Below are 57,195 nucleotides of genomic sequence, written 5' to 3'. Positions count from 1 at the left end.
TTTCCTTTTGATTGGGTTGGTGTGGGGCAGTGGTTCTCAACCTAGGGGTCGGGACCCCTTTGGGGGTCGAACGACCATTTCACAGGGGTCGCCTAAGACTATGGAAAAAGACAAATTTCCCCTGGTGTTAGGAACTAAAGCTTCTTTGGGGTCTTCGGAGAGGGGCGGCATACAAAACTATTTATTATTATTATTATTATTATTATTATTATTATTATTATTATTATTATTATTATTATTATTATAATATTCTGGTGCCTTGGAACATACAATCCAACCAATCAGGCATTTACAGTAGGGGTGTCCCTCTGACCTTCCTGCCAATCAGCTTCAAGCTCTTGGGAGAATTGGCACTGGACTTATGGTTGGGGGTCTCCACCACATGAGGAACTGTATTAAGGAGTCGCGGCATTAGAAAGGTTAAGAACCACTGGTGGGGGGGGTCTTTTTCTTTGTTGCGGTAGCATCTGGTGGCGCTGTTTTATTGTGCTTTCTTTCTGGTGACTCTTTGTCAATTATCTGTGGGTTCTCTTGTGTGAGGAGTCCCAGGTATTTGTTGCCTGTAGGCAGTGGGTTTGGGAGGGGGTGGGTTGGAATTGGTGGTGGTTTTGTATTTGGTTTGTTTTTCCTTCTTGGTGTGACATGTGTCCATTCGTTTTCATCCTCTGGGGCAGAGATGGCGAACCTATGGCACAGGGACCACAGGTGGCACGAGGAGCCATATATACTGGCACATGAGCTGTTGCCCTCACTCAGCTCCAACATGCATGTGTGTGCCAGCCAGCTGATTTTTGGCTCACATAGAAGATCTGGGAGGGGAGTTTTTACTTCCAGAAGTTGGGAAACAGGCTGTTTCCAGCCTCCAGAGGGTCTCCGGAGGGGCAGGGAAGTTGTTTTTGCCCTCCCCAGGCATTGAATTATGGGTGTGGGCACTCGCGCAAGCAAGCAATGCTTTTTTGGTACCCAAGGAAAAAAAGTTTCGCCATCACTGCTCTGGGGGGTTGATTCTGTTTTGCTCCTCTGAGGTGTTGGCTCTACTAGGAGTTTGTTGGACTTTCTCATTTTGATGTTTGTGTTTCAGACTTTTTAGGTTTTTCTCTAGGTTTTCTATTTTTTCCTCAATTAGTTGGATTAATTTACACTTGTTGCATGTAAAGTTTAGGAGGTTTGAGGGCAGAAGTGTGTACACACAGCACAATCTGCAAATCACCATGGAGTCAGTTTGTTCCTCATCGTGTGTGGTTGGTTGTAAGGTGGATGTGGGAAAGTAGAATGTCTTCCAGAAAGCCGTTAAATCCTGGCTTTTACGGCAGGCCTGGAATTAGGATTGACTGCAAGTAGGAATGGTTTTGTGGGATATTATTGTTTTTATTGCATCGCTGATTTTATTGCTCTATTTTTATCGTTGTTGTATTTATGATTATTGTTAGCCGCTCTGAGTACTATTTGGAATGAGCAGCATATAAAAAGAAAGAAAGAAAGAAAGAAAGAAAGAAAGAAAGAAAGAAAGAAGGAAGGAAGGAAGGAAAGAAAGAAAGCCAGCTTCTGATTGTCATAGCAGAAATAGCAAAATTGGATTTTTATATGCACAACTACACACAAATACATGAAATTCCATGTAATATTATTTAAGAGTTTCAAGTAAAAAAGCCCAATGAGTCTAATTTCTCTCTGTTCTTCGTAATTGAAAGGGACACAACAGAAAAATCTCCAACTAATTGCACAAAAGGAAGAGCTGTGCAAAAATTTAGAACAAAGACTGAGAACTTTTATATAGCAACCCCACCTTTTCTTCCAGAATTTGATATTAAATTCTCGACAGTTTCCCACCCACCCCCGAACAAATATTCTATACTGTCATAGTTTGACATAATATGAGTTTTTTATTGATTAGCTCTTGAGCCATATCAAAGTGCAAAGTTCCAGAAACCAATAATTATTAAAATTTGATAAAACAATTTAAAATTGAATTTAATATAATATAATTTAAAATGAAATTGGAATACAATACAATTTAAAATGAAGTTGGAATAAAATACAATTCTAAAATTAAATTGAACAGAATACAATAATTTAAGATATAGATAAGATATGATAAAATTATACTTTGATGTTTACATAAATAAATAGAGAACTGGTGCGGCCATCCACTGAGAGCCCACCAAAGTTCCTTGGAGACCCTAGAAAGTGACCTTGTTCATCTTTGGGGTCTGTGTATGGTTTTCACCTCTGCGTTCAGGATGTTGCATCACCAGAACCACCATCTGAAGATGAAGAGGCAGCCTCCATCACTCCGAAACCCCCATACAGCAATCCATCAATTCCCACATCACCATAATTGATGAATGATGTCAGACATTCAGATATTAGAATATAACAAATGCTTGGAAATCTGCAAATTAGCCATAGAAATTCATGATAAAGAGGAAACATAATTTTATACAATGTGGAATAATTGGTATAATTGGTTGGAACAAAGACACAAAGTTAAATAGTTAGTAACAATAAAGGAAATAAGGTGGAAGATGAATAGATGTAGACAAGACGTTATGAGATAGAGATAATAGTAATGGGTTGGATTTTAATGAATTATGTGAATATAGATAAGTTAATGAACAAGTGTTATAGATACACAGAAGATATACTGATATGCAACATTGCTAAATGAATATTAATTTTTACTGTTTAGGTCTTGTTGTGTTATGTAATGTTATGTGGTGTCTTTTGAAAGTTGGTTTTATCCATAGCTATTTATATGTTTTTAAAACTGTTCAATTAAAATTAGTTTTTATTTTTTAAAAAGTCTGTGGAATGAAAAGAAAAAGCAAAGAGTGAAAGACATTGGAAAGATCTGGGGCTAAATGACTTGGGGAGGGAGAGAGAAGGAGAGAGAGAGGAGGAGGAGGAGGAAGGAGGAAAGGAGGGAGGGAAGAGAAAGTACAGGGAAGGGAGGAGTGGTGGGATTTAGATGGTCCTCCCTGGTTCAGGAGGTTGGGAGTTCGATCCTAGATAAAGGCAGATGTAGGGTCTCCTGCTTGGACAGAGGTTTGGACTAGATGACCTGCAAGGTCCCTTCAAACTTAGTTGTTGTGTTCATCTGAACCGGCTGAATTGCCTGGCCCTGGCCCCTCCTCCTGGCCCCGCTCTGCCTCACCCCTCCCCTCCTGAGGGTCCCCCCCCCCATCAGAAAACGACCTATCTCAAGATCCTGTAGATCCCTTTGGCTGAGGCAGTGGGATTCCCCGCCGATTTCCTGTCTGCGCCAAGGAATCGTGGAAACGCTGCTGTGTCCAGAATGGGGCTTCCTCAAAATTAGGAATTGGGAGCAGCCAGAAAGGACCAATGAGAATTCTCCCTTCTGCCGCGTCATCGGTCTCCGGGCAGACTCTCCCTTGACCCCCTAGAGAAGAGAGTTCCGCCCAGAGAAGAAGCCCCAGTTGGTTCTTCAGGCCAAGATCCCCCTCCCTCCCCCCTCCCACTTTCCCCGTTTCTTTCTCGCCTCCTTCAGGTGAAGCCACAGAGGACTCTGCCCAGAAACCAATGACGCTCGAGCAGGCAGAATTCCCATTGGTGCTGTGCCTCGTGCTGGCCCCTCCCACCTCCAACGGCCGAGATAAACGCTTCTCCGTGACACCCACCCCACACAACGCAGAACCGCGGATTCTTCTTCAGGGGCTGGAAGCATCTGGGTGGACGAACAGTCCCGCGCGCAAACACACACACACAAAGAGAGAGAGAGGTTTCATTTCACAGATGTTCTCCCCCCTGAGTTAATTTGCATATTCCAACCGTGGAACAAAAATCGCTCCTAAAACAAAAGTCTTGAGGGGCTTCAGCTCAAGGGGGGTTCATGGCAACCTTGGAGGGGAAGGTGGACTTCCTCCTGCCCTCCCCCCATCCATCCATCATGCGGGGGGGCTGCAGTGGTGACTGAAGGGGAGACTCAGCCCCACGGCCAGTGGGGAGTTGGGGGTCTCAGAGGGCTGGCTGAGGAGTCCCCAGCAGTGGTGGGATTCAAAGAATTGAAGAGACGGTTCTGTGCCCTAATGAGGATTTTAACTATAAAAAACACACCCTCCCTCCCTCCCACGGCTGCCTGCCATATGGTGGGACCCCCTTCCTGGGGATGCTCCTCCAGGCCCTTCCCTCCCTATTTTTAAACAGACAAATAAATAAATAACAATCAAAAATGATAAAAAAAAACAATCAATCAAACAAACAACAACAAAAGAAATTATAATATCAGCAAACATTCAGTATTTCTGCATTGCTACATCAGATATTTCATTAAATCCTATAATAATATACATAGTAATTAATTACGGTAATATTCATATGATTTCATACAATCACAAAATCCCTATTCAAATGATTCATCAATCACAGGTGATTTAATGCTTCAGATGATGAGTCTCTTATTGGCTTTACTACTTTTATTCATTTTTCAACACTACATAGTTGCCCTGCCTGGTTGATGCTCTCGGGACCAACTATATAAAATAAACACCATCCTCATTCGGATACTCTTAAATCTGCTCTTCTCTGTAATCCACTTTTCTCTCTGTCCCTGAACTCCACTCCCTCGGAAGAAGACCAGGGAGACTGTGACCGGAGACCGTTGATAATGAAGGAAAAAGGATTCTCATTGGTCCTTCTGATTTTCCGACCCCTCCCTATTCCGAACTTCCAGGCAAATGCTCCCCCCCCAATGCAGCCCCTCGGTCTCTGGGGCTGAGCGGCCTCCTCCTCTCCATCCCTTCTGAAAGAGCCGCTGGGGCTTCGGGGGTTCCTCGCACAACGGGCCTGGCTGCTTGTAGGCGGCCTTTCTCGGCCCCTTCGGTGTTTCTCTGGCCGGGCGTCGCTTGAAGCCCCATTCTAGGTTGGGCAGCCTTTCTGCCATCCCGTCGCTTTGCGCAGAGGGGGAACCGGCCGGGAATCCCACTGCCTGAGCCAAAGGGATCCCGGAGATCCTGATACTTGGCTTTTCAGTCCTTCCCTTCCTCTCCCTTTCTGTCCTTCCTCTATCTATCTTCCTTTCCCTTTCCCTCCCCTTCCTTTCTCTTTCCCTTTATTTTCCCTTTCGTTTCGTTTCCTTTTCTTTCTTTTTCTGTCCTATCTTCCTTTCATTTCAATTTCTTTTTCCTTTCCTATTAATTAATTAATTAATTAATTAATTGTGTTTACAGTATACTGTATGCTGCTCACTCCAAAAGGGACTCTGAGCGGCTAACAATGGTTATTAACACAAGTAAAAACAGTAAAAATATCACTAAAATCACATATATAATTTTTAAAAAAACATAAATACTAACAATCGGTCTTAATTCCAGGCCTTCTTCTATCTTCTTTCCTTTCCTTTCCTTTCCCTTTCCAGCCCCAGAGGAAGAATCCGCAGTTCTGCAAGGGTTGTCGCGAAGACGCATTTATCTCTGCCGTTGGTGGTGGGAGTGGCCAGAACGAGGGACAGCACGAATGGGAATTCTCCCTGCTTGAGCGTCATCGGTTTCTGGGCAGTGTCCTTTGTTGGCTTCGCCTGAAGGAGGAGAGAGAGAAGGGGAGGGAATGGGAAGGGGAGGGAGGGGGATCTTGGCCTGAAGAACCAACTGGGGCTTCTTCTCTGCGTGGAACTCTCTCCTCCAGTGGGTGAAGTCAAGGGAGAGTCTACATAGGATGGAACTCCTAACCTCCTGAACCAGGAAGAGCCAGCTAAATCCCACCACTTCTCCCTTCCCTGTATTTTCTCTTTCCTCCTCCCTCCTCCTATCTCTCTCTCCTTCTCTCGCCCTCCCCAAGTCATTTAGCCCAAGATCTTTCCAAGGCCTTTCACTCCCCGTTTTTTCTATTCATTCCACAGATTTTTTAAAAATCTAAAGTAAAGTTTTAACCTATGAAGATCTATTAGATAGAAAAGGATACCTCAAGATCAAAGAAAAACTTAAAAATAAAGGGAATGAAATTAATTGGTTAGTATACTATCAAATACAGAGTAGACATAAAAAAACTTGGTAGAATTTGGAATTAATTAAAAAAACCAATATAATAGACAAATTTTTATTAGGTTCAGAAAGGATATTTATTACCATGATGTATAATCTTTTTGTTACATTATGAAAACTTAGAAGAAATGGTAAAGGAAAACATGATTGCCTGGATGACCAACTTTGGCTACACTATTCAATTAGAAGATTGGGAAAAGATCTGGAAAGTTAATTTCAAATTAACAATCTCAGTTCCATACAGAGAGATTCAATATAAGATGTTTTACCGGTTGTACTATGCCCTGGCAAAGTTAGCAAAAATTTATCCAAACCTAAAAAGCGATTGCTGGAAATGTAAGTCAATGCAATGTACTTACTACCACGTGGCGGTTATGCCCAGAAACAAGGAAATTCTGGATTATGGTTCAAAATATGGTAAAAGAGATATTAAGCTTTGAATTAGAATTTAAACCCGAGATATTTTTACTGAATAATCAGGGGACAACATGAAAAAGCTAACTATTATTTGATAGTACAGGTATTAACGGCAGCCTGACTGATCTTTGCACAGAGCTGGAAAAAATAAAACGTACCAACCAACGCTATGAATTTTTTTTAAAAAACTAGAATATGCAAAATAGAGTAAACTTACTCTACTGTTACAGAACAAACAGTAAAAAGAACATTACACTGTGTGGGATAAATTTTATAATTGGATTGAGGGAAAGTGAGAAATAAGTTAAATATAAATTGATCCCAAAAATGGGGAAACCGAAGAAACAAAAATGTAATTGTAAATATATTCTCAAACTTAATGTTCTTCCTGCATATTCTTTTTTGTTTTTTGTTGTCATTGTGGTTTGTTTTTGTCTTTAAAAAGCCAATAACTTTTTTTTAAAGAACTGAAGAAGCTTCTGGCATGGGAAGCGAAATGTTTTCAAGGGAGAAAACCCAAGAAATCCCAGCTGTCTTTTGAAAATCCCATTTGGGATCTGCAGTGAAGATGACCCAAAGAGGGATGGGGCTTTTGGAGTCTCTTCCGTCCCTGAACAAGGAAAAGGGATGAAGAGCAAGAGCCTTTCTTTTAGGCTGCACCTTGGGTCTTGTGCCTGAGGTTCCCTTGGCAAATAGGAGGTGAACCTGCCAGGCCTGTTTTGGAGGAATTGGGTTTCTGCCATGGGTGATGGATATTATTTGATGGCCGAGTCCATGGACACATGTGGGGTTGAACCAAGGTTTGGATGCTCCCTTCTGGGAAAGCCACACACAACCTGGGCATCCTAGGGTCCACATTCGGGGCTCTGCTTTGTGACCCAGGCAAGAACACCAAAGGTGGCTTATTCTTAGCCTTCCATCCCTGAGCAGGGGTGGGATCTGTGCTTTGCCTACAATGACTGGTTGCTGGTGGTTTCAGGTAGGCAGAATTTAACAGGATATAACAGAGTTATATCTTCTAGGTCTTCTAGCCCAACCCCCAATCTTTTCTTTAAAAGCTCCAGCAATGGAGCCCCTATTAAGAATAAGCTTTATTAGTATTGTTAAGAAAACAATGGGCCAGTCAGTTTTAGTTTATTCTTTTTTTCTTCTTCAATCCACAGTAATTGGTGTCTGCAAATGTCACCAGAGCCATGAAGTGAAGATGTGGAGGCTGCCATAACCACTGTAGAACCCTACATCCCCGAATCCATCAACCCCAACATAACTGATGAACGAAGGATGTCAGACCTTATACCTTGCACGACAATGTGATGGTTGGTAAGGGTTTGAACAAATTTGGTTGTGAGTTTTTCTATATTTTTCTTTAAAAAATATATTATGTTATTGATTTTGTTGTTATTTAATTGTTAATGGGTTTTGTGGTTTTGCATTTCTTGCTTTGGGGTTTGGGATAGGGGTGCTTGGACTATGGAAGCTAACAGGAAAGAAAACTAGGAGCCTTTAATCTTAATTTGGTTTCTCGGTTTTATTCATTGTTTTGTTTCGTGCTTGCTATTTCATTATTATTAAAATATTGAATCTCTGCTTCTTTTGCCCAAGGACAAATTGCGGCAACCATCACATTGTAAAGCGGGGCCAAAGGTCTGACATCATCTTTCATCAATTATGGTTATGTGGGAATTGATGGATTGCTGTATGGGGAGTCCACAGTGATGGAGGGCGCCTCCTCATCTTCAGCTATTGGTTCTGGTGATGCAACACCCTGAACACAGAGGCCAAACCATACACAGACCCCAAAGATGAACAGTGTCACTTTCCAGGGTCTATAAGGAACTTTGGTGGGCTCTCACTGGATGGCTATACCAGTTCTCTATTTATTTATGTAAACTTCAAAGTATAATTTAATCATATCTTATCTATATCTTAAATGATTGTATTGTAGTCTACGGAGAGGGGCGGCATACAAATCTAATAAATAAATAAATCTAATAAATAAATTTTGTTCAATTTAATTTTGGAATGTATTTTATTCCAACTTCATTTTAAATCATATTGTATTCCCATTTCATTTTAAATTGTATTGTATTCCCATTTCATTTTAAATTGTATTATATTAAATTCAATTTTAAATTATTTTATCAACTTTTAATAATAATTTGTTTCTGGAATTTTGCACTTTGATATGGCCCAAGAGCTAATCAATAAAAACACATGTGACCATTATTGAATATTTGTTGAGCGGGGCTGGGGGGGAAACTGTCAAGAATTTAATATGAAATTCTGGAAGAAAAGGCAGGGTTTCTATCTAAAAGTCTTTGTTCCAAATTTTTGCAGAGCTCTTGCTTTTGTACAATTAGTTGGAGATACTTCTGTTGTGTTCCTGTCAATTATGAAGAACAGAGAGAAATTAGACTCACTGAGCTTTTTTACTTGAAACTCTTAGATTTAATAATATTAAATATAATTTCATGTCTTTGTGCGTAGTTGTGCATATAAAAATCCAATTTTGCTATTTCTGCTTGGACGATCAGAAGCTTCTACTTACAGGAAAAAAGGTGCAACCATTGATCAGGTATATTAGAAATGCTCAGGGAAACCTACAGATCAGGAAATGTTTGCACGGCCACATTCGTCTACTTTCTGATTGGTATTTTTCCACCTAAATATTTCAAATAGATTTTCAGTTGAATTGAATAGCTTACTTGTGGTATTAAAGGTTGGGGGGAAAGTGGTTTATTTTGGTTTGATTTTTTTAATCTGCATCTCAGAAACATCTCTGCAGACTTTCTATGTCCACCATGAAGGTGGTCCTTGACTTGCAACCACAGTGGAGCCCAAATTATCTGTTGCTAAACGAGACCATTGTTAGGCAAATTTTGCCCCATTGTACGACCAATCCTGCCACTGTTGTTGAGTGAATCACTGCGGTTGTTGAGTGACTCACACGGGATTTGAAGTGAACCTGGCTTCCCCATTGACTTTGCTTGTCAGGAGGTCCCAAAAGGGGATCACGTGACTCCCAGACACTGTGACTGTCACAAATGTGAGTCAGCCACAAAACATCGGAATGTCAATCATGTGACCCTAGGGATGCTGCAAGGGTCATAAGGGTGGAAAATGGTCCTGAGTCCCTTCTTTCTACAAACCGTCTCTGAGGGAACCGTCGTCAGTTGAGGGCCGCCTGCATTGATGCCCCCAAGGCTCCTCTAGATGGAAAGGCCTTTTCCTCACTAGGGCCACAAAAGGCCCAAAGCCCTTCAAGATGCTTCCCAGAGGGAGGGGGAGGGAAGGCGCAGGAGGGGGGAAAGGCCTCCCTTCTCCCCAATCTGGGGCCATCCTCAGACCCCAAAACATCACCACAGGCAGAAACAGTGAGATTGTATTGAGACATGTTTCTTTAAGACATTTTCATTAGGGGAAATGTAGTGAAATTGCACTCCCAGTAATGTAGTTCTTCATGTGACCACATCTGCAAATTCCTATATCTATTTATTTATCTTCAAACAAACATGTTCAAAAGGCCTGGTGAGAATGGGCCTTAAAAAAACACTAGATGGGTCTTTGCCAGCTTTAGTTGTCCAATTCACTGTCTGAGGAGGCCAGTTATGATTTAAAAGCCAGAGCACAGACTGCCCCCTACAGGCAGCAAGAGGGACAGCTAAAGCATGGAAAAGCCCAAGAGAGGAAGGTACCTGGGTGCTTACTGTGGAATTTTTTTAACCAGTTTTTTTTAACCAGTTTTTTTCTAACTTCCCTCTGCTTTGTGTGTTTGTGTGTGTGTATGTCTGTTTGTTTGTGTGTTTGTCTCTCTGTGTGTGTATGTGAGAGAGCGAAATTTGTTTTTAACTCTGCAAAGTTCTGGCAACTAGTTTTTCACTAAAATTGCATCAACCCTTTTGTGTGGAACCTTTGAGCTTTAGCTTTCAAAATAAAATTAAATACATGGTGGTTTTAACTCAGCAGGCAGCTATTTCAGATCTGTGAGATGCTCTGGCATTAATTGGCCCCTGGGAATTTGTCCTTATGCCAACAAATCTCAGATTTATTTGTTTCTTCGGCCACAGTTGCCGTGTATTCCCTCCAGGGTCAGTTTCAAGCATGGAGCTCCTAAACCTCTCACTTCTAGATAACCAATTTAATTCCAACTCTGCCCCTGCCATTTCATTTCTCTCCAGAAAATCCCCCAAAGTTGAATTATCCTAGGATCTCTCCTGAGAGGGAGAATTATGATCAATGTTTCAGCTCTGCTCTTTGGCTGAATCCTCCAGGCGAGACTTTGGCCAGAGAAATATGGAGTTTGGGAAGAGGCAGAGTATGTGCTCTTGCATGTACATCTCTCTCCTTTCCGGGTAAAACTGTGTTTCAATCAGGAAAGCAACTGTATCATATTCCACCTTCTGAGAATCCTCTGAATTTTTCTAATTCTTTAGGAACAGGAAGGAGATTGATTGAGTCACCCCATGAATTATGGACCTCCTGCTTCTGCTTCTGATGCTGCTTTTGTCCCATCCAGTCTCTGGGAAGCTGAGAAGGAAATGCCCGCTGAATTTGGAGCACCAGGATGGAAAACAACCACGTAGTTTGTACAGCTCAGGAGACCATCTCATTGGTATAGTCACCAGTGAAAAGGAAACATTGCATATGAGGTTGCTTTTCAATGTGGCTCCTTCTCTTCAGTTTGATTTCCCTGATCTGTAAGTCATTCAGGGTGATGGAGTTGCACTTCCTGCATTCTAACACTCTCCTTTTCTGTTTCCCCCCCATTTATTTCTATATTGGGGAATATGTCTATTTTCCCGAATGATTTTGATTTCCACAGTTTCTCTCTTTTGTCTGATGTTGTGAAAGAGATCCCAATCCAAAAAGGCTGAAAAGACTCAAATACGAAAAGCTGAAAGGGCTGCAGATTGTTTTCTTCACTCTTTAATTTATTACTTGAATAATGAATTTTATTTAAAGAAGTGGTGGAATCCGTTACCAATTTTATATTTGTGTAACCGATCATTGCTTTTGGTAAAATGCTCAGTTAAGGCTCAGTAGGTTTATGGAGGATTATTTATTTGTTTGTTTTGTCAAGTATATATTGTTGGTACACAAAGATATAATATTTATATACATGATATTAGTAGAAGAGAAACATTAGGACAGGGGAAGGAAGGTTATAATAAAAAACATTTTTATTATAAAAATGTTATAATAATTTTTTTTACAATAGGGATGTTCATGTCTTTTTGTATGGCTTACTATTAATTTTTAACATTCAATTGATCAACAAGAATTCCCAGCTCCTGCACAACCTCACACTTGGCTACAATATCCAGGACAACTACTTTAGCACTTTCCGCACTTCAGATGCCTTGCTGGACATTCTCTCCACTGGAGAAGCCAATGTCCTCAACTACGGCTGTGGAAGGAAGGACAACCTTCTGGCTCTTCTTGATGCAGCTAGAAAGGAAATCTCCATCCAGATGTCAACATTAGGAGGCACCTACAAAGTCCCACAGGTTTGTGTGTCTTTTTCTCCATCTGGTAAAAGTAAGTGGTGGGTGAGCAATAGATGCAATCATGTCTTCCCCATGGAATTCAAGAACTGCTTTTCTCCATATTAGCAAAAATCGAAATACTTTATCCCATTATTTTCATGTTGAGATTAATCATAAAAGGCCTGAAATGCAAGCAATATATTCAATGGAGAAGACATTCTACCATCTATTTAATGCATCAAAAAATATCCGTGGTTGTTGGGGCCTCTACTGACATCTTCATTTTCAAATATAAATAAGACCTGCCCAATCCACTTGGATTGAAGTTGACAATGGTAGCATTATATGTATCAAAAATATGGAATAAACTCTAGTAATTATGGACCAAAAGGACTAGCAGATATTGTAATTTATTAAATTTCTATGCTGCCCTTCTCCTTGGACTCAGGGCAGCTTTACCAAATTGTGGCTAAAATTTATGCCATGATCCTCTTAGTTAATGTTGAGAAAAATGCATTCCTTGCAGAAGAACCAGAACATTTTAGGTAGAGTTAAAAGCTATATAGATTTGATAAGAAATAATGAATAAGTTATTAATCATACGTTGGCTCAAATTGGTCTTGAACTATCTAATCTATATCAATGTGGTAAAACAAGGTTTGCTGGCTTTCTAGATGCTACTGCAGCATTTGATTCAATAAACAGAGAAATATGATGGAGAAAATGGGTTGCCCTCAAACTGGAGCTCAGCCTGTTGGCCCTGATTGAAGCTCTTGTTTGAGAGGGAGGTTTGGGTTCAATGGACAAGCTATGCTTACCAAGTAGGGAAAGGAAAGATGCATATTTGAACCCTTGTTATTAACTATAGATACAAATGACTTACTGGACCTAATTCAGGATAAAAAACAGGTCATAAATAAATGATATTTCATTTTTTGTCAAAAATTATTAAATTAGTGGACCAGTGAAATGCAGTGCATGTAGTATACAGCACTTAGATTTCAGAAAAGCTTTGACAAAGTAAGCCACAACCTATTTGTTGGTAAATTAAAAGTATGTCAGATAGACATGCCCAGATGGAGTCAGTCTGTGGTCCTCAATGGAACTACTTCTCCATGGATGGAAACCAGCAGTGGGGACCCCAAGGTTCCATTTTATTTATTCAACCTCTTCATTTGGATGAGGGGAGAAATGGGGAAATCATCAGATTTGAAGACAACACTAAAGTGGCAGGAATAGTCAATACCCCAGAAGATAGGCTGAAGATCCAGATGGATCTAGATAAATTTGAACTCTGGGCCTATCTAACAAGATGAAATTCAATGTAGAGAAATGTACACAGGCTAGAAAACCCAAATGTACACTTAGAGATTAGGTGAAATCTGCCTCAGTAGCAGTAATTGTGAGAGGCATCTTGGAGTCTTAGTGGACAATCTCTTAAAAATGGACCAGCAATGTGTGGCACCAGCCAAAAAAGCCAAAAACATTTGCCTTGACAGATGGACAAAATCAATATCATGTGAAGTATTAGTACCATTTTATCATGCCTTGGGAAGACCACTCTTGGAATACTGCATCCAATTTTGATCACCATATTATTAAAAAATGTAGAAACTAAGACGATTAAAGGTTTGAGACTAGAACAGTTGCAGGAATTGGATATGTCTATTCTAGTTAAAAGGACTGGGGGTGACTGAGCGTAAAGAAGGGAACCAAAGGGAAGCTATATTGTGATATCAAGTTGTCTTTTATATTCAAAAGACCTTTACTCTGTACCATTAGATAACTGTGCATACGAAGCAGTATTATGAACAAATATTGTATTTTTAGCTCATTGTGTGAAAAACAGGATATAAAATCAGGGATAGTCCTAAGTAAGAGGAAAAACCACGTTAGGAACACATGTCATTGCTCATGTCATAATTTATGGGAATGTTCAGTATACTGGGAGTCACGTATGTATCGTTGATTCAGTATAAAAATGGAGGTGTGAAGATGTCAAATGCCTTCTTCAGGTGTGATTCTCTATCTGAGTTGGCCTTGATTAATGAGATAGTAAACCTCAGTTCCTGTTCACCTGGCTCCTATGTCCTTATTTTTCCTTTTCTCAGAGTGACATAATAAGAATGTGCAATATTTCAGAGGCTGCCACAAAGAATGGGGGGAATGGGTTAACCTATTTTCCAAAATCCGGAAAACAAGACAAGAAACAATGGATAGACAATAATCAAGGAGAGAAACAACCTAGAACTAAGCGGAACTTTCCTGACACTCAGAACAATTAATCATTGGAATAACTTGTCTCCAGAGGTTGTGGGTGCTCTAACACTGGAGGTTTTTAAAAAGAGACTAGACAGCTACTTGCCTGGAATAGTGTAGGGTCCCCTGTTTGAGGAGGAGGTTAGATTAGAAGACCTCCAAGGTGCCTTCCAATTCTTTTATTCTGTTTTAAGTTCTGTTCTAGGTACATGCTAAATATCTATTGGATCACACTACTTTACACTAACAAAATGATATTACCATACTTACACATTGGATTGTATACCCTGTGAACAAGACTTGGATTCTTTTGTCGTAATAATTTTCTGGTAATTAATCAATCAAGTTCAAACATTACAGTCTTTTGGAAATGACATGGTAGCCACAATTGGTCAGCCAACAGAGCGTGTAACACCTTTCCTTACCTGGAGTTCTTTTCTCTGAGACTGAATCTGGGACCCTCATCATCAAAGGAGCTGTTAGAGAAAGGGCATGAGTGGAAGTGGTGCTTAAATGAAAACCTCATAGCTCTCCAGCTTCCTCAGCCCCAATTATCAAAGTATCAGAGGCCAAGGTTTCCCCCATGTTTTTATATCCATCTGATGCTTGGGGCTTCAGAGAGAAATCACTAGCAGAACCAACCCAATCACAGCCTCTGAGGAGTATCTTGGGGTGGGTAAAAGGACTCTAGCTGTTGTCCTCACAATTCTTTTCGGAATTTACACAATTTATACTTTGTCTAAATTCAGAAAATATGGATATTGGCATAAAATTTAATCTATGGAAACTGAGAGACTCCAAAAACAGACAAAATTTCAATGAAAGAGAAATATACAACTGACAAATGGTATTAGGAACTGAGGTTGGCCTGTTTCTTGTATACCGTACTTTTGGGTGTATAAGATGCACCTTTTTACCTGAAAAAAGTGCATCAAAAATTGGGTGCGTCTTATACACCGAAGTCGCCCCTTGTGAGCAGCTCAGACAGCATCCTGGTGGAGCAGAGCAACTCACCCATTCCCGTCTAGAAGCCTCAGCTCCCATATCTCAAGCCGTCGCCTGGCCTATGGATTGCAGGTGGTGATTGGTAAGTTGGCAAAGAAGGGAGCGGCTTCTATCTCTTGGGGTGGGGGGTGAAGGGGGTGGCTGTCTCAGTGGAGAGTGGAAAGAGAGACAGGAGCAAATGCCAGCTTTTACCAGTGTTTTTTTCTGTTACCGTTACTAGCAAGCCCTCCCCTCAGCAGCAGTAAAACACATGCACTCTGTAAATATTTAGATTACTGAGAAGCTGCCGTCTCTCACCATTCGGCTCAGAATACTTTTTTTCTTGTTTTCCTTCTCCAAAATCTAAGTGCGTCTTATATTCTGGTGCCTCTTATATACCAAAAAATACAGTAACTGGAGAAGAAGCTAAAAGGATTCTTCCAGAAAAAATCTGGGGTACAGAAACAGAAAAAGATGCACCAATCCTCAAAAATTATAATAGGCCCTTTATTGGAATATAATACTTTAGTCAGCATTTCAATGTGTTGATCTAATTGTGGTAAATTGTAGAGGTGATGCAGTGATATGATTTACATTGTTTATAGTTTTTAAAATTAATTATTCCCCATTTTTATTATACAATCTTGCTAATATTCTGTATTTAATATTTCAAACTATGTCTAATTACAAATTGTTCGAATACATTCAGGAGAAGCAGGCCAGATTTTTTAGGATTTGATCTGTTCCCAAATATAACACCGTATTCTTCATTACTTTTTCAGATCAATTATTTAAATGCTCCAGAGGCTCTGAGTGATAAAAGCAAATTCCCCTTTTTCCACCACATGAGTCCCAAAGAAGGGTCCCAGTACCCAGCCATTGTCCAACTGCTCCTCCATTTCAGATGGACCCTGATTGGCCTTTTTGCTTCAGACACAGAGAAGGGAGAGAATTTCATGAGGACTTTCCCTCCTGTGCTTGTCAGCAATGGAATTTGTGTGGTTATATCACAACAATTCTCAACAACTGAACCTACAGCCTCCCTCAGGGATGCCCTCTCTAAGTGGAGACAAGTCAATGTCTTTGTTCACTTCATGGAATATGATTCCCTTTGGGACAGAATTCTTCCTTTCCATTTAACACTTCTGCGCTTGCCGGGAGTCATTGAAGGGAAAGTCTGGATCCTCACAAATTTTCCTCGGTATAGAATAAACAAATGCAGACTTCTCAAATATGTCCACAGTGTTTTGAAATTTGTTTATCTGCCCAAAGGAAGGCCAGCAGATGAAGCCTTTAAAAACCATTTCTTTCTGGAGGAAAAGTTTCAAGACCATTATTTTCTCTGTTCTCTTTCAAAGAATGTCTTTTCTGTCAAAGGCCGCAGAAGATGCACCCAGAAAGCCCCACTGGAGACCCGGTGGAAATGGAACAGAAGAGGGATCCAAAATTACTATAACCGCTATAGCATCATGAAGACTCTGGCTCAGGCCTTGAATGCTGCCTATTCCCCCAGATTGAGGAGGAGAAGGAAGAAGGGAGAAAAGAGGTCGGGGTCTCCAAGGCTGCAGCCGTGGCAGGTAGGGGGTCCTGATATGGATCCATGAATCTTAGATCCTTTGGAGAAGGAATCCAGAGGAGAAGGAGGAGAACCATCTCAACAGATCTGCCCAATTTAATTACTTGGGGAATAACTGTCAGGCCCAAAGTCATTATGTGAAGTCAAAGGTTGGCCTGACACAGTTTGGTAGTGATAGAGGAACAGGGTGTGTGTGTGATATATTCCTTTCTGCAGATGCCATAGTAATGAACACAGGAAGGAATTATGAATCGATTTATGCTCAATTTATTAACAAAGCCATATATGGATTCGACTTGATTCATTCCAATTCAGTCCCTTAGATTACACCTGGGTCAAAACCCCATCTCACATCCCCACACCCACAAGTGCAGTCATGAGGACCAATCCTATGCAGGATTCCTGATTCCTTCCTTTGTTCGTTACTATGGTATCTGCAGAAAGGAATGTGTGGTGGCATCTCTCTCTCTCTCTCCCCACCCCATTGCTCTATCACTACCAAACTGTCAGGCCAATCTTTTGACTTCACATAATGACTTTGGGCCTGACAATAATGGTTCCAAAGGGGGGGGGGGGGTCATAATATTTTTACTACCACTTTGTGGCCGTGGCTTAGTTTGGGGATGTGGATTGATTGTCATGTGACCAGGTGTGGGTGGCTTGGCAGTCATGACTGCGTGTGAGTGGCTTCATGGTCATGTGATTCAGCAGAGGAGGCTTGTTGGTGATGTGACTGGGTTGGAGGGACTAACTAAATGTCACTCACAACAAAAGGTGCCTTGCCTGGCCCCTCCCCTCCCAGCTATTCCTTGTCAAACAGCCTCAATGAATCTACAGTTCTGCAAAAATGTTGTTCGTCTTTTTTTCAACTTTACATATATATTTGTACTTCCATGGACCTTTGAAAGAAGGAAATGGCTCCCATGCTTTGCCCAAGAGTTTGAGAGGCAACAGGCTCTTAAGGGGCTCCCAGAACAAGGGGAGGGGGGAAATGTATTTTCCAAAGCATCAGAAGGCAAAACTAGAAGCAGTGCATGGAAACTGAAGAAACATAGAAAAATAGAAGATTGATGACAGAAAAAGACCTCATGGTCCATCTAGTCTGCCCTTATACTATTTCCTGTATTTTATCTTAGGGTGGACATATGTTTATCCCAGGCATGTTTAAATTCAGTTACTGTGGATTTACCAACCACGTCTGATGGAAGTTTGTTGCTTCTGATCTTTCCCCCAACTAACTTCAGATTGTGCCCCCTTGTTCTTGTGTTAACATATTTAAATGTTTCAATCATGTCCCCCCTTTTATTTCTGTCCTCCAGACTATACACATTGAGTTCATTAAGTCTTTTCTGATAAGTTTTATGCTTAAAACCTTCCACCATTTTTGTAGCCCATCTTTGGACCCGTTCAATTTTGTCAATATCTTTTTGTAGGTGAGGTCTCCAGAACTGAACACAGTATTCCAAATGTGGTCTCACCAGCGCTCTATACAGCGGGATCACAATCTCTCTCTTCCTGCTTGTTATACCTCCAGGGCCGCCGATAGGCCGGTACTACTGGGAGTGGCGTCAGGGGCCCGGCCAAATGGGGGAGGCGGCGCCCGCCAAAAACTCTCCAACCCCGATTGCAATGGGGAAAAGCGCGCCAAGGCAAGCGAAAGGACCAGAGACACCTCGCCAAACTTCGCCTCTGCGGAGCTTCTCTGACCGCGGCCCGCACCTTCTTCCCACCCCCGTGAGGAAAGAAGGCAGGGAGGCCGGCAGACAGGCAGGGAGCCCCGATGGCAGCCACGGAAGAAAGCGCGGGGGTGGCTCTGCCCTCCGGAAACCAAGCCGTGCTGCTGGGGAAGCCGGGAGAGGACTGAGTCCGGCCGGCTTCTCCGCAGGCCTTGTGTCCCTGCGCCTTTCGGCCTCCGGAGGTGCTGTGCCGGGGATTTGGGGGGGCCGTGAACACCGCCCGCTGCCTGGAGCCAATGGCTTCTTTTGGGCGGCCACTGGCTTACTCGCTCGCCTTCCTGCTGCTGGCGCTGGGAGCAGGTAAGCACAGGCGGGCGGTTGGGTGGGAAGGGCGAGGCGCGAGGGGGAGGCAAGGTCCCTCTTTTCATGCATCCGCTCAGTGAGCCTATCTTTGGAGTTGCCTTTTTTTCTTTCTTTCTTTCTTTCTCTCTTGCTCTCATTCTTTTTTTCTTTCTCTTGCTTTCTTTCTTTCTCTCCTTCCTTCCCTCCTTCCATTTCTTTCATTCCCCCTCTCTATTTTTATTTCTCTTTCCTTCTTTCTTTCTTTCCTTCTTTCTTTCTTTTCTTTCTTTTTCTTTCTTTCTCTCTTGCTCTTTCAATCTTTTTTCTTTCTCTTGCTTTCTTTCTTTCTCTTGCTTTCTCTCCTTCTTTCCCTCCTTCCATTTCTTTCATTCCCCTTCTCTATTTTTATTTCTCTTTCATTCTTTCTTTTCTCTTTCCTTCTTTCTTTCTTTCCTTCTTTCTTTCGTTTCTTTTTCTTTCTTTCTCTCTTGCTCTTTCAATCTTTTTTCTTTCTCTTGCTTGCTTTCTTTCTCTTTCTTTCTCTCCTTCCTTCCCTCCTTCCATTTCTTTCATTCCCCCTCTCTATTTTTATTTCTCTTTCATTCTTTCTTTCCTTCTTTCTTTCTTTTTCTTTCTTTCTCTCTTGCTCTTTCATTCTTTTTTCTTTCTCTTGCTTTCTTTCTTTCTCTCCTTCCTTCCTTCCATTTCTTTCATTCCCCCTCTCTATTTTTATTTCTTTCATTCTCTTTCTTTCTTTTTTTCTTTCTTTCTTTCTTTCTCTTGCTTTCTTTCTTGCTTTTTCTTTCTCTCTTTTACCTTTCTTTCCTATATTTCTTCTTTTCTTTCTCCTTCCTACCTTCTTCCCTCCCTTCCTTCAGTCCTTCCTCTCTTACTCTCCCCTTTCATAAGTTTCCTTGCTTCCTTCCTCTGTTCCTGTCCCTTCCCCCTTTCTTTCTTTCTTTCTTTCCTTCCTTCCCTCCTTCCATTTCTTTCATTCCCCATCTCTATTTTTATTTCTCTTTCATTCTCTTTCTTTCTTTTCTTCTTTCTTTCATTTCTTTTTCTTTCTTTCTCTCTTGCTCCTTCATTCTTTTTTATTTCTCTTGCTTTCTTTCTTTCTTTCTCTTTCTTTCTCTCCTTCCTTCCCTCCTTCCATTTCTTTCATTCCCCCTCTCTCTTTTTATTTCTCTTTCATTCTCTTTCTTTCTTTTCTTTCTTTCTTTCCTTCTTTCTTTCTTTTCTTTCTTTTTCTTTCTTTCTCTCTTGCTCTTTCAATCTTTTTTTCTTTCTCTTTCTTTCTTTCTTTCTCTTTCTTTCTCTCCTTCCTTCCTTTCCTCCTTCCATTTCTTTCATTCCCCCTCTCTATTTTTATTTCTCTTTCATTCTCTCTTTCTTTTCTCTTTCTTTCTTTCTCCTTCCTTCTTTCATTTCTTTTTCTTTCTCTCTCTCTTTCTCTCTTGCTCTTTCATTCTTTTTTCTTTCTCTTTCTTTCTTTTTCTTTCTCTCCTTCCTTCCCTCCTTCCATTTCTTTCATTCCCCCCTCTCTTTTTATTTCTCTTTCATTCTCTTTCTTTCTTTATTTCTCTTTCTTGCTCTTTTTCTTTCTCTCTTTTACCTTTCCTTCCTATATTTCTTCTTTTCTTTCTCTTTCCTACCTTCTTCCCTCCCTTCCTTCAGTCCTTCCTCTCTTACTCTCCCCTTTCATAAGTTTCCTTGCTTCCTTCCTCTATTCCTGTCCCTTCCCCCTTTCTTTCTTTCTTTCTCTCCCTCCATTTCTTGCTTTCCTTCTTCTTCCTCCCTTCTTTCCTCCCTCACTCCCTTCTTTCACTCCTTCCTCTCTTACTCTCCCCTTTCACACCTTTCCTTGCTTTCTTTGCACCCTTCCTCTGTTCCTGTCCCTTCCCTCTTTCCTTCCCACCCTCCGTCCATTCATTCACCCATTCCTCTCTTGATCGCCCCTTTTACCATTCCTTCCTTCCTTCCTTCCCTCCCTCCCTCCTTCCTTCCTCCTTCCTTCCTTCATAGCTTGCCCTCGCCTTTCTTCCCTTCCTTCCAGGTGGGAGTGCCCCCTCAAGACACCTGCCCGACTGCTGGTGCCCTGCTTTTTCTCTCCCCTCGTCCTTTCCAGCTCCTCGCCGATGGTTGCCGGGTGTGGGATCCCCCTCCCCTCTCCCCTCGCTAGAAAGCACATGGTTTTGTCAACAAGGCCTCTTCCAAGAAGGGAGAAGTGCCAAGGAGCTGTAAATAAGCCATGCTCCGCCTGACCAATGCCAGGAGGCTTTCTTTCCCTTGCCGCTCCCGCTTCTTTCTTTGTCCTGGATGAGTCCACACAATCGGCTTAACCCAGTTCCTGAAATAGCCTATGGCAGTGTTTCCCAACCGTGACAACTTGAAGATATCTGGACTTCAACTCCCAGAATTCCCCAGCCAGCATTCGCTGGCTGGGGAATTCTGGGAGTTGAAGTCCAGATATCTTCAGGTTGCCAAGGTTGGGAAACACTGGCCTATGGAACTGCCTCGCTTGGCGTAAAGCGGGAAATGATCCCCGGGGGATGGAGTGGCTTGGCGACTTAAAGTAGTTTTACAATGGCGGGGGCCCAGACACTTAGGCTGTATGGGGCCCCAAAATTCCTGATGGCGGCCCTGTATACCTCTAGCTATGCAGCCAAGCATTCTACTTGCTTTCCCTACCACCTGACTGCACTGTTCACCCATTTTGAGACTGTCAGAAATCACTACCCCTAAATCCTTCTCCTCTGAATGTTTTGCTAACACAGAACTGCCAATTCAATACTCAGATTGAGGATTCCTTTTCCCCAAGTGCATTATTTTACACTTGGAAACATTAAACTGCAGTTTCCATTGCTTTGAGCATTTATCTAGTAAAGCTAAATCATTTGCCATATTAGACGCCTGGAGGAATATCAACCCTATTGCACACTTTAGAGTCATCGGCAGAAAGAGAGAAGAAACAGAGAAGCCACCTAAAACTAAGGAAACATTTCCTGACAATGAGAACCAATATAGGTGCAGAAATATTTCAGTCATAACTTCACAGATAAAATTGCCATTATTATCCTGACTTCTGGTGTTTTGGATGATAGCCTGAATCCCTCTTCCTTGTGGAAACCCTTGAGATATTGGAAGACAGCTATCATGTCTCCCCTCGTCCTTATTTTCATTAAGCTAGACATACCCAGTTCCTGCAACCATTCTTTGTATGTTTTAGCCTCCAATCCCCTAATCCTCTTTGTTGCTCTTCTCTGCACTCTTTCTAGAATCTCCAGATCTTTTTTACATTCTGGCAACCAAAACTGAATGCAGTATTCAAGTTTGGTTTTAAAATGACATTATAAAGTGGTATTAACACTTCATGTGAACCTGATTCTATCCCTCTGTTTATGCAGCCTGGAATTGTGTTGGGTTTTTTCGCAGTGCTGCACACAACTGACTTCAACCGCAACAACACAAGAGCATGCAACAGATTCAAACTTAATACGAACTGCTCCAGTGCTGCACGCTGCTGGATAATATTTAAATGGTTCTCCACTAGGACTCCATGATTGTCAACTAGGACTCCAAGATCTTAGTGATAATAGAGATATGCATGGTTTTTTAAAACTGCTAAAATTGCTTGGAATTGTTTTTAGGGGGGGTTACATTTTATATGTATTTGCCTGTGAGCCACCCAGAGTCCTCTGTCAGTTGGGCGGAATATAAATCCAAACAAACAAACAAATCCCACGCATAGTTACCACTGTTGAATACGGTAACAATAATTATCTCTGATCCATCCAGAATCTGATCCATCCAATGATTAAATATCTTTGTTTAATTCTTAATAATACATGCCCTTCAAATTTTAATTAGGATCTTTTCCAACAACTCCATTCCACTCCCCAAAGTCATAAGAGCTCCTGTAAATTGAAATATGACAACTCTTAATATTTGTTTTCCAGTTAAATAGAGAAGTCCATTCCCCCATCTCCCTCAATCTTCTTCAAAGGATTCATTTCATCAGTCATCAGTTCTCTCCACCTTGAGTCTTCAGGATCCATAGCCTCTCTAGCTATCTCCAAGCAGCCTGCCTTCAAAGCTTATTCAGGGATGCCAGCAGCAAATTAAATTCAGTCCATCCATCCATCCATCCATCCATCCAATCCATCCAATCCAACAATTGTTGCTGGCTTCTAATTATCACCTTTAAACCCATTGTTATTATATCAATCTTTTAAAAAGAAGTTTCAAATAAAGCTTGTAAGTTGAGAGACACTTATACAGTATTTTTAAATCACATCAAATTAGCTTACCCCTAAGATCATATTAATTACCATATTAATGACAACATAGAAAAATTGATGACCAATGCCAAATTGTTATTCATAGCCTTCAGGTTTCATAGGAAAAATTAAGAAAGATTAAAAATCATTTCATTATTATTTTGAAGACAACTTTTGTCCACTTGGTTTCATGTTTCAAGTTTCAAGTTTTATTGGATTTATATGCCGCCCCTCTCCGAAAACTCTCAAACCATCCATTCCTCAGGTTTCTAATCACATCACATCATTGTTTGTGAATCGTTTACTGAAATCCAGTTCTATCACCAGAGTTCCCATAATCTAGTGTATTTTCCGGACTATAAGACACACCCTGCGGGGAAGGATTGGAGCCAGGAAGTCAAGCCGTAGTAGAAAATGGTCTGACCATGACAAAGGCAACACTTCTAAGCCCCTTAGTCTCGGACCATTACTCAATTGCTCGGAAAGGAATACCATGTCAGGTGCGTGCCCTCCCTCGCGAGTCGGACCCTGAACTACTTGAGTCAGGTCCATGGCTGTCATGGTGGCCATGAACTCCTGTGCCAACTGAGAGGTTTTGACGAGTGACGGCAGGTTGAAGTCCCCCAGGACAATGAGTCCGGGGAACTCCACCGCCAACCCGGCTACCTCCTCGAGTAGCACAGGCAGGGCTTTTGACACGCAGCTGGGAGGCAGGTATGTGAGAAATAAGCCCACCTGAACCCCTAAGTCCAACTTCAGCAAGAGAGACTCGCAACCCGCAATTTCCGGAGCAATGAGTCTACGCAGGCAAAGGCTCTCCCTGGCTATAATAGCCACTCCTCCCCCCCTTCCCTGGGGTCGAGGTTGATGCCATATCTGAAACCCGGCTGGGCAAATTTCAGAGAGAGGAACACCTCCCTCCGGGCCCAGCCAGGTTTCAGTAATACAAGCCAGGTCGGCCTCCTCATCCAGGATCAGATCCCGGATGAGAAGAGCTTTATTTACCACCGACCTGGCGTTGAGCAGCAGCAACCTGAGCCCAGGGCCAGAGTTACACTCATCACCAGTACCCAAGATTGGGCTCACAGAGCCGGAACAAGGGACCGTTATTAAGCAACAGTCTCTCGTTCCCCTGGAACGGCTAACTCTGTGACCCCCACCGTATCTGCCTCTCCCCAGCAACACAGGGATATTCCGGCCCTCTGCCACCCCAGAGATCAATGCCCCTTCCTCTCCTGTCTCCCGAGCGTCAGGTGGGCCAAATCTATCACTCATACTACTGTCACTCATCCCAGGTTTGCCCTCTGCTAACCCCCAGGAGCACTCTGCAAACCTTCAAAACTCTCTCCACACCTGCTTTCACATGGGTCGGGGCTTCAGGAGGCCAAAAATGGTTGTATTTGATGTATGATGCACCAACATTTCCACCATCTATTTTTGGAAGGGGAGGAAGTTTGTCTTATACTCTTATAACACAGTGCTCAGTGATCTGTGCACCTACTACTGGACAATACTCTAGAATGTTCTCATACAATTCAAATTCCTGGATGTTCCCATTCTAGTTTCATCCCTTTCTGGAGAAGAATGAATTTTGGAATATTTCAGAAAAAAACCTGTACTTGGACCAAAATGGAGAGATAAAAGCAGATCTGGCCATTGATAGCTACTTGGTTCTCCCCAAGAAGGATGTCAAGGGAGAGAATCTGGCAGATTTTGAAAGGCAGAGACTTTCTATCAACCAAGATGCTCTTTCACGGCTAAAGTTGCTTAATAAGGTGGGAGAAATTTTGGTGTCTTTTCTGTTTTCCAAAGTCTGAGGTCCCATTTCAAGTGAGGAAAGCCTAGAGTCTCCAGGGTGGTTGGCCTTTCATGCCACTTGCTGTCATCTAATGGAGGTTCTTCAACAGACAGGACCTAAGTGGAGTAGCCTTGCCATGTTTTATGGAAATCTTTCAAGATCTTACTGCTCAGAGGTTTCTTTCTTCATCATAGTTTTATTCCACATTAAAAAACTGAATGAAATAAAAGTTTCCTAAACCTTTACAGTAAACTTTATTCTCAGTTTTAATATGAATATATCCTCATATTTAAATCTTTTTTCTGCAATTCCATCCCTTCAGACTTTATTAAATATAAAAGTACTTTATAGTAATGTTAAATTCCAAAAGCCAACAGGAAGAATTAAATGAAGAATCTGCCAGTTGTTATACTTCCTGCATCTGTTCAGAAGAAGTCAGAGATTTCATATTTACCTCAGTGAAGACCAGAGGCTACTTGTCTCCATCCATTTCTATCTCCATTTTCTATGGATGGGGAGTCCTAATTTCTTTCTTTTGGTATTCCTTCTATTTCTGCTCAGTCTCTTCCTGAGTCTAAATGTGTGGAAAGTTGTCATCCTGGATTTGTCAAGAGGGCTCGAGAAGGAGATCCAGTTTGCTGCTACGACTGCGTTCCTTGTCCGGAGGGGACCTTCTCCACTCAGGAAGGTGGGTGACCCTGAGGAAAATGGGAGGCTTTGTGGAACTGGATCCATCCAGAACATTCTCATGAAAGTACAAGTTAAAAGGCAGATTGAAGCAAACCTGTTTTCTATTTTTAACCTGCACAATTTCTTATCTAAAAGGAAGTAAATCAAAATGACTTTGAAGGAGGGCTGGGAAGAGATGGGAGGAGGGGGTGGCAGTCTGGGCAAGCTTTACTAACAGCAGAGGAAATATCTCTTACACACTTCAATTTGGATATGTGCTTCTAAATTTACCTTTCTAGGAACATCTGAAATCTTTGAAACTTGATGAATTCTTTCAGGTCCACCTTCTGCAAGACCTTGCAAATCACTGTATATTGGCCTCCCCTTGAGGATCACCTAGAAGGTCCATAATGTGCTGCTGTGGATAGTTTTGGAGGAACTCATTACACAAATACTCTGCCAGTTATATAAATCAATCGATCAATCAAAATAGAGCTGGAAGGCACCTTTGGAGGTCTTCTAGTCTAGCCCCCTGCTCAAACAGGAGAACATATACCAGTGATGGTGAACCTTTTTGGCACCGAGTGCCCAAACCAAAACATGCAGATGCACATGCTGCAGCATCAGAAACTCAAAAACCAGCTGTCCAGTGTGCATATGCCTGTTTTGGCCGTTTTCTGGGCCATTTTCTGGTTGTTTTTCAGGTCATTTTTGGTCCGAAAAACAGCTTGCAAACTGTCTTTCTTTTGGCTGTTTTCTGGACCATTTTTTCAGGCTGTTTGCAGGCTGTTTCCCATTGTTCCAGTGCCTACAAATACTTGCATGTGCACTATAAATCAGAAGATCAGCTGTCAATGGTACGTATGCCCACAGTGAGAACTCTGCCTGCCACCTCTGCACCCGTGCCATAGTTTGCCATCATGGACCTATATCATTTCAGACAAGTGACTTTCCAGTCTCTTCTTAAAAACCTCCAATATTGAAGAACCCAAAACCTCTGGAGGCCAGCTGTTCCACTGGTTAGTTGTTCTTACTGCTAGGAGGTTTCTCCTTAATTCCATATTGCTTCCACATGTTACAGGATACTGTAGGCATTCTCCAAGACTCAGGATACTTGCCTAAAAAGATGTTAGGATTTATTATTAACCTCTAATAATGTAGGTTCCTATGAAGATTCTACACATTACACAGAAAATAATTAACATCCTATTACTCCCCTCAACTTCATATATCTAGCTACATTTTTAAAAGTATCCTTCTTAGCTCTTTGAATGGAATATTTTAGAAATTTGTCTTGGAAAATACTCCTGGAATTAGATATTGTCCAAAAAAATATTTCTTGTAATGTTTAAAAAAGTAGAAAAATATTGCTTTTTATTTTTCAGATACTGAAAAATGCAACAAGTGTCCGGATGATAAATATCCTAATGAGCATAGAGTTCAATGTATCCCCAAAGTTATAACCTTCCTGTCTTATGAAGAACATCTGGGCATCATCCTGGTCTCTTTTGCCCTATTTTTGTTCCTAGGCACTGGCCTCATTTTAATCATCTTCCTTAAGTATCAAGAAACTCCCATTGTCAAAGCCAACAACCGGGACCTCTCCTACATCCTCCTGGTCTCCCTCCTGCTTTGCTTCTTGTCTCCTTCCCTCTTCATTGGTCAACCGAAGAAAGCTACCTGCCTTCTCCAACAAACAGTTTTTAGTATCATCTTCTCAGTTGCCGTTTCTTCTCTCTTAGCCAAAACCATCATGGTGGTGCTGGCTTTCCTGGCCACAAAACCAGGAAACCGAGTGAAGAGATGGTTGGGGAAGAGCTTGGCCAACTCCATCATCCTCTCTTCTTCTGCTGTCCAAATTGTCATCTGCTCCATCTGGCTGGGAATTTCTCCCCCCTTCCCTGAATCTGACCTCCACTCCCAGCATGGAGAGATCATCCTGCAATGCAACGAAGGGGCTGTTGTCATGTTCTATGTCACCCTCAGCTACATGGGCTTCCTGTCTGCCATCTGCTTCACAGTGGCTTTCCTGGCCAGGAATCTGCCTGGGGCCTTCAACGAAGCCAAGCTGATCATCTTCAGCATGCTGGTCTTCTGCAGTGTCTGGGTGACTTTTGTGCCCACCTACCTGAGCACCAAAGGGAAATACATGGTGGCTGTGCAGGTCTTTTCCATCCTGGCCTCCAGTGCTGGTTTGCTAGGTTGCATCTTCATCCCCAAGTGCTACATTATCCTTCTGAGGCCACACCTGAATACAAAGGAGCATCTCACAGCCAGAGCAAATGTAAAAACATGATATATAACAACATTGTGACATTGGGAAAATTGTTAATATTACTCTTATTTGATTTCCATTTAGATAGTATGCACTAGTCCAACAAAACCATATCTATATGTTTAAAAATGGGAAATAGTTGAATGATGGGAATTCTTGAAGCCCCGTCCCCTTTCAATAAATCTTGCTAAAGAGATCTTTGAAAAATTCTTATATAATTCTTTCTTTCTTTGGGATTTCAGTTTGGGATTATTATTATTTGTTTCTGTTCTTCGCACCAAAATTGTAAAAAAAGTAAATTAAAAAAATAAAGTTTCCAATGAAATTTCCACTGTTTTTTTCTTTCAAGCAGAGAAATAATATACTAGCAGTTTTCATGCCCTTTAATTTTCCACTCTACAATTTCTGCCTAAAGCATTTTCCCTGCTCCGCTTCCAAGCTTGTCTTGTCTGTGACAGTCTGGAGAAGATGTCCAGAGAAAAAGGACCTTCTGACTCTCCCCAGGAGATTGAAGGGATCCTGTCTAAAAGCAGGTCACAAAAGTTCAGTGCTGCATAATATTCCTCCAGGTCCCAGAAGGGGGTGAATAAGGGTGGGAACCAGTGGTGGGATTCAAGTAATTTAACAACCTGTTCTCTGCCTTAATGATTTCTTCCAACAATCAGTTTGTCAAACTGCTCAGAAAGTTAACAACAGGTTCTCCTGAAGTGGTGTGAACTGGCTGAATCCCACCACTGATGGGAACATATAGATTTCTGGAAGAGGCACCCATGGAAGCTGTTCTGCTCTCCAACCACACAGATTGCTGATCAATTGGGAATCAATGTTTAGGTCTCAAAATGGCTCCCAATAGCGAATGGAATCCCTTTGCAATGTCCATTTTAAGGAGATAAGAAAAGCTCTGATGGATCAGATGGTCAGTCCAAGATGCACAGTGACCACACAAATATCCCTGCTTCTCCCACAAGCAGAAGGTGGAGACTTATGGCTTTGCCCAACATGGAACAGGCATTTCCCCTCGATTTCACTTTCTTCCATCTCACCACACAGGATTGGACACTCAGCCCTCTTACATTCTAGGAATTCCCAATTCTAGCATCCGACATTAATCTGAGAAATTTTTTGCAAGTTTCATACTCTCAATGAAAAAGCACTAAGGCAGGACTGGAACTCAGGAGTCTCCTGGTGATTGGCGCAAAGGCAACCAGGAAGTTTATATGCTAAGGAGGATTACAACTCTGAGCCAGATGATTTTCATGCCTAAATGAGGATTGGACCTTAAAGCATCCCAAAGCTATCAAGGCGTGTGAGGATGAACGAAGGGGGAACGAAGAAGATTGTTAAATTAGATAGATCAAGTAATGAAATTATTTTTACGGGGGGGGAGATGCTTTCACTTGAAGAGTTTTGGTTGGTTGGGTTGCATTCATTGCACTCTCGCCTGGATTTGCTTTCAAGAACATCTGAGCAAGGTAACTGCCTTTCCTTTCCTTTCCCTTCCTTTTTTCTTTATTCCACCCTTTTTCTCCCACCCCCTTCCCCACTTTCTCATTTCTTTGCTACCTTTATTTTCTATTTTATGCGATGATAACAATAAACAATAATAAAAGGGAGTCTTTTCTTTTAGGACTACTTCTTGTTCCACAGCTAGAATATGCAAAATTTCGCTGGGGAAAAACAGGCAAAATTTCTTCCTGACCCACAAAGGGAATGGGGAGTGTTTCCTTCATATCTTGGGTTGAGGGGCGGAGAATTGGAAGGAACATGTAAATGTTCTGGGCAAGAGAGAGGCGTTTCCATTAAGGAAATTGGGTTTGTCTCCCATAAAGCGAAGTTGCGCCTTTCCCAAGAGAGCCGAACTCGGGGGGGGGGGGGGTGAGGGAGGCTGGGGTGAGGATCCGGCTGATCTAGGAGGGATCCCTGCAGATCCCCTCTGCCTCTTCCTGATTTAGCTTCCCTTGGATTGGGGGGTGTCTGTGACCTCCAAGTCCTCGCTGGCTGAGGGGCTTTCCCTCCCCCCTTGTCATCCAATGCGGTAACTTTTCCTTTGGCAGAATCTTCATCTGGGAAATGAAACAGGTGTTTGTGTATTTGTGTTTTGTATGTGTGTGTGTGTGTGTGTGTGTGTGTGTGTCCAGCCAGTTGCTTCCAGCTGTCCGCAGAAGTCTGGTGTCCTCAACCACCTTGATAGCTTTGGGTGCTTTTCTTTCACCCTTGATAGTTATTACCTACTCTCATCCTCTCTTTCTTTCTCCCTTTCTCTCCCTCTCCCACTCTCCCTCCCTCTCCATCTCTCTCTCTGCCACACACAAATACACACTCACAATTAGCAACCCCCTTTTCTTGTCCCTCGGTTGGAGAAGCAAGGCAGGTGGAAGGGAAGGTCCTTCCGCAAAAAAAAAAAAAGTCAGAGCTGCTGTAGTCAGACTGGGCTCTGGGCTGAAAAGCAAAGAGAGGGAGGGATGGAGGGAGGCTGTTGTGGTTCAGCCTGAGGCTGCTCAGGGACTGGCTGTGTCTCTGCTGGCTCCATGCCCGGAGGAGGATACAGCGAAGAGGAGGGGGCTGAACAGTCGGACGGGTGAGAGGAAAATCAGGAATGGGATGAAGGAGAACAGCATGAGGGCCCCCGGGGGGGTGCTCTCCCCAGCCAGTAGTTTGGAGTCATTAGGTGATGACGCTCAAGCCGTCATTGACATGCGACAGAGATGGTCAGATCAAAGAAAGGAGCAATTAAAGAAGTATTATCAGCACTGAATTAGGAACAGCTGGGTTTGGATGTGGTCCTCCTTAGCAGGGTTTAAAAGGCAGGCAAGCCCTTGAAGCCATGTGGAGTGTTATCAGTTTGGAGTTGCGTTATCCTGTCTTGTTTCTCGGCGTCTCTGTTCCTGGCTTGTGGCCCAGCAGCTTTGGAAGACTCGTGGGAGGTGTAGGTCTGCTATCTACAGCCTCGGCTTGGCAGCAAGAATTCTGTATTGCTGCATGGACTTTTGCCTTCGTGGATTTATCTGAAGATACAGCATTTTTCCTGTTTGTAAGGACATTTTCTGTTACCTGTGTTTTTCTTGAATTTTATAAAACTGCCTTTGCCTTTTACCAGTGTGTCTGGCTTCTCTTTTTGGGTTGGTATTGGCTTCTGGAGTGACCCAGACAGAACAGAGGCTACTCCCTCCCCTTCCTTCTCCTAAAAAGTTCATACACGGGGCGGGGGGGGAGAGGGAGGGAGGGAGGGTATAAAGCACAAGGAATGAAGAACGGGGTGGGAGGGGATGTAATTTTGTTTTAGAATCGCTGAACCAGAACAGATTCTACGAAGTTGAGAAGTTGTCTGGAGCCCTTCCCATCCCAGGGGAAAAAAGAAAGGCTGGCTCGAACTCCAACCTCCCACGAATCTCCTGGACCACAAAACCCTTCACTCACTCTTCAGACCAGCCTCCTTCCCCTCCCTGGGAAATCCAGCGCTCCTTTCTCACGGGGGTGGGAGGGGCAGTCAGGCCCTTTGAGCAGCATCTTCAGGACTCCCCCGCCAAGTCCCTGCTAAAGGGGAGATTCAGAAAGGCCCCCTGGTGACCCCCCGCAGGTCCCCCCAAAGCCCCAAATTGCTCCCCCAGCCTCTCCCCCCAGGGTTGGGCAACAAGTACCAGGGTGGGTGCAGAAGCCGAATCTCACTGCCCCAGCCAGCAGCAACAGCACCCCGCACTAGGTGGGCCCAGAAAGTGTGGTCTTTCTGGGGGGCCCTTCCTGGAGGATTTATTCCTGCTGGTGGCTTCCGGGCATGATTGACAGGGCGCCTCTAACGCTGCAGCCTGTGGCAGTGGCTGTGGTCAATCCTGCAGGCGAGCCCCCAGCGAGAAGAAGGTGGGCCCAGGCTGCCTGTGGTAAAGCACCTGCCTTTCTTCCCTTCTTCCTTCCCCTGTTCTCTCAGGGTTGGGGGAGATACAGCCCCAGAACAAGGAACCCTTTTGGCTGCAGGCAAGAAATCTTTCTCCCAAACTCCCTCAGAAATGAGTCTTTGTGCCTGCGCAGCCTTCTTGGAGTGAAAAAGGAGAAGTGGTTGACAGAAATTACAGAGACAGAAATAGAATTTACCCCCGAAGGCTTCTTACTTGGAATCTGCAATAAAAAATATCCTAGACATATATTATATTTAGTCACACACATAATCACCACAACTAGAATAGTTTATGCCCAGATCTGGAAAAATAAAAATATACCCTCAGAAGGTCAAACTATGGAAAAGGCATACAGATGTGCAGAATTGGATGAGATGACAAGGGGTATTAAAGGAACAAAATGATAATGATAATGATAATGATGATAATAATAATAATAATAATAATAATAATAATAATAATAATAATAATAAAAATTTCTTAGACTTGTATGCCGCCCCTCTTCAAAGACTCGGAGCGGATAATGATAAAGACTTGGAGCAGATAAAGATAATGAAACCATTAAAATATGGGACAAATGGCCCAAGTGGATCCAAAAAAGACACCAGATAGAATGATAGTTAACTTCAGACTATAGGTGTACAGTACTGAAATATTTGACAAACTTTTCTTCAAATGGCTTATTGTAAATACATATGTATTGTACTCACTTTTTTTTTCTATTTTAATATCTTTCTTTTTGGATTGAAGTAAGTTTTCCATTTTTCTTTCTTTTTTCTTTATTACAGAAATAAAGACAAATGATAACGGTATATATAAATAGATGAATAGAAAATAGATGTTTTTCTTTATGGACCAAAAACAATAAATAAAACATTAAAAGAAAAAAGAAAATGGAGAAAGATTCCTTACAAAGCAGCGTGCAACCAAAAGGTCCGTTGTCTTGGTACTGGGCCTTAAACGTGCATTCTTTCCGCCCCTCCGCCCGAGAGGCTTCTGCTCAGCGGGGATGGCTGAGGCGCCGCGGGTGTTGCTGCTGGTGGCACCTATGGAAGCTCATACCACCCCCTGCAGGCCAAGCTTAGCTGCGGGCAGAGCTGCGTCTGTCAGGGCTGCTCTCAACATGGCTGCCTGGCGCCTCGTTGCAGGGAAGAGTAAGCGGAGCCTGGGGGGAGGGGAGAGGGAGTCCAGGTAAGGGTCCCTACGAGGCTCCCCCCCCATGAAGAGTCTGGCTCAGTCACCGTCCGTCTGGGGGTTGGAAGCCGCAGGGCTGGCGTTGAGGGTGGTGGGGGAGATATAGAGAAAGAAAGGAAGACAGACATTTGACTGCAACAAAGAAACCGGCAAAAGCCTCTCTTTCTTTCTCCCCCCCCCCCAACTCCGGCTCTGTGGCTTCCCAACCCCCAGCCAGGCCAGCAGCCGATCTATGATTGCACTTCCTGCTCTATGGTGACGGTCAAAGAAGGCCTCCCCTTCTCTCCCCCCCCCCCCCCACGACAAAGCCAAAAAATAAAATGAAAAGGTGTTGTTTTGGGGGAAACGCGGACCTGCTCCCGGGCGGGGACTGCTTCGGGCTGCGATTTTGCGCATGCGCATAAAACTGAAGTGTGGGCGTACGTGTTCCCCTCTCATCGCGAACGGCTGTCCTTTACTACCCCGTCCCAAAGCCTCTAGCAGTGCCTGCACGCCAAATCCCCCCATCAAGGTAGGGAAAATGGAGGAGCCAAGTCTCCCTGGTCGGGTTGCCTGCTCCACCTCCAAATCTCTTCCCCCAAGGCTTGAGAGAAGCCCTCGAGTCTTGCGCGCAGAACGGCAGCTTCAAAGGACCAACGGAATACACACGTTTCCCCTCTAGGACTTCATGCCTCTCTGGCCTTAACCCTTGCGCTGCAACTCGGTCAGGCATAGGTGATGCAGTCTCTATCCATTAACTCCCCAGTGTCAATTGGTGTCGGGCCTTTCTCGTGAGCCGAAATGAGCCCCTTAGTGACCCGTCATCCTCTCCCTCCACCCGTCAGATCTCAGCCCCGCTTGGATTGCGGCGTCTTTTTTAATTAATTAATTAATTAAAAAAGACGCCGCAATCCAAGCGGGGCTGAGATCTGACGGGTGGAGGGAGAGGATTAATTAATTAATTAATTAATTACTAGATTTGTATGCCGCCCCTTTCCATAGACTTTTATCTGTCTCTGCTTCTTTCGCTCCCCAGCCTGATGAAAAGGCACGGAGGGGTGGGGAGGAAAGGCTTCCCCCGGCATCCGTCCCATCCCCCCCACCCTTTGCACTGAGACACCCCCTTCCCCCCACCAAGAGGCTGCGATGGGGTCTGGCCGGGAGGGAGGGGCCGAGAGGAGCATCCCTGGGAAGGGGGTCCCACCAGATGGCAAGCAACCATGGGTGGGAGGGGGAGGGCTTGCAAGGAGGGGGAAGGGCGCTTCCTATCACCTCCGAGCCTTTGGGGCTTCTTTCCACTTGGTGCCAGGAACATTTGGAGGCTCTTCGGGAGCCCCAGGAAGGAACCCCGCCTTTATAATTTCCACAGCGTTGCCCAGCAAAGAGTGGGTGGCCCCTCTCTCCGCCACCTCCAACCCAGGATTTCCCTCCAGGAAAGAAGTTGCTGGCGATATTGCTGGGGGTTCCCTGCAGGGGGCTGCCAGGGTGTGTGTGTTTGGGAACCCCTCCTGGGAGGTGTTGTGATTCAGTCTGAAGCTCCTCAGGGAACGGCTGGAACTCTGCCGGCTCCATGCTCAGAGGGGGAGGACGAGGAGGAGGAGGAGGACCAGGCAGACAGGGAAGAGGAATGTCAGGACAAGGTGGAGGGAGAACAGCCTGAGACCCCCGGGGGGGAGCTCTCCCCAGCGAGTAGCCTGGAGTCATTAGATGAGAACGCACAAGCCATCATAGATATGAGGCAGAGAAGGGCAGCACAAAGAACGGGACAATTAGCCAGGTATTTCCATCCCTAATAGGCAACAGCTGGGTTTGGTGTGGTTCTCCTAAGAAAGGTTGAAAAGGCAGGCCCGCCCTTCCTGTATTGTGGAGAGCTATCTTTTGGGAGTCCTGTGACCTTGCTTCGATCCTTGGCGTCTCTGATTCGGGCTTGTGGCCTCGAAGGCTGAAAACTTGAGGGGAGGTGTGGGTTTTATTATCTACAGTGGTGTGTGTGCCAGCAAGAAGCCTGTTGTATTGTCTGGCCGTTGTGACTCTTCTGTGAAGCTTCATAGCATTCCAGTTTGTAAGAACAGTTTTTGTTATCTGTGTTTGTTTTCAAAGATATAAAGTGACTTTGCTTTTTACCAGCGTGTCTGACTACTCTTTTTAGTTGGTGTTGACGTCTGGGGGGAACCCAGACAGAACAGGAGGGAGAGAGATACAAACCTCCCCCCTCCTGGTTTTGTGCGTGTGTTTGTGTGCGTCTATCTGGGAATCCCGTGTTCTTAAGACGAAGGCGTGGGTGGGATATTGTGTGTGCGGTGTTGTGGTTGTGTGTTGCATATGGGTGAAGGAGGGCAGGGGAGGAGGAAGAAAAGGAGCAGAAGGAAGAGGACGGGGGAACGTGGGAGCAGCAGGCGAGGGGCGGGCAAAGCGGCCGAGAAAGGAGGCGGAGGAGCCGCAAGAGAAACCAGTTCAAGCGGCCAAAGAATTGGGTTTCTGCCGTGGGTGATGGATATTATTCAATGGCCGAGTCCATGGACACAGGTGGGATTGAACCTAGGTTTGGATGGTCCCTTCTGGGAAAGCCCCACAGAACCTGGCCATCCTAGGGTCCACATTCAGGGCTCTGCTTCGTGACCCAGGCAAGAACCCCAAACGTGGCTTATTCTTAGCTTTCCGTCCCTGAGCAGGGATGGGAACTGTGCTTTGCCTGCCATGGTTGGTTGCTGGTGGTTTCAGGTAGGCAGAATTTAACAGAATATAACAGAGTTAGAAGGGACCTTGAAGGTCTTCTAGTCCAACCCCCAATCTTTTCTTTAAAATCTCCAGCAACGGAGCCCCTATTAAGAATAAGCTTTGTTAGCATTGTTAAGAAAACAATGTACCAGTCATTTATAGTTTATTTTTTCTTCTTCTTCAATCCATATAAATTGGTGTCTGCAAGTGTCATCAGAGCCACAAAGTGAAGATGTGGAGGCTGCCATAATCACGGTGGAACCACACATCTCCAAATCTATCAACCCCAACATCACCATAACTGATGAACGAAGGATGTCAGACCTTCTACCTTGCACGACAATGTGATGGTTGGTAAGCGTTTGAACTAATTTGCTTGTCAGTTTTCCTTTATTTTTCTTTTTAAAATATATTCTATAATTGTTTTTGTTGTTATTTAATTCTTAATGGGTTTTGCGGCTTTGCATTTCTTGCTTTAGGTTTGGGGGAGGTGTGCTTGGACTATGGAAGCTTAACAGAAGAGAAAACTGGGAGCCTTTAATCTTAATTTGGATGCTCGGTTTTATTCATTGTTTAGTTTCTTGTTTACTATTTCATTATTATTAAAATATTGAATCTGTGCTTCTTTTGCCCAAGGACAAATTGCAGCAACCATCACATTGTTGACCAGGGCTGAAGATCTGACATTGTCTTTCATCAATTATGGTAATGTTGGAACTGATGGATTGCTCTATGGGGACTCTATGAGTGATGGAGGCCGCCTCTTCATCTTCATCTGGTGGTTCTGGTGACGCAACACCCTGAACGCAGAGGCCAAACCATACACAGACCCCCAAAGACGAACAATGTCACTTTCCAGTGTCTCCAAGGAACTTTGGTGGGCTCTCACTGGATGGTCGCAACAGTTCTCTATTTATTTATGTAAACGCCAAATTATAATTTTATCTATATCTTATCTATATCTTAAATTATTATATTTTGTTCAATTTAATTTTAGAATGTATTCTATTCCATCTTCATTTTAAACCATATTGTATTCCAATTTCATTTTCAATTGTATTATATTAAATTCAATTTCAGATTGTTTTATCAAATTTTAAGAATAATTTGTTTCTGGAACTTTGCACTTTGATATGGCCAAGAGCTAATCAATAAAAACTCATGTTATGTCAAACCATGAGCATTATAGAATATTTTCTCAGGGGGTGGGAGAGACTGTCAAGAATATAATATGAAATTCTGGAAGAAAAAGTGAGGTTGCTATATAAAAGTCCTTAGTCTTTGTTCCAAATTTTTGCAGAGCTCTTCCTTTTGTGCAATTAGTTGCAGATTTTTCTGTTGTGTTCCTATCAATTATGAACAACAGAGAGAAATTAGACTCATTGGGGTTTTTTACTTGAAACTCTTAGATTTAATAATATTAAACATAATTCCATGTATTTGTGTGCAGTTGTGCATATAAAAATCCAATTTTGCTATTTCTGCTATGACAATCAGAAGCTTCTCCTTACAGGAAAAAAGGTGCAACCATTTATCAGGTGTATTAGAAATGCTCAGGGAAACCGACAGATCAGGAAATGTTTACACGGCCACATTCGTCTACTTTCTGATTGTTATTTTTCCACCTAAAAGATTTCAAATAGATTTTCAGTTAAATTGAATAGCTTACTTATTGTACTAAAGGTGGAGGGAAAAGTGATTTATTTTGGTTTGATTTTTAAAATTTGCATCTCAGAAACATTTCTGTAGACTTTCTTTTTTTTTTTTTGTCTTGGAAGTGCTTTTATTCAGCAAATGACTCCCTCTGCAGACTTTCTATGTCCACCATGAAGGTGGTCCTTGATTTGCAACCACAGTGGAGCCCTAATTGTCCGTTGCTAAGTGAGACCGTTGTTAAGCAAATTTTGCCCCATTGTACGACCTATCCTGCCACAGTTGTTGAGTAAATCACGGTGGTTGTTGAGTGACTCACATGTGAAGTGAACCTGGCTTTCCCATTGACTTTGCTTGTCAGGAGGTCCCAAAAGGGATCACGTGACACTGTGACCGTCACAAATGTGAGTCAGCCACAAAGCATCAGAATGTCAATCACGTGACCCTGGGGATGCTGCAAGGGTCATAAGGGTGAAAAATGATCCTGAGTCTCTTCTTTCTGAGGGAACCGTTGTCAGTTGAGAGCTGCCTGTATTGATGCCCCCAAGGCTCCTCTAGACGGAAAGGCCTTTTCCTCACAGGGGCCACACAAGGCCCAAAGCCCTTCAAGATGCTTCCCAGAGGGAGGGGGAGGGACGGAGGCAGGAGGGGGGAAAGGTCTCCCTTCTCCCCAATCTGTGGCCATCCTCGGACCCCAAAAAGTCACCACAGGCAGAAATAGTGAAATTGTATTGAGACCTGTTTCTTAAAGACATTTTCATTTGGGGGAATGTAATGAAATTGCACTCTCGGTAATGTAGTTTTGCATGTGACCACATCTGCGCATTCCTATATTTATATACAGTGGTACCTCGGTACTCAAATGCTTCCTTTCTCGTACATTTCGGATAACGAACAAAATTTTCGGCAAAAATTTGCTTCGGTATCTGAACAAAAATTCAGATACCGAACAGCCAGAGAAAATTTTGTTCATTATCTGATATGTAATCCCGGCAGCTTCAGGGCGCTGAGGAGCTCTCTAAGAGCTCCAAGCTGCAGGAAAGGTGGGGGCTGCTGCAATCCCGGCAGCTTTGGGGGGCTCCTTTCCTCATTGCTTCATTTTATTACCTGTAAGGAGCTTCAAAAACTTTTTTCCTGTGGCTGCAACAGCGGCGATTTCCCTTCAGGAGCAAGAGCGCCGGGAACGTCACGTGATGAAGGGAAGCCGGTGGAGCCATCTCAGCAATTGCTGCCGCTCCAGCAGCTTCTCTTCATTACGTGACTTCCCGGCGCTCTTGCTCCTGAAGGGAAATCGCCGCTGTTGCAGCCACAGGAAAAAAGTTTTTGAAGCTCCTTACAGGTAATAAAACAAAGCAATGAGGAAAGGAGCCCCCCAAAGCTGCCGGGATTGCAGCAGCCCCCACCTTTCCTGCAGCTTGGAGTAGCGAATTTATTTATCCCATTGGAAATAAAGAAAATAGATTTAATTGGTTCCCAGCGAGTTAACAGGGGCTGGGAACCAATTAAATCCATTTCCATTATTTCCTATGGGATAAATAAATTCGGTACTCAACCAAATCGGTTCTCGACCACACTTCTGGAACGAATTGTGGTCGAGTACCGAGGTACCACTGTATCTTCAAATAAAAATGTTCAAAAAGCCTTGTGAGAATGTGCCTAAAAAATAATCAGATGGGTCTTTGCCAGCTTTAGATGTCCAGTTCACTGCCTGAGGAGGCCAGTTAGGATTTAAAGGCCAGAGCCCAGACTGCCCCCTACAGGCAGCGAGAAAGGACAGCTAAAGAATGGAAAGGCCCAGGGGAGGAAGGTCCCTGTGTGCTGACTGTGGAATTCAACTTCACCTTGCTAAACTAGCCAGTTTTTTTCTAACTTCGCTCTGTTTTCTTCTGCATGTCTCTGTTTGTTTGTGTGTGTCTGTGTGTTTGTGTGTATGTAAGAGACAGAGAGAGAAAGGTTTTTTTTAAAGTTTAAAGTTCATTAAAGTTGAATGAGCCCTTTTGTGTCTGTGTATGTGAGACTCTGCAAAGTTCTGGCAACGTGTTTTTCACTAAAGTTGCATCAGTCCTTTTGAGTGGAGCCTTTAATTTTCAAAATAAAGTTAAATACATGTTGGTTTTAACTCAGCAGGCAGCTATTTCAGATCTGTGAGATGCTCTGCAATTAACTGACCCCTGGGATTTTGTCTTGATGCCAACAAATCTCAGATTTATTTGTTTCTTCAGCCACAGTTGCTGTGTATTCCCTCCGGGGTCAATTTCAAGCATGGAGCTCTCAAACCTCTCAATTGTAGATGACCAATTTAATTCCATCTCTGCCGCTGCCATTATGTGTCATATGGGGATTATTTCCCTTTCATTTCCCTCCAGAGAATTCCCCAAAGTTGAATTATTCAGGGATCTCTCCTGAGAGGGAGAATTACGATCAAAGTTTCAGCTCTGCTCTTTGGCTGAATCCTCCAGGAGAGACTTTGAGCAGAGAAATATGGAGTTTGGGGACAGGCAGAATCTATGCTCTTGCATGTACGTCTCTCTCATTTCCAGGTGAAGCTGTGTTTCAATCAGAAAAGCAACTGGATCATATTCCACCTTGTGAGAATTTTCTGAATTCTTCTAATTCTTTTTTAGGATCAGGAAGGAGATTGATTGAGTCACTCCATGAATTATGGACCTCCTGCTTCTGCTTCATATGATGCTTGTGTCCCATCCAGTCTCTGGGAAGCTGAGAAGAAAATGCCCATTGAGTTTGGAGCACCAGGATGGAAAACAACCACAGAGCTTTTACAGCCCAGGAGACCATCTCATTGGTATAGTCACCACTGAAAAGGAAAAATTGCAAAAGTTGCTTTTCAATGGGGCTCCTTCTCTTCAGTTTGATTTCCCTGATCTGTAAGTCATTCAGGGTGATGTAAGATGTAAGAACATATGCATTTTGAAAATAAAATAATATCTTAGGGAAATTACTAACTAAAAATCAAGGGAAATTGATTGGGAAAGTATATAATTACTTGATTAGTTCTAAAACAATTGGTTTGATTTTAAAATACAACATGATTAGGTGGTGCAGAAATTTTGGAAGAGAAATAGACCTATATACATGGGAAAGGGTTTGGATATATAATTAGAAAATAACCAAATCAATATCGTTTAATGAAAATCAGATTTATAGATGGCATCTGCCCCCTAATAGACTTTCAAAAATGTTTCCAAACACATCGTCCAACTGTTGGAAATGTAAAAGAGAAATTGGTGGACTTGCCAGAAAGTGGACTTGCCAGAAAGCCAAACTATACTGGAATAAAATAGAAAAGTGGATAGGGAAAATTACATTCCAGGAAATTAAGAAAACCCCAGAATTTTTGTTACTAGGCATTACAACACACAAATATAATATTACTTAATAACCCACATCTTAGTAGCTACCAGGATTGTTTTTGCTCAAAGATAGAAAGAAGCAGAAGTCCCAAAAGAAGAGGGGATGATTAGAAAAAATTATAGAATGTGCAGAGCTGGACATGATGACGAGGAGGTTGAACAACCCAGAAGAGTCAGAATTCTATAAAATCTGGGACAGGGTCTATATCTGGTTGAACAAAAGAAATTCTCAATGAATTCAAGAACATTTAAATTTATTACTTTGAAATGCATATAAATAGAGATACGTAGTAGATTTTTTTCCCCACTGAAATGATCTAATCAACAAACGTTTTTCCTTATTGTATTATGAAGACTTCTATTCTGGGTGGAACGATTGTAGCTCCTCTTTGTGTTATGTGTTTTGTCTGATATTTCTATGTATGTATGTGATGTTTTGTTCTTTTTGAAAACAATAAAAAATATTTTATATAAAAAGAAGTAATTCAGGGTGATGGAGTTGTACTCCCTCAATTCTAACATTCTCCCTCTTTTCTGTCCCCCCCCCCATTTATTCCTATATTGGGGAATATGTCTAATTTTCTGAATGATTTTGATTTTTCATTTGTCTGGTTTTGTGAAAGAGACTCCAAAAGGAGTCGGAGAAAAAGATGAAAGGGCTGCAGGTTATTTTCCTCTCTCTGTTCAATCCTTAATTTATCCCTTGAATAATGAATTTTATTTAAAGTAGGGCTGGAATCAGTTGTAGTTGCTGTACCTCAGCCCATTTCCATATTTGTGTAACTGATCATTGCTTTTGGTTCAATGTTGGCTTAAGACTCAGTAGGCATGGGGAAGAGTATACACTGCTCAAAAAAATAAAGGGGACACTTAGTAAACAATAGAATATAACTCCATGTAAATCAAACTTCTGTGAAATCAAACTGTTTACTTAGGAAGCAACACTAATTGTGTTGCTTTTCACATGCTGTTGTCAGCACATTCAACTTTGTACAGGACAAAGTATTCAGTGAGGATATTTCATTCATTCAGATCTAGGATGGGTTCTTTGAACGTTCCCTTTATTTTTTATTTTTTTTAAAAAAGAAGTATTTGTTGTTGCTGTTGATTATAATAACATTTTTTTTACAATAGGGATGTTTATGATTTTTTATCTGGCTTAGTATTAATTTTCAACATTCAACTGATCAAAAAAAATTCCCAGCTCCTGTACAACCTCACACTTGGCTTCAATATCCATGACAACTATATGAGCACTTTCCACACTTCAGATGCCTTGCTGGACATTCTCTCCATTGGAGAAGCCAATGTCCCCAACTACGGCTGTGGAAGGAAGGAGAACCTTCTGGCTCTTCTTGATGGAGCTAGAAGGGAAATCTCCATCCAGATGTCAACATTAGCAGGCACCAACAAAGTCCCACAGGTTTGTGTGTGTTTTTCTCCACTTAGTAAAGTGAGTGGTGGGTGAGCAACAGATGCAATCATGTCTTCTCCATGGAATTCAGGAGCTGCTTCTCTCCATACTAACAAACATCTCAATATTTTATCCCATTATGTTCATGTTAAGATTAATCATAAAAGGTCTGAAATGCAAGCCGTACAGTCCCTGGAGAAGACATCCTACCAACTATTTAATTCATCAGAATTCATCTTTGGAAAATGACATGGTAGCCAAAGTTGGTCAGCCAATATAGCATGTAACTCCTTTCCTTACCTGGGGTTGTTTTCTCTGACACTGAATCTGGGACCCTCATCATCAAAGGAGCTCAGTGAGAGAAAGGGCCTCAGTGAAAGTGGTGCTTAAATGAAAACCTCATAGCTCTCCAGCTTCCTCAGCCCCAATTATCGAAGTATAAGAGGCCAAGGTTTCCCCCATGTTCTTACATCCATCTGATGTTTGGGGCTGCAGAGAGAAATCACTAGCAGAACCAACCCAATCACAGCCTCTGAGGAGTATCTTGGGGCTGGTAAAAGGACTCCAGCTGCTGCCCTCACAGTTGTATTGGGAATTTACACAATTTCTGTTTTCTCTAAATTCAGAAAATATGGATATTGGCATAAAATTTAATCTATGGAAACTGACAGTCTTCGAAAAGAGACAAAAGTTCAATTAAAGAGAAATCTTAGATTATATAACTGACAAATTGTATTAGGAACTGAGGTCTGCCTGTTCTTGTATAACTGAAGAAGAAACTAAAAAGAATCCTCCAGAAAAAAATCTGGGTTACAGAAACAGAAAAAGATGCACCAATCCTCAAAAATTATAATAGGCCCTTTATTGGAATATAATGCTTCAGTCAGTATTTCAATGTGTTAATCTAATTATGGTAAATTGTAGAGGTGATACGGTAATATTATTCACTTTGTTTACAGTTTTTAAATTTATTATTTTTCATTTTTATTATACAATCTTGCTAATATTCTGTCTTGGATATTCTAAACACTGTCTAACTACAAATCATTCTAATACATTCATGAGAAGCAGGATGGATTTATTAAAATCTAATATTTTGGATTGGCTCAGACCCAAATATAACATAGCATTTTCATTGCTTTTTCAGATCAGTTATTTACGCGCTCCAGAGGCTCTGAGTGATAAAAGCAAATTCCCCTTTTTCCACCAGATGCTCCCCAAAGAAGGGTTCCAGTACCCAGCCATTGTCCAACTGCTCCTCCATTTCAGATGGACCTTGATTGGCCTCTTTGCTGCAGACACAGAGCAGGGAGAGAATTTCACGAGGACTTTCCTTCCTGTGCTTGTCAGTAATGAAATCTGTGTGGTTATAACACAAGAATTCTCAACAACTGAACCTACAGCCTCCCTCAGGGATGCCCTCTCTAAGTGGAGACAAGTCAACGTCTTTGTTCACTTCATGGAATTTGATTCCCTTTGGGACAGAATTCTTCCTTTCCATGAAATACTTCTGCACTTGCCGGGACTCATTGAAGAGAAAGTCTGGATCCTCACAACTTTTGCATTGAATACAATAAACAAGCGCAGACTTCTCAAATACATCCACAGTATTTTGAAGTTTGGTTATCTGCTCAAAGGAAGGCCGAAATATGAAGCCTTTGAACCCCATTTCTTTGTGGAAGAAAAGTTTCAAGATCACAATTTTCTGTGTTCTCTTTCAAAGAATGTCTTTTCTGTCAAAGGCCGCAGAAGATGCACCCAGAAAGCCCCACTGGAGACCCGATGGAAATGGAACAGAAGAGAGTTCAGAAATTACTATGACTTTTACAGCCCCATAAAGACTCTGGCCCAGGCCTTGAATGCTGCCTATTCCTTTAGATTGAGGAGGAGAAGGAAGGAGGGAGAAAAGAGGCTGGGGTCTCCAAGGCTGCAGCCATGGCAGGTAGGGTGTCCCAGTATGGATCCATGAATCTGAGATCCTTTGGAGGAGGAATCCAGAGGAGAAGGAGGGGAGCCATTCAACAGATCTGCCCTATTTAATTAATCAAGGAATAATGGTTCCAAAGCAGCAGGAGGGGGTGATGCTTGCACACTGCTGAAAACCTGGATTCTACACATGCTCAGGAGAAGAAAAAATAAAGAAATCCCCTCAAAATTGAAAAATCTTCAAAAAAAAAATTGGGAAAAAATTGGCGGCCTTTAAGGACTGGTTCCAGGTGGGGTGACATCACCAGCAGGCTGCTACCGATTTGCCCGGACCAGACTGGTAGGATCCACCCCTGTCAAAGACTAGATCCCATGGCATTTCGATATTAAACACTGTTAATTGAAAATACTGTATTCTTTTTCAAAATCAAATCCTTTACCTATAGGTTTGTGATTAGGGTTGTGGAATTTTACCTTTATCAATTTGAAGGGGACCCTGAGACCACCTAGCCCAACCCTTCCTCTCTGCAGGAATCCCAGTTAAAGCTTGGTGCCTGCAAGGGGACCTTTTTCTTGAGTTGGGGTCTCCCCAAGCCAGAACGTCCACTTCCTGAGATTCTTATGGTTGCATTTGCCTTCGGTCCAAGAACATCTCCCTACTGATTCATATTCTGTTTCCAGTTAACTACGATTTTGAGGTCATTTTCACAAACATGCATGTCAAGTTTGGTGTCTCTCATCTTTCTTCCAGTCCATCATTAATGTTCTTATATGAGATTCTCTTGTTACTCAAGTCCAAGTTACTAAGAAAAACAGATGTTTTTCTACTGCTTTTTACTTCTCCACCCTTCTATCTGTGGAAATCATAAATATTTTTTCTGCAAATATTCCACATTAAATTTTATCTTATTCAAAAAGGTAAAAACAAGCTTCAAAAAATTGAACCATTACAAAGACAAAACAAAATTAGATGAAACATTTTTTTTAAAATTGTGCATTAAAAACAGACAAAGTCATATACACATATATTGTCCCCCACTTGAATACTGGAATGGAGGTCCTCAAATGTTTTAAACATGGGGCCAATTGACAGTCCCTCAGACGGTTGGGGGGCTGGACCAGCTGGGTGGTCATGTGAATGGGTGGGTGAGGCCAATTTAAAAATCCAATGTTTTTTGCCTTTCTCCTTCCTAACCTGTCCTTGCTCACCCCGAGGAATCTATTTACTTAATAAGACCCCCCCCTCGAAAGGAAAAAGAGCCCAAACATCATTGCCACTTGCCTAACTTCATTACAACAGCAGCTTCAGGCTCCTCAAAACAGGCCATTAAAAAAAGAATGAAAGAAACAGGATTTCCTTCAAAATAAGTCTTCGGAGAGGGGCGGCATACAAATCTAATAAATTATTATTAATTATTATTATAACTCCTGACCACAGAGCACAGAAGTCAAGAGAGGCTGAGAGAAGCTGTCAATCAAGGCCCCTCCCTTCTCCTCTCTAGGGGCCCACGTGGGTCCTTCCCCTTCGGTTCCAGCCAAAGGCTTCTGGCTTTGCAGAGCTGTGAGTGCCTGACAGCAGGGGAGGCAGCCAGGAAGGGAGGGGACACCAGCCTCCTTTTTTTAGTTATTTGGGATTGTAATCTGGAAGGAGAATTCAAACTGATTTGCTTCTTGCCATACTTGTCCAAATGTATCCACACACATGAAAGATATAAAAATTGTCCAGCAACCAATTGGGTGGATGTACTTTATATAGGGCAAGAACCAAAGCAGTGGGTGAATTCTCTTTCAGGAATTACACTGTGGTGGCACTTGAATTAGTGTTAGCCAACTTCAGCTGATTTTGAAAAAGCTAGGAGACATGGAGACACGCCCCCCATCCACCCACCCACTTTTAAAGGGCTACTTTTCAAAGCAGCCCCTCTCCATCTCACTGGCAGCAGCTGTGTCATCAGAAGAGCAGCTCAAGCAATGCCAGAAGTGCCACTGGAGCAGGTGCTCGCGGGAAGATAAGGCCAATGGTGAGGGGTGGGCCAAGGGGCGGGGCTTAATTCTACCACTCTATGTGCCGGGTACTTTGCATTGGTGGGCCATATCCAGCCCATGCGCCGTAGTTTGAGGAATATAAGAAAAAATATTTTTGCCAGACCTCCCAAACTCTCTGCGCAACCGTTTTCACATGGATCTGCCCTCAGGGAAGCCAGAAATGGCTGTATTCAATGTATAAGATGCACCACCATTTCCAACCTATTTTTTTGGGGGGGGGAGGAAGTGTGTCTTATACACTGAAAAATATGGTATTTAAGAAGTGAAATGGTAACTGAGAATGACTTTAGGGATGGGGAGAAGAGAGGCTGCCTAGGGAAGGATCAGATCAGAGGGGAGAATCCTGCAGCTGCATAATGGGAGAGAAGGAAACTCAGAAAGGATCTTCGCTAACTTTTCAGGCTGATTTGCAACATTTGGTTAATGTCACATTACCATCAAGTAGAATTAGCACATCGGGAGGTGTTTTCCATCAGGATGACCAGGGAGAAGATTAGCCTGACACCTTTCTCTTGATACACCCCCATGCTTTCTGGGAATCTACCTGTAGTTTCTAAAGAGTTTATGAATCATCTTTTTCCCCTATCTATGCATTTTATTTCTCGTCTGCTCTAGAATCTTCTCTATAATTGACCAATTGTGTCAATTATATTTTCTCAATATTTTGTCAGTATGTGAGTGACAAACTTTTTCATTCACTTATGAAGATAATGGCAGTTTTATTTAACCATATTTGGAGATTACACAACTGTAGAAGTAAGATTCAGTGTGGGATAAGAAACAATGTTTTCTGTATTTCAAATTCCTGGATGTTTCCATTCTAGTTTTATCCCTTTCTGGAGAAGAATGAATTTTGGAATATTTCACACTTGAAACTGTACTTGGACCAAAATGGAGAGATAAAAGCAGATCTCGCCATTGGCAGCTATTTGGTTCTCCCCAAGGGGGATGTCAAGAAAGAGACTCTGGCGTATTTCGAAAGGCAGAGACTTTCTATCAAAGAAAATACTCTTTCACGGCTAAAGTTGCTCAATAAGGTGGGAGAAATTTTGCTGTCTTTTCTCTGTTTTCCAAAGCCTGAGATCCCATTTCAAGTGGGGAAAGCCTAGAGTCTCCAGGGTGGTTGGCCTTCCATGCCAGTTGGTGTCACCTAATGGAAGTTGTTCAATAGACAATATCTAAGTGGAGCAGCTTTGCCATGTTTTATGGAAATCTTTCAAGATCTTACTGGTCAGAGGTTTCTTTCTTCATCACGGTTTTATTCTACATGAAAAAAAACTGAATGAAATAAAAGTTTCCTAAATATTTTACTGTAAACTTTCTTCTGTTTTAATATGAAGATATCATCATACTTAAATCTTTTTTTCTGCAATTTATTTATTCATTTTATTTTTATTTATTTATTAGATTTGTATGCCGCCCCTCCTCGTAGACTCGGGGTGGCTCACAACACAATAAAACAGTTCATGACAAATCTAATAATTTACAATTTAAAATATTTAAAAAACCCCATTATTAAGCAGACAAACAGTACATACAAACATACCACACATAAATTTTATAGGCCCACGGGAGATATCTCAGTTCCCCCATGCCTGACGACAAAGGTGGGTTTTGAGGAGTTTACGAAAGGCAAGGAGGGTAGGGGCAGTTCTAATCTCTGGGGGGAGCTAGTTCCGGAGAGTCGGGGCCGCCACAGAGAAGGCTCTTCCCCTGGGGCCTGCCAACCGACATTGTTTAGTTGACGGGACCCGGAGAAGGCCAACTCTGTGGGACCTAATCGGTCGCTGGGATTCGTGCAGCAGAAGGCAGTCTCGGAGATATTCTGGTCCAATGCCATGAAGGGCTTTATAGGTCATAACCAACACTTTGAATTGTGACCGGAAATTGATCGGCAACCAATTCCATCCTTTCAGACTTTATTCAATAAAAAAATACTTTATTGTAATGTTAAATTCCAAAAGCAAAGGGGAGGAATTAAATGAAGAATCTGCCAGTTGTTATACCTCCTGCATCTGTTTAGAAGAAGTCAGAGATTTCATATTAAACTCAGTGAAGACCAGAGGCCAATTGTCTCCATCCATTTCTACCCCCATTTTCTATGGATGGAGAGTCCTAACATATTTCCTAACACATTCTCTTTTTTCTGCTCAGTCCCTGCCTGAGTCCAAATGTGTGGAAAGTTGTCATCCTGGATTTGTCAAGAGGGCTCGAGAAGGAGAGCCAGTTTGCTGCTACCGTGTTTCCCCGATAGTAAGGCAGTGTCTTACTTTCTTTTTACCCCCAAAAGCCCCACTATGTCTTACTTTCGGGGTATGTCTTACATTGGAAAGGAGGCGGGCGAAGGAGGGCGCAGCTCCGGACCCCTCCCCTTTTCCACCCCTTGTCGCCCGAGACAAGGGGCAGCGAGGCAGGGGAATAGGCGGTGGCTTCCGAGAACATGTTGCTGTTATTTCGTTGACAGAAAGCCTGCAGCGAGACACATCGGAGCAGTAAATGGAATTATTACTCGGGATACAATCTTGCGCCCGGAGCGCCTCTTTAGCCCCAAAGCTGTTTCCCTGCAAGTGAGCGGATGTGCACCATCCCCGGAAGCGAGCCAGTTTATGCCCTGGAAACCAGCTACTCTTCCAGCCAAGGCACCTTTTGAACTGGGGGAGACCCCCACCACCTGGCAATGCACAATGGCCCTCCTTGCTCTCCCTTCTCCCCCACCCCACCCCAAGGTTGGGCTTCTCCACGCGCTTCTGTTCAGCCCCAACTCCGAGCGAACCACCTTCCCTCTTTCCCCAACGGAGCGGCGTTGCAAAAAAAAAAAAACCACATCTTACCTATCCCCTTCCCCCAACCCCGGCCTCTTTCACACAACCCGACCCGGAGAGAGCGCTGGAGACAGCGCACGATTTGCAGAAGTTTCTCCTTTGTCGGGCGACAAGGGGTGGAAAGGGGGGGTCCTTTCAAGCGGCGCTGGGTGAAAGAGGGCGGGCGGCCAGCAGCAGAAGGCGAGAGGTGCCTTCTTCTCCGGCTCTCCGGCAGATCGAGCGCGCGAAGAGGCACCTCTCACCTTCCGCCGCTGCTGGCCGCCCTCTTTCGCCCAGCGTCGCTTCGGAAGCCGCCGAACGCCGTCAGGGGGGCGCTTGGTGACCGCCTCTCCGCTCGCCAAGTGGCGGTCGCCAAGCGCCCCCCTGATGGCGTTCGGCGGCTTCCGAAGCGACGCTGGGCAAAAGAGGGCGGCCAGCAGCGGCGGAAGGTGAGAGGTGCCTCTTCGCGCACTCGATCTGCCGGAGAGCCGGAGAAGAAGGCACCTCTCGCCTTCTGCTGCTGGCCGCCCGCCCTCTTTCGCCCAGCGCCGCTTGAAAGGACCCCCCCTTTCCACCCCTTGTCGCCCGCGCTCGATCTCAACAGTTTCTAGACCTAGGAAATAGAATTTCAAAGCAGTTGTTAATCCTTTGTTTTATCCAGTACACAAGCATACCCCCCCTTGGCTTCTGCTGGGGGTGGGGGGGGGTCCGGATGCCCCCTTCTCCGGCTCTCCGGCATATCGAAGAGCGGAGCGGGGAGAGCCGCCTGGCAGAGTGCTTGCAGGCGGTGGCGGGGGGGACGACGGCGGCGGGGGGGACGTATGTCGAGGTTCTACTGTACCCCGTGTTTCCCCGAAAGTAAGACATATGTCTTACTTTCGGGGTATGGCTTATATTAGCCGACCCCCCTGAAACCCCCCATATGTCTTACAATCGGGGGGGTCTTACTATCGGGGAAACACGGTACGACTGCATTCCTTGTCCGGAGGGAACCTTCTCCACTCAGGAAGGTGGGTGACCCTGAGGAAAATGGGAGGCTTTGTGGAACTGGATCCATCCAGAACATTTTCATGAAAACACAAGTTAAAAGGCAGATTGAAGTAAACCTTTTTTAAAACCTCCACCATTTCTTATCTAAAAGGAAGTAAATCAAAAAGTCTTTGAAGGAGGGCTGGGAAGAGACAGGAGGAGGGATGGCAGACTGGTCAATCTTTACTAACAGCAGAGAAAATATCTCTTACACTTTTTAGTTTAGATATATGCTGCTAAATTTACCCTTCTAGGAACATCTGAGATCTTTGAAACTTGATGAATTGTTTTATCAATTCACTGGCAATTCACTGCCTCCCTTTGAGGATCACTGGGGAGGTGTCACAGGTCCATAATGTGGTGCTGTGGATTACACAAATATTCTGCCAGTCATGTACATGAATTAATCAATCAATCAGAATAGAAGTGAAAGGGACCTTGGAGGTCTTTTAATCCTACTCCAGTTGAAGTAGGAGAACTTTTATCATTTCAGACAAGTGACTGTGCAGTCTCTTCTGAAAAACCTCCAATATTGGAGAACCCAAAACCTCTGGAGGCCAGCTGTTCCACTGGTTAATTGTTCTCACTGTTAGGAAGTTTCTCCTTAATTGCATATCGCTTCCAGATGTTATAGGATACTCTAGGCATCCTTGAAGTCCCATATATTAACTGCCATGGGGCAGGACTCAGGATATTTAATAATAATAATAATAATAATAATAATAATAACAACAACAACAACAACAACAACAACAACAATAATAACAATAACAACAATAACAACAATAACAATAATAATAATAATAATAATAATAATAATAATAATAATAATAATAGAGTTAGAAGGGACCTTGGAGGTCTTCTAGTCCAACCCCATGCCTGAGCAGGAAACCCTACACTACTTCACATACATGGTTATCCAACATCTTCTTTAAAACTTCCATTTATCCTTAGTTCTAAGTTGCTTCTCTACTTGTTCAGCTTCCGCCCATTGCTTCTTGTTCTACCCTGCTTTGGAGAATAGGTCGACTCCTTCTTTCTGGCAACCCTGAGATATTGGAATGCTGTTATCATATCTCCACTGGTCCTTCTTTTCATTAAACTAGCCATGCCCAATTCTTTACTTTATTTATTTATTTATTGGATTTGTATGCCGCCCCTCTCCGGAGACTCGGGGTGGCTAACGGCAATAATAAAACAGCATATAATAGTAATCCAATACTAAAAACAGTTAAAAACCCATTATTATAAAAAACAAACATATATACAGACATACCATGCATACAATTGGAAAGGCCTAGGGGGAAAGGGTATCTTAATTCCCCCATGCCTGGCGGCAGAGGTGGATTTTAAGCAGATTACGAAAGGCAAGGAGGGTGGGGGCAATTCTAATCTCTGGGGGGAGTTGGTTCCAGAGGGCCGGGGCCGCCACAGAGAAGGCTTTTCCCCTGGGTCCCGCGAAGTGACATTGTTTAGTTGACGGGACCCAGAGAAGACCTACTCTGTGGGACCTAACTGGTTGCTGGGATTCGTGCAGCAGAAGGCGGTCCCTGAGATAATCTGGTCCGGTGCCATGAAAGGCTTTACACTTTGAATTGTGACTGGAAACTGATCGGTAACCAATGCAGACTGCGGAGTGTTGGTGTAACATGGGCATATTTGGGAAACCCATGATTGCTCTCTCAGCTGCATTCTGCACGATCTGAAGTTTCCGAACACTTTTCAAAGATAGCCCCATGTAGACAGCATTACAGTAGTCAAGCCTTGAGGTGATGAGGGCATGAGTGACAGTGAGCAGTGACTCCCGAGCCAAATAGGGTCACAACTGGTGCTCCAGGCGAACCTGGGCGAACGCCCCCCTCGCCACGGCTGAAAGATGTTTCTCTAATGTGAGCTGTGGATCGAGGTGGATGCTCAAGTTGCGAACCCTCTCTGAGGGGGTCAATGATTCTCCCCCCAGGGTAATGGACAGACAGATGGAATTGTCCTTGGGAGGCAAGACCCACAGCCACTCCGTCTTGTCTGGGTTGAGTTTGAGTTTTTTGCAACCGTTCTTCATATATTTTAGTCTTTAGTCTGTCTGCCTATCTGTCTGTCTGTCTGTCTGTCTATCTACCTACCTACCTATTTAATTTCTATGCCACCCTTCTTGAGGTAACTCAGGGCGGGGTACATTATAAATATAACAATATACTGTATAAGAAATCTAATAACTATAAAAATATGAAAAAATTACTAAAACGTTTTAAAACCTCCTTATGCATTCACCCACATTTATCCAACCCAATCATATCTCGTATCAGAGACAGTCTCATCACTCATGGCCCCCATGCCCGCCAGTAAAGGTAGATTTTTAAAGCTTTATGAAAGACCAGGAGGAGGGGACAGTAAGTATCTCTGGAGGGAGTTCGTTCCAGAGGGCCAGGGCCGCCACAGAGAAGGCTCTTCCCATAGGCCCTGCCAGTCAACATTGTCTTGCCGATGGGACCAGGAAAACGCCGACCCTGTGGGACCTAATCATCTTTGTCACTCTTTGCACTTTTTCTAGAGTCTCAACATCCTTTTTGCATCATTTGCCCAAAAAGATGTTATGCCCATCCCATGTTATGGGAAGTTATGCCCATCATTCACCTAAAAAGATATATATCTCCTTCTTATGGTCTTTCACTGAATTCATTAAGAAATACTTCTTGGAAATTGCCTATGTTATCACCTGTTATCCAAAGAAGGAATTTCTTGTAAGATGAAAGGACAGAATATTAAAGAAAGTTGCTTTTTGCTTTTTTAGATACAGAAAAATGCACCAAGTGTCCAGATCATAAATATCCTAATGAGCGCAGAGTCCAATGTATACCCAAAGTTATAACCTTTCTGTCTTATGAAGAATATCTGGGCATCATCCTGGTCTCCTTTGCCCTACTTTTCTTCCTAACCACAGGCCTTGTTTTAATCATCTGCATTAAGTACCGAGAAACTCCCATTGTCAAAGCCAACAACCGGGACCTCTCCTACATCTTCCTGGTCTCCCTCCTGCTTTGCTTCTTGTCTTCTTCTCTCTTCATTGGTAAACCAAGGAAAGCCACCTGCCTTCTCCGACAAACAGTTTTCAGCATCATCTTCTCAGTTGCAGTTTCTTCTCTCTTGGCAAAAACCATCGTGGTGGTGCTGGCTTTTCTGGCCACAAAACCAGGAAACCGAGTGAAGAGATGGTTGGGAAAGAGCTTGGCCAACTCCATCATCCTCTCTTCTTCTGCTGTCCAAATTATCATCTGCTCCATCTGGCTGGGAGTTTCTCCCCCTTTCCCTGACTCTGACCTCCACTCCCAGCATGGAGAGATCATCCTGCAATGCAACGAAGGGGCTGTTGTCATGTTCTACGTCACCCTCAGCTACATGGGCTTCCTGGCTGCCATCTGCTTCACGGTGGCTTTCCTGGCCAGGAATCTGCCTGGGGCCTTCAACGAAACCAAGCTGATCACCTTCAGCATGCTGGTCTTCTGCAGTGTCTGGGTGACTTTTGTGCCCACCTACCTGAGCACCAAAGGGAAATACATGGTGGCTGTCCAGGTCTTCTCCATTCTGGCTTCCAGTGCTGGTCTGCTGGGCTGCATCTTCATCCCCAAGTGCTACATTATTCTTCTGAGACCAAACCTGAACACAAAAGAGCATCTCACAGCCAGAACAAATGTAAAAACATGATATATAACACCATTGTGATATTGGGAAAATTGTTAACATGACTTTTATTTGATTTCCATTTAGATAGTATGCAGGAGTCAAAGGAAAAAAAATCTATGTTTCAAAATGAGAAATTGTTGAACGATAGGAATTCTTGCAGCTCTGTCCTCTTTTCAATAAATCTTGCTAAAGAGATCTTTGTAAAATTCAGAAGAATTCAGCTGTTCAGCAACAGTTACTGAATGTGAAAGCTTATAGAAAATACTGTGGGCACTCTTTCCTATTGACAGCAGCTAAAAGTATTTGTGAGAGAGAATGAGTAGGAAAAGAGGTCAGGAGGAAGTTGTTGGGACCAAGTACCAGCCTGGTTGCCTGATCCTCTCCATGAGAATGCCAGAATAATGTGAAATGCCAGGTTTGATCGGTTCTCAGCTTGAAAGAGAAATCTTCATCCCTCTTATATAATTCTTTCTTTGGGATTTCAGTTTGGGTTTATTATTTTTTGTTTCTGTACTTTGCCCTTAAATAAAAATAAATAAACTAAATTTAAAAAATAAAGTTTGCAATGAAATTTCCACTTTTTTTTCTTTCAAGCAGAGAAATAAAATAGCAGTTTTTAAATCCTTGATGGATGACCCCCTGGAGCCCAGTCCATGATCAACCCAGGAAAGGTTTCCTGACATTTGGTGTTATGTCACAACCTTTGATCCAGCTGTGGGGAGATGCTGGGGGTGTTCCCTTAGAGTCCCACTAGCCACTGTGGGTCTTTCAAGACGGAGGGTCAGAAGCTGAAAGAGACACTCGGAGAGTCCCAGGCAAAGTCTGTGGAATGAATAGAATAAACGGGGAGTGAAAGACCAAGGAAAGTCCTTGGCCTAAATGACTTGGGGGGTGAGAGAGAGGAGAGTGGGGGGAAGAAAAAGGAAAGGAGGGAGGGAAGAGAAAATACAGGGAAGGGAGCAGTGGAGGGATTTGTCCCGAGTCTGCGGAGAGGGGCGGCATACAAATCCAATTAATAATAATAATAATAATAATAATAATAATAATAATAATAATAATTCAGCAGGTTTATTTAATTATTTTTATTTATTTATTTTATCAAGTACATATTGGTGGTAAACGAAGATATAACAATATTTAAATACATGATACTAGTAAGAAAGAAACATTAGGACAGGGGACGGAAAGCACGCTGGTGCACTTATGCATCCCCCTTACTGACCTCTTAGAATTCAGGAGAGGTCAACAGTGGAGAGTCTAAGGGAAAGGTTTTGGGGGTTAGGTGATTATACTACTGAATCAGTGAGTTCCATACATCAACTACTCAGTTACTAAAGTCGTATTTCCTGCAGTCGAGTTTGGAGCAGTTTACTTTCAATTTGAATCTGTTGTGTACTCGTATGTTGTTGTGTTTGAAGCTGAAGTAGTCGTTGACAGGAAGGACATTGCAGCAGATGATTTTATGGGCTATGCTCAGGTTGTGTCGAAGCTTTAATGGAGTTAATCATGTTTAAGCTGGTTCTCCCTGCTTCGCTAGAACCGTTTAATTTTATGTCCAGTTTAGGGAACCATCTAAATTGCCTGGCCCTGGACCCTCCTTCTGGCCTACCTTGCCTGGCCCCACCCTGCCTCACCCCTTCCCTCCTGAGGGTCCCCCCCAGGAGAAAACTATCTGTCTCAAGATCTCCTGGATCCCTTAGGCTCAGGCAGTGGGATTCCTTGCCAGTTCCATCTCTGTGCAAAGCAAAGGGATCAAAAAAAGGCTACTGAGCCCAAGGTCCTGGGATCCCCTTTTGCAGCCTTCCCACAAGCAAAATCAACAGGGAAGCCAGATTCACTCAACAACCCTGATAGAAACAGAACTGTGGTGAGAAAGGTCATAAAGTGGGGCAGAATTAACATAACAAATATCTCCTCCCATAAAAGAAATGTTGGCTTCAGTTGTGGTCGTAGGTCAAGGACTCCCACTAGCTGCTTTTTTCATGCCATGTCCTGGTGTCTGAACTTTGTCTCCTCCCAGCTATGAACTCAGCCTAAAGTATCCTCTGATTTCCCTCTTCTCCTGATGGGTCTCTCTCCTTCCTCCCTCCCTCCCTCCCTCCTTCCTTCCTTCATCCTCCCTTGTGGTTGACAGAGTCAATGGGGGAGGGGGGAATCTGGCAGCCCCAATTAGTTTCTCAAACTGATGTCCCCCCCCTCCAATTCCTTCCTTCCAAGGTCCTTCTGGCTGGAGGGAAAGAGAGGAGCCAACACCTAGCTTTTCCAGAGGTGTCCGTTGATGGAAGCCTCCCTGGGGCTTTCTCTCCCCTTTGACAAGCTCCTGTTCAATGTAGGTTTTCCGCTCATGAAAAAGAGCATCGAGTGTGTTAGTTCAAGGCCAGTTTGAGATTCCGATGAAAGACCCTTTGAATCTTGTGCTGCACAAAAGCTCCATTTCTATTGGGAAGGAAAGTTGGGTTCTGCCAGCTAGAATGTTTCTCATTCGACCATTACTAAGGGAATTAGAGGGTTGGTGGTTTGTTTGTTTTTTTGATGCTTCAGATGATAATGAGTCTGTTACTGGCTTTATTACTTTTATTCATTTTTTTTAACACTACACAGTTGCCCTGCCTGGTTGATGCTCTCAGGATCAAGTATATAAAATAAACACCATCCTCATTCTGATACCATTAAATCTGCTCTTCTCTCTAACTTTAACACAGATCATAAGGTTTCTACTGTCCGTGCTATGAGTCAAATGAACAGAAACAGAAGAAATCTGGGCACCAAGTGCTGAATTATATGCAGACTCCCGCTGTGCCCCTCCACCTGCTATAAAGCCAGACATTCCTCCCCCAAAAAGACTTAAAATTGGTTTTTTTTAATAATTTAAATACTCATTAGGACACAGAACCGGTGTTCAGTTCTTTGAATCTCACCACTGCAGGGAACTCCTCAGTCAGCTCTCTGAGACCCCCAAGTCCCCCCTGGCTGTGAGGCTGAGTCTCCCCTTCAGTCACCCATTGCATGATGGATGGATGGATGGGGGGAGGGCAAGAGGAAGTCTCCCCTCCCCTCCGTGGCTGCCATGAGCCCTTCTTGAGCTGCGGCCCCCCCAAAACTGGGAATACAGTGGTCCCTCGATCATCGCGAGGGTTCCGTTCCAGGACCCCTCGCGATGATCGATTTGTCGCGAAGTAGCGGTGCGGAAGTAAAAACACCATCTGCGCATGCGCAGATGGTATTTTTATTTCCACCGCAGCAGCGAGGAGCCGAAGATTGGGTTTCCCCGCCGCCTCGCTGCTGCTGCTTGTCCGAGCGTGCCGCCCGCCCCCCCCCCCGCGCTGTTGCTGGGGGCCGCTTCTCAGCTGAGAAGCGGCCCTGGGGTTTCCCCGCGCGCGCGCGCGCGCCGCCCGCCCGCGCGCCGCCCGCCCCCCCACGCTGTTGCTGGGGCCGCTTCTCAGCTGAGAAGCAGCCCTGGGGTTTCCCCGCGCGCGCGCGCGCGCCGCCCGCCCCCCCGCGCTGTTGCTGGGGCCGCTTCTCAGCTGAGAAGCAGCCCTGGGGTTTCCCCGCGCGCGCGCGCGCGCCGCCCGCCCCCCCGCGCTGTTGCTGGGGCCGCTTCTCAGCTGAGAAGCAGCCCTGGGGTTTCCCCGCGCGCGCGCGCGCGCCGCCCGCCCCCCCGCGCTGTTGCTGGGGCCGCTTCTCAGCTGAGAAGCGGCCCTGGGGTTTCCCCGCGCGCGCGCCGCCCGCCCCCCCGCG

The 57,195-nt window shown here is 43.5% G+C and overlaps 1 protein-coding gene across 1 annotated transcript; it reads left to right on the top strand.

The window, feature by feature from the left end:
- Window positions 1-10,855: 10,855 nt before the first annotated feature.
- LOC139155157 (vomeronasal type-2 receptor 26-like) lies at window positions 10,856-53,478 on the top strand. The gene is made up of 6 exons (XM_070730240.1): window positions 10,856-11,110; window positions 11,632-11,920; window positions 15,925-16,719; window positions 24,579-24,791; window positions 25,376-25,502; window positions 52,568-53,478. Exons 1-6 carry the CDS (start codon window positions 10,884-10,886, stop codon window positions 53,476-53,478), a joined length of 2,562 nt encoding a protein of 853 aa, XP_070586341.1. The 5' UTR covers window positions 10,856-10,883.
- The last annotated feature ends 3,717 nt before the right edge of the window (window positions 53,479-57,195 follow it).

This window comes from Erythrolamprus reginae (assembly GCF_031021105.1).
Source record: "Erythrolamprus reginae isolate rEryReg1 chromosome 13 unlocalized genomic scaffold, rEryReg1.hap1 SUPER_13_unloc_2, whole genome shotgun sequence".
Taxonomy (NCBI): domain Eukaryota; kingdom Metazoa; phylum Chordata; class Lepidosauria; order Squamata; family Dipsadidae; genus Erythrolamprus; species Erythrolamprus reginae.
This window is presented reverse-complemented; position numbering and strand designations above follow the sequence as displayed.

Excerpts from the sequence above, each read along its gene's own strand:
- LOC139155157 (XM_070730240.1), top strand. The coding sequence starts at position 10,884 with ATGGACCTCCTGCTTCTGCTTCTGATGCTGCTTTTGTCCCATCCAGTC. Across the intron at positions 11,921-15,924 it reads GCACCTACAAAGTCCCACAG|ATCAATTATTTAAATGCTCC; the intron begins GTTTGTGTGTCT and ends TTACTTTTTCAG. Across the intron at positions 25,503-52,567 it reads GACCTTCTCCACTCAGGAAG|ATACAGAAAAATGCACCAAG; the intron begins GTGGGTGACCCT and ends TTGCTTTTTTAG.